This window comes from Trichosurus vulpecula, chromosome 4 (assembly GCF_011100635.1).
Source record: "Trichosurus vulpecula isolate mTriVul1 chromosome 4, mTriVul1.pri, whole genome shotgun sequence".
NCBI lineage: Eukaryota > Metazoa > Chordata > Mammalia > Diprotodontia > Phalangeridae > Trichosurus > Trichosurus vulpecula.
Genome location: NC_050576.1, coordinates 6,593,770 through 6,665,858, shown reverse-complemented (window position 1 = coordinate 6,665,858; position 72,089 = coordinate 6,593,770). Strand labels below are relative to the sequence as shown.

General features: G+C 37.5%; 1 pseudogene; it reads right to left on the bottom strand.

The window, feature by feature from the left end:
- Positions 1-25,955: 25,955 nt before the first annotated feature.
- On the bottom strand, positions 25,956-48,425 carry LOC118846033 (annotated as a pseudogene).
- Positions 48,426-72,089: the final 23,664 nt, after the last annotated feature.

Sequence of the window (72,089 nt, the reverse complement as noted above, 5' to 3'; positions counted from 1 at the left end):
CATTTTGCCTTTGGGGGCACAGTCATTGGAAGAGTGTTGATGACAAGACTCTGGGTAGCCAAAGGAGCCCTCGCCCCCACTTTGAAAACCCAGATGTTGGACAGACAGCTAGAAGCCTGTCTACTGGTTTGTGTTATTTGCTCTGTTTATATTTTTTTTCTGTGTGTGTAATTTCTGTTTGTATTTGCTCTGAATTTCAGGGTGCTGGCTTTTCCCTCTGAATTAAGTGAATGATACATGTATATTTAATTGAAGTGAGATTTTAAACCCCTTAAAGTTGCTTTCCTTAGAAAAGTAGATCAAAGGACCTGTACTAGCACCCGTTCTGTGTGTTCTTCTTGTTGGTCTTTCGCCCCCACAACAGCTGCTAGCAACATTGTTGTTACAGTATTTTCGGTCGTTAAGTTATGTCTGACTATCTTTGACACCATGGAGCATAGCACACCAGACTCTTCCATCATCCACTGTCTCCTGAAATCTATCCAAGCTCATGTTTGGTACATCTATGACCTCTCTATCTACATAACTTATTTTCTGCTATCCCCTTCTCTTTTTGCCTTCAATCTTTCCCAACATCAGGGACTTTTCCAATGAGTCCTCATTGTGTGGCCACAGTATTTAAGTTTCAGCTTCATTATTTGATCTTCCAATAAATAGTCTGATTTAATTTCCTTAAATATTGACTGATTTTATCTCCTTGTTTTCCGAGGAACTCACAAAAGTCTTCTTTAGAACCACAATTATAAAGTCATGATTCTATAGTGTGCTCAGCTTTTCTTATAGTCCAAGTCTCATATTCATACATTGCTACTGGAAAAAACAAAACAAAACAAAACAACAAAACAAAACATAGCTTTAACTGTACATACCTTTGTTGGTAAAGTGCTATCTTTGCTATTTACTGTACTGTCCAGATGAACCATAACTTTCTTTCCAAGGAACAAGCATCTTTTAATTTCATGGCTGCCATCATAATCTACAGTGATCATTGAGCCAAAGAATATAAAACCTGACACTGCTTCCATTTCTTCTCCCACTATTTGCCAGGAAGTGACAGGACCAGTTGCCAAGATCTTCATCTTTTGGATGATAAGCTTCAAGCCAGCTTTTACACATTCATCTTTCACCCTCATCAAGAGGCTTCTTTCTTCTTCTTCACTCTCTGCCTTCAGTGTGGTATCATCTACAAATCTGAGATTGTTGATATTTCTCCCAGTAATCTTAATTCCAGCTTTTGATTCATACATTCTGGCATTTCACTTGATGTACTCTGCATAGAAGTTAAATAAATACGGTGACAATATACAGCCTTGTCACCCAATTGTAAACCAATTAGTTATTCCATGTTTGGTTCTAACTGTAGCTTCTTGGCTCACATACAGGTTCCTCTGGAGACAAGTAAGATAATCTGGTACTTCCATCTCTCTGAGGATTTGCCACATTTTGTTGTGATCCACACAGTCAAAGGCTTTAGTGTAGTCAGTGAAACAAAAGTAGATTTTTTTTCACTAGAACTCTCTTACATCAAACTATATACCTTCCCTCTTCCTTCCGTCAAGTCTTAGTAGAATCCTATTTTGTAGAGAAAGTTTTTTCCCCTTCTCAAATTGTATTAATTTTGATGCCTTCTCTCTGAATTATTTGTAATTTATCCTGTATATAATTTGTACATGTTTGTTTGCTTGTTCCCCATCCCATGTGAGCTCCTTCAGGGCAGGGACTGTTTTTACCATTTTATTTTGTATCCTTGATGCTTAGCACATAGTAGTTGTTTAATACATGTTTATTAAATGACTAACATTCTGACAGAGTTCAACATACAAAATAAGACCCAAAGACCTGTAATCTTGGTGTATAGCTATGTATGTATGTATGTATGTATGTATGTGTGTAAATGTGTATGTGTGTATGTATGCATATGACACACATATAAACAAACATATATGCATGCATATATGCACAGACATATGTATATTTATATATAAGCATACTTTATATGTGTGCATGCATACATGTGCGTGCATGCATACATACATACATACATACATACATACACATGCTTACCTATAATTTCAATTCCTATTTTGTATCTTGCATATATATCTATGTATCCACACATGTAAATAGCTTCCTGCTCTGTGTATATTTATTTTCTACCCTGTTGGCTGTTCCAAAAACTCATGGCTTTCTTGGTAAATTCCATTCAATTTTACACACATTTATGAAATGACTGCTCTTTGGCAGACGCTGTGGTAATCCAAGCAGCTCCTGCCCTCTATGAGCTTACATTTTATAGAGGCAATCCAACACATTTGCAAGTGAGTAAATGGAACATAAATATGAAGTAAGGCAAAGTAGTTGCAAGAGGACAAATGTCCTGAACAGACTGTCCTTAGAGATAAACTTTATATTGCTCCCTCAAGAATCAATTAAAATTCCTCTCTTTGAAGGATGTCTTTTCTCCTCCTCTCTGCTGCTAGTGTTGCTAAGTTATTTCCTCTGAGATGACCTTTCCATGTTCGGTATGCATCTTGTAAATAACTAGGTTTTTATACATTGTATTCCTAGTTAGAGTATAAGCTTCTTGAGGGCAGGGACTGATTATTGTTATTATATTCATCTTTATTATAACAAGAAAGCATTTGGCCCTGCTCCCCCACCTCACCCCCTTTTAAGATACTGTCTAGCATGGTGTAGGAAATTAAATGCTTATTGACTGACTCATTGTTAATTAAGAAGGAAATTAGGAAAGGTTATATAAACTAAGCTAACTTAAAGAAATTTTGTTATTTAGATACTCAGAAGGTCCTGTGATCACAGCTAAGCATAAAATATGAATTAAGTTTGCTGGTACATTGTAGGGGATCATTCCATTAGCCCTTTGCCCTTTCCCTTAATAATATGTTACCAAAATCAAAGGAAATGCCCATCCCACGAGGGGTTCCTGCTGTTAGTTGACAAAGACTGGATTTATTACAGGGGAAGACTGGCCCCAAAGATGGGAAAATAGTCATGTCCTTGTACTTTGGCTCCGTATATCTTCACTATCATTTATGCCAAGGTTAGGGTCTTCCTCAAAGGGATTCAGCAGTGTTCCACATTGAAAATTCAATGTGTAAAGCAGGTATCAGGTATTGGAAAGATGAGCATTCATATGTTTGGAACCAGATTGATGAGGGCAGTACTTGGCCTCCTCTAGGGCAGCTCACAACCTATTTGTACCTTTTCTTTCAAGTAAAGTCTGATCCTCTATAGAGAATCAAGTTGATGTAAGGAAAATTATATTGTTTTACGTGATTATATGAAAAACAGTGGCATGATTTTCATGCTAACTTGAGGTAGTAGACTTCAAAGGATCATGCCCATCTGAACGAATCTTCCTTGTGAAATATAGTTATCATTAGTATTAGTTTATAATGAAAATAAAGGAAATGTGTTTAGAATCTAAACATCTTGGTTTGATTCCTGGCCATGTAATAGTAGGTTCATTATATAAACTCTTTGGTCTTAAGTTTTCTCATCTATGAAACGAGAGCCTTGGATTTCTCGAATGAATAAATGTGTGCATAAATTAATTAATGAAGACATGGGTGAAAGATCTTTAAGTGTTTATGATTTGATAGCCTTAGGGAATTAAATGAATAAACACAGAAACCTATGCATTCAAGATGTCTGTGTGTGTGTGTTTGTGTGTGTTTTAATAAAATAAGTGGAATTTGTGGCCTTGGGAAAGTGTTTTACCCAGCCAAGTCACAGAGATAATGAGTGTATCCATAGAATGACTGATATAGACCTCCATTTCAAGACTTGCAGCATGGATTTGATTATGTTTTCTTCAAGCTGGAGATGAAAAGAGAGAAGGGAGCACTCAGGAAGAAAGCTATCCTTTGAATGGTAGTCTGGATTGTGCTCTAAAGATTGAAGATTCATTAATGAGAAGCCAAGTGACTCATTTTGGTGCATGAAGTGATAGGGAAGAAGTAGAGTTTGAAGCAGAGATCATGTGAAAAAGTTGAAGGAGTAGTAGAATTAATTCTGGCTTGGGCTAGAATGATGGAAACTAACCAATTAGAAAATCAAGAACCCTGAACTGCAGCTAGGGTACTAAGTAGAAGGTAGAGCATGAATGAATAAAGATGGCAGGACGATAGCCTAGAAGCAGAAGCTGGCTATCTGGGTTGGGTCAAAATGGTGATCTATAAAATTCCTTCTGGCTTGAAAATGATAATTTAGTGATTCTTTGGGATTAGGAAAAAAAAAAACAGAGACATATCCAGAATGTCTGAAGTGAAGCCGATTAGGGTGGATGTGCTGAAGAGCAGTTGGGTCTGAATTTCAAAGTGCTGGGTATGATTGGAACGATATAGTGGAGAAAGCACTGGGCCTGGAGTCAGGAAGATTTGAGTTCAAATCCAGTCTCAAATACAGGGACAGATTCCCTGGACAAGTCCCTTAACACCTATTTGCCTCAGTTCCTCATCTTTGAAATGGTTGACACAGCAGGGAAGAAAATATTAAACCATATAATATCTTTGCCAACAATAACCCCATGTACTTTCCATGGGGTCACAGAGAGTCAAACATGGCTGAACAACAAATACATACATACACATAAATATATGTATTTATATATGTATATATGTGTGTGTGAATGAATATATACACATTTGTGTATGTACACATAAACATGTGTATAGAAAATTTTCCACTTCTCTTGAAGACGAGCTCAGATAGATGCTCTCACAAATATAACATGCAATCAGGAATCCATGGATAGGAGATTTAAAAAGACAAGACAATTGTTCTGTCCTTGAATTTTGAATCTGAAGCAAATACATAAAAATGAGATTAGAATGAGTAGCTAGATAAGTATTTTGGAGCTGCATCATGATTGAAAGAGTAGACGGAGGGAGATATATTTTAAAATGCTGAACTTTAATGTCCTCCAGATCAATGATTTCTTAGAAATATCATTATGATTAGTAATCTGGTGAACTTGGTTAGTGATCAGTGCCTATACATGGATAATTCAATATAAATTCAATCTAACTTTAAAAAAGAATTTTCAACCAAACACCTGATTTATTTCAGCTGATTACAACAGTCTGCATCTGAATTAGAAATCATCTTTCTATTTAAATGCAGATGCAGGCTTGCCACCTGAGTTGGGGGGGGCGGGTCATTTCTTTTGACAGAAATCTTAATATATGGAGCACTTACATTTATATCAATATTTCTTCCAAGAACAAAAGTTCCTTCCTTGTAAGGACCTTGTATCAACATTATTTATTGGAGTACCATTTTCCCTCCCTGTGGCCTCTTTATAATTAGATCATCATCAGATGATATGTGTTTATTTCCCAAATAATGTTATGATGGAAAAATTAAACTTTTGGCTGACAAAGAAAGCCATTAAATTTAAAAAATACATATTAGGAATGAAAGTATGAACCTATCAAAATATAGGAACAATAATGTTGAACAAGATTCGTTAGTATAGACAGTGATGATACATGTGCAACCATTTTTCACACCTCTTTCTTTTCTTCTTCTTTTTTAAATTTTGTTTAATGTGTAGCCCAGTAATAGATTGATACAATAATAAGGAGGATGGGCTTTCTGATGCCAGTTCATAGACATGAAAATCTGTTGTATTGGGCTCAATATGAAGATTTATATCACATAGAATATCAAGATTTGGAACAAATATTCTTTTTTGGTGTCATATGAGGGTCATTGCCAAGTAGCTTATTATTATTATTTTTTATCAAAATAGATCTTATTTTCTCAAAAAGAGGTCCTCTCTTTTTATGAGGACCCCAAAAGTAATTTTGTCATTTCAGATATGTGTGCATTTCTATGAGATGCTGCCAATTTTCTTTTCTAAATGTAGCAACATTTTTAAACACCATTTTGCAAACATGTACTTTATTTGAAATATAATAAGAATTTCCATAGGTGCAGAATTCACCTTTTCAAGAAGATTTATGTAGGGGGAATTTAGAATTTTGAGCATGAGTCAGCATCACTCTCTAAAAATAAGCAATCCCAAACTGTTTTACTAGGATTCATTTATTTTCACTCTCAATCCATGTGCTATCAAAGGGAATATTTACTCAATCAATCAAGTAACTGGCAAGTACCTACTATGTGCTGGTCAACTTACTCAATGCTGAGGATGCAATGAAAACAAAATAATTCCATCTAATATATCCAAGAAGTATGACCCCAAGGCTGGTAGCCTAGAGCTAGGCTTGAAGGAACATTAGAGGTCATAATCTGATGCCCTTAGAGGGGGTTAAGTGACTTATGCCTGGGCATATATGTAATCAGCAATGTTTTGGCTATTTGCATTTAGGTGCATTGTGACTCCAAGTTGAATGTGCTTTGCACTGTGCCATGGTATTTCTTATCAAATGTGAGGATTACAGCACTAATAGTTGACACTCTCACCTTTTGGTCCTGAAATGCAGACACCATCCATTTGATTTCCTCCCTTGCCTCACGTTTACCAGAAGAATTCATCAAGTGTCAAAAAAAATTGAACCTAGACATTCTGTCTCTGACCCAACAGAGCTCTGGAATTATATCTCTTCATACGCTTAAGCAAATTAGTGATTAGAATAAACAGGATTTATTATATGTAACACCAAATACTGCTGGCCATCTAAATTATGCGCAGAAATAACCCATAGTGGTATTCCTCATCCCCGATTCTAAGCACAGTGGTAGCCCAATGACAATAAGTCTGTTTCCAGAACCAAGACAGAGAGCCAGAAAATAATAGAAATAATCTTATAAAATTTGCAAAAATAATCATTGCCTTTTCACAACTATTGTTAATTGAAATTCAATGCATAATGGTTGGTATGGAAGACTGGAAAAAGCTATTCAGGCACAAAAATGTAGAATGAGTTTCAGAAGAAAAGGTGAATGAGACAGAAAGTCAGACCCTTGAGTCATAGTCAAAAGTGTACCTGCAGTCCTTGCTGTCTTCTGAGTGAGTATTCACTACGTGGCCGCCATACGAATGTTGTTGCTGAGTCATATCTGATTCTTTGAGACCCCCTTTACCATCCTGTCCATGAAGTTTTCTTGGCAAAGATACTGGAGGGATTTACCATTTCTTTTTCCAGTGGATTAAGGCCAACAGAAGTTAAACGATTTTTCCTGTGTCATACAGATATTAAGTGTGTGAAGCCAGATTTGTATCCAGATCTTCCTGACCCCAGGCCCAGCAATCCATCCAGTGAGCCATATAGCTGTGTGTAAACACACACACACACACACACACACACACACACACACACACACACATGCGCACACATGCATATGAACACACAGGCGTACACACACATGCACACTGCGTGTATATAAAATTAGCAAATCTTAATGTTCTATGTGAATGATAGTGCTATCCCTAGTACCTATATACATACACACATACACACACACACACACATATACACACACATATACATATATATTTCCTTCTACTTGTGTTTGTTGGTTTGCTTTAGGAATTTACTACCTAAAGCATGCCTGTGCCTCAGGGTACTGGGGAAAAGCCTGCAATGGCAAAATGATGCTCAAAAAATACTTTATGTGCTAAAAAGATTAACTTGCTTTGACCTAGGGGTGGGCATTTGAATTGTAAACCAATGTTTGGGAATGCCACTGAATGATATGTTTTGTTTTGTTGTGCATGATATGTTTTGGTTTCCTGTGTAATTGGATCACAATGTATGTTCCAGGATCCATGGCTGATTAGATTATGTATCCTGGAACAAGGGCTGGTGTGTGTTGGTAAGCAAAATGGGTGCTTAGCACTTAGTTCAATCAAGTGCCCTTGAAGAGTTTGGCTTTTGTTTCCTTTGAGTAATTCAGTATATTTCATTGAATCTTACTAGATGCTAAGCCCCAGGCCCAAACCCCTATTAGGTGCTAAGCCTATGTGGGTGCGAAGCTCCCAGGGTACCAAGGGGTGGTGCTAACGCAAGAGCCAGTCATAGCAGCTTAAGTTCTGGTCATTCAGATGACATTTGATGACATCTGAAATGTTTTAAGAAGAGAGGACAGAGCCATTTGTGCAGGGCTCTCACTCTTGTTGGCGTGGAAAATCTAGGCAGCTGTAGCTAAGAGCCCTCCAGCTTGTAAACCTGGATGCTGGGACTTTATTAAACTCTGGTAACTATGTATTGGGATTTGAATCAGACAAGGTCTGTCTGTTGATGTTTGTACTTTATTTGTATTTTGCTCTGAAGTTCAGGGTGCTGGTCTTTTTCCCTGAACTAAGTGAATGATATTTGTGTACTGAATTAAAGTAAGCTTGTCAACCCCTTAACGTTGCTTTCCTTACTAAAGCAGATCAAAAGAACCTGTGCTTTTGCAGCATGCTGGTAGCATTCTTGTTGTTGGGCTTGTGTTGGTCTTTCACACTCACAACAGCTGCTAGCTGGATTGTTGAAACAACTTGTCAACTTATAGTGTCAATCAGAGCCATAACAAGTAATTTTTGTGCCTGGTCCAAAGGGACAGCAGAAGATAGGTAATATACCTATTGTGGGATACAATTAGTGTCTGAGTGAGGAGGAGATGAGGGGTATATATGAGTATGTGTATGGGTGCTCCCCCAATGGTGTCATCATGGTCCAGTAAATTATGGTACTTGGAGCAAAGCCTCCATGGCACCAGCTCTGGTTTGAGCTACGTTAATCAGAAATTCTTATATAGTAGCCTTGGAGTCAGGAAGTGCTGGGTGTAAATTCTGCCTCAGATTTTTATTATCAAATGACTCTGGCTAGGCAAACTTGGGCAAGTAACTTCACCTCTGTGGGCATCAGGTTCCTCATCTCTAAAATTGAGGGATTATACTTTATGATGGGCAGCTAGGTGCACACAAGTAGAAAGTCAATGTTTCACTAATAATAAAGGAAATGTATATTAAAAAATGAAAAACAAAATCTGAGCTTTCACCTCATACCCAAAAGATTTTCAGATGGCAGTTCTTCAGGAAGGTGGAAAGCTAGGTACACTAATGCTTTGTTGGTGGACTTGTGAATACTGAAATCATTTGGTAGAGCAAATCAAAGTTATGCAAGAAATGACTCAAATATACAGATACTTTGAGTATTTGACTCAAATATTCCACTAGTTGGTACATAGCCCGGAGAAGTCAAAACAAAATCCTTTTATATACCAAAATATTTATAGCAATATTTTTGTAATAGGGATACCATAAAGTATGAGTAAAATGTATTTTTTCAGAGCAAGTTAGTGATTCCTGACATGGTAGTAAGACCAAAGTAAGAATATATCCCAGTGAATTGCTAATTTTCATTATACATTTATTCAGCACTATTCACTTACCTTTAGGCATCTCCATATTTGCTAGGCATTAAAAAAATCAAAAACAACAGCAGCAACATATGGGGGGTGAGGGGAAGCTGACCCTGAAGACAAAGGTGTTGAGTTCAAATCCTACCTCTTTTGCTTTTCTGTATATTTGACCTTGGAAAAGTCATACTCTCTAATCCTCAGTTTTCCCACCTGTAAAATAATTTGAAATAGTTGGTCTCTGAAAGCTCTTCTGACTTTAGATTTAGGAGGTGATTAAAAAAAAAGAAATGACAAATATGCTTTTCAAAAAGTGAATCTAAACTCAAAGAGCATGGTCGTGAACCCACATTATGCTCTGAACCTTAACTTAATGAAGTGCTTTGTTATCTGGAGAGATGTGCCAATAGAAAGATCCAGGGCCAATCCCTGCTTCGAGAAGCTCTCCTGCCGTTAGCAGCCAGATTGGCTCCTTACGTTTCAATTTCAGAAAGGCTTTGGATCAAGCTGTAATCTTGAACATTGAAAAAATGGAACAAGGAGAAGTGAAGATTTTATTTAGCTAGAAACAACACTGTAATTTTAATGAAATTTAAAAAAAATCCTTCCACAGCTTCTCAAAATGTCAAAGAAAAGGGAAAAAAAAGGATTTTCTTTAAAAATATTAGGTATAAACTGAACATAATCTTAAGGAAAACTTCATGTTATTGTCACTGTCTTCTTTCATTTCTTTTCGTCCGATATGTTTTCTCTTTTTCCCCTCCCCATCAATGGATGGTATCTTTGTTGCCCAAAGCAGGCTTTTTAATGTGAAGTAATTGTTCTACTCTGACAGGGACTTCCAGATGCTGATCACATGAGCAAAAGCCTTTGATTGGCCTATCAGGCAGCAATATGCCTGGTGGGTCTAGAAGTTCTGATTATTAATCATCCCCTGGATATTTATATATTCATAAGATGATGGAGGAACACAAGAGAGATTTACAGTTTTGTTTGCTTCTCAGACCTGCCAGTGATAAGAGGTCAACTTGGCAATAAATATGCAGAGGATGGTGGGAGAGGATGTACAGATAAAGCTAGGTTTTTTCCTCCTCCAGATATGAAGAATCCTCAGAGTCTGGGATATCAGGGTTGTTTGTCAAGTGGGGAGACTCTTTAAGTTCCTGGAGGCGACTGACAGCTGTCTGCTTCCCCCAGCTTCCTCTGCAGCTTCCTAACGGACTACTCATATCCCCAGGCATCTGTATCCAGATACTGTTTACAGCTAAATTGCTTCCTTCATTAAACTCTAACTTTCATTTTCAATATATTAAATTTGCGTGGTGTTCACAGTCATAAAATGATTCTGAGCATTTCCTTAATTGGCTTTGTTCATGCAATTATTAAATTGAGATTGTCACTGACTATTGCTTCATCTGCAAGGATAATTTCATAGTTGTCATTTTACATGTGTTTTCAAAAGAAAAACAGGAAATTTGAGCTCAATCTTTATGAATAAAATTTTACTTCTCACAAACAATTTTTTAAACTAATGAACACTTGGAGTGTTGTGAGGACCACCTGAGACTCTACAAGCCACACATTGTTTGTTGTTTTGATTTCAATTAAATTTGAGCTCCTCGAGGGCAGGATTTCTTCTTGCTTTCACCTCTCTATCTCCCAAGTTAAGCACTGTGTTTGCTATCTGGTATTTTCTTTTGTCAAATAGAATTGAATTGTTCCAGTTAAGGAAAAGAATCATTGAATCAAACTTGTATAAACCAATGTATTAATAGTTTATTAGGTGTTATTACCTACATAACCGTAGGCAAACCACAAAATCATTGATCCTCAGTTTCATCATCTGCAGAATGAAGAGATGTATACATTTTAGCAGACAGAATTACTGAGAAGAAAGTTTTGGAAATCTTACATTAAATGTAAATCACAGAATTGGAGAGACACGAGTCACTGCTGTGGTTTATATGTGAAAGGACTGGCACTTATGATGATCCCAGCAAGTGGTTAGTTCCTAAAGACCATGTTATTCAGAAGCAGCCCCTTCAACTTTTGGATAGCTCTCATTGCCTAGAAGTTCTAATTTTGTTTTTCCCTAGCATAATGTCTCAATCTCCCTCTGCATCTTCCACCCAGTGCTCGTGATTCTATACTCTGGGTGGGTGGGGGTGGGGAGGAGGATAGAAAAAATGCTAAACCATAAAAAGTCCTAAGAGAGCAATGACAGCACCACCACCACCATGCCCTCAGTCCTCTCTTCTTCAGGCTAGAGATGAATAGTTCGTCATCATCATCATCGATGTTGGCATCATCATCATGTTCATCACCATTGCCATTTGACAAAACAATAGCTTAAAAAAGTCTTATGAAGAATGGGTCTGTTCCAAACCCTTTAAGGACACATACATGGCCACTATTTGAATCTGCCTCAAAAATAATTTGTTCCATTCAGTAGGTAAACATTACAACAAATTCTAATTTTCACTCTTTCTATGTTTTGCAGATTTTTGTCAGACTGAAGTAGAGGTAACCCTACTGCTCAGGTTTTGCTACTTCTGTGGCCCCAGTCTCCTAACTTAAGAAATGAGAAGATTTGATTCATTAGCTTCTGAGGTATCTTCTAGCTCTAGACCTGCATTTCTAATTTTATTAACTCAATCACAATATCATTTTGAAGTTGATATACTTGAGTAAAATGTTATTTTCTAATAAGTTTTACTACCAGGAGTGAAAGCCCCCTAAGGCCAGGTACTATTTCGTTACTTTGTTGGAATCTCCACCACCTATCACAATGGCTTGCACCCAGCAGGTGCTAAACAAATGTTGAATTAAATTGAATTGGAAAAATGATAGTGAAGTAAATCAAAAAAATCAAGGGAGGGCCACAATGCCCATTTGGAAAACCCTTTATGTGGAATTTTGTCAAGTCTTTTTTCATTTGTCTGTTTCTCTTCCCCCAAAATGCAACAGGATGAGAAAGTAGGGAACTTATAACCTAGAGCAGTGGCAATAAAATTCATTCAAAATTGACCAAAGTATCAGAGTAATAAATACATTGAATTTTGAAAATCTGAGAGAAATAATTAGAAAGTACAAAGAACATATTTTGCATTACTTAAACAGAGGAGGAAAGAATTATTCTCTTGAGATGGAGAGGAGTTCTCAGTAATGACTGGAGTTAACATGCTTATACAGGCATTTGCTTGTAAAAATTGATCAATATTCCATTTTCTTAAGCTCTGAGCTTTAAGAAAGATGTGGTGCGAACATTATGTAATGGCATTTTCCCAATATGAAGAAAGAAAAACAACATGCTCTGGGTTTCCTCTCCCTCTTCTTTCTCTACAAACTCTCAGTAACTAGGCTGATTCTTGATTATCAAAGCAGGGAATTATTTTAAACCTTAGTGCCAACTTCTTTCTCGAGAAAATCATTGGCTAGTGATAGTCCAAAGGATTAACACTGCCTTGGATTTCAATTCTTCATCCTACCCTACTCCTTCTTTCTAAAATGAAAGCTATTTTCTGGGCATGTAACATATGGATGGCTTTGTCCCTCTTTCTATCTTTACCATGTTACTAGAATTATCCTACAGGTGAGAGAGAACTTCTTTCATCCATTTATTCACACATTCATTTATGCAACACGCATTAAATTCCTTGTATTTGATGGTCAAAGTGCTACACACAGACATACAAAAGTTAAAAAACGTAAAAGGTTACAGGGTTACAGACACACACCAAAATGAATTGGTTGCTGCCATCAAGGACTTCATATGCTCCAAAAGTTAGTGCTTCCTTCCAGATCTTTCATGGTTGAAAAGTCAATTCAAACTAAACAACAACAACAACAAAGACCAGCAGCAAGAAAAAAAATAACTTGGATCCTAAATTCGTTTTCATCTTTATGATACCAATGAGAGGGAAACATCCAAAGCAGTAGATGCCTATGAGATTCCTGATTTTGCCTGCAAAGGAAATTTCTGTTGCCCCCAAACCCCAATTTTATAACTTGTCATGGAGAAAGATGCAAATATTTTGGTTCACTTGTCAATGACAATCAGTATTTTGTGATGCAAAGTGTATGTGTTTTTTTTTCACTGTGGCAGCTGAAAATTCTCAAGTTGGAAGGCATATCGTTAGCCTTTTTATCCCTCATTAAGAAATGTCTGTCCAAATGTGTTGCACGTACTCTATTTTTGGCTCAATAATCAGTAGATTTGCCATTGGAAGCCTCTATCATTCTTTTTTCTTTCTGCACTCTAATCCCTTTGAAATTACATTATATTACACTGTTCTTTGCCCTTATCAGTCTCCTAGTTTTCCTGGTTTCCTTTAAATCTCAGCTGAAGTCTGACCTACTGCAAGAAGCTTTGCCCGTCCTCCATTATGCTAAGTGCTTTCCTTTTGGAAGCTTCTCAGATTAACCATGAAGATCTTGAATGTATGTAATTGTTTGCATGATATTTCTCCATCAGACTATGAGTTCCTTGAGGGCAGGGACATTTTTTGGCCTTTCTTTGCATTTCTACACTTTGTGCATAGAAAGCACATAATGAATTCTTAATGATTTGACTTGCCTTTTCATGAGTGCAATTTATATTGTCCAAAAACTTGGAAGTCTTTTTTCTGATCACAGATGAATCAAGAAAGAATTGAGCTAATAAAAAGTGATTAATATGGAAATGTTTTACATGTTATATCACATTGCTTACCATCTCAGGAAGGGGCGGGGGGAGAGAATTAAAACAAAAAAATATAAAAAAGGATGCTTTAATGGGTAATTTGAGGAAAATGAAATATTATTTAAAAAAGAATTGAGGTAATAGAGCCACAATTCCTTACAGTTATGCCAGACCTGCCTTTTCCCCCTTATTTTACCTCATCCCTTACATTTCAGGTGAGATTTCTTTAAAGTTGACTGGAGGTGGAAAATGATGTATGGTTGGAAAAAAATGGTGAGCCTTATATATACACCAAGCTTGGTGTTTTATTGAAAGTAAATATTTAGATATGATTTTAAGGCAATAGAGGAATTGATGATTAAAGGGGTCTTCTTGCACTAAATATCCAATTTCAACTTGATTTACAAGCATTCATTATAAAAGGACTTCTATGTTCCATTCACTAGTTATCTAATGGCAAAAACAAAATATTTTCTAGTCTCAAGGAGCTTCTATTTTATTAGAGGGAAACAACTTCTACATATAAAGTAAAAAAAAAAATGCCCTGAGTCATTTCTAAGGATACAGAAATCAAAATTAGAGGAAAATTCAAGTTAGGATTTTGGTAGGGAATGGAATGTGAGCTACACCTTTAAAGAAGCAAGGACTTTTAAGAGGCAGAGATAAGCCAGGAAAATATTTCACATGTGGGGGACAACTCCTGAAAAGGCAGGAGGATAGGAGATGGGAAATGTGGTGTACAGGAAAAAAAAATTATACATTCCCTCTGGAATGTAGAATATGCAAGCAAGGATTTGAGGGTAAACATTTTGTTCTTGATAAAATGAAGGATTTAAAGAATTATTGAACGTTTGTGGTCTGTCTTTCCCTAACTAGTTGGTCTATGTTTGAGAAAAACTAACTCACTGTAGGAGAAAAGTATCTTGAGAAAACAGGCAAGATTTCGTAAATGGACATCTTCTCTGTATGAAGCAGATGACATTATTTTCTTGGTCTGATAATAGCTTTAGGAGGGTCTTTTTCACTCATCAAGAGTTGAAGATTAAACCTCTGTGCTCTAAGCTATAAGAAATATGGAAGAATCTATTTCTGCTTCTTAGGAGAAAGAAGAAGGATCTTGGCTGAGGATTCTCAAAAATCCAGAAATAGAATCCAGAGAAAAAACTTCACTACCAGTAACCCATTAATGATGGCTAACAGCAGAGATCATGAGGCCGGGACACTGAGCAATAGAAGGAGCAAGAAGGCTTCACCAGGCAACTTCTGGGAGCCTAACGTACTGGAGAGATGAAAGAATGCCCATTGTAAGAGGCCCTCCCTCACAAAGAGTGTCCTTCACTGGACCTATTGGCAGTAGCCACTTTTGTATGGATGATGGTCTGTTGTTTGTGGGAGAGGCTTGACCAGTATTATCAGGAAATGCTTTACTATTATTTTTTCTTACTAAGAAGTTTCATAAAATGATTTTGCTTTGAATTAATTGTTTCCTCTGGCTGACTAGTTAAAGAAAACATATCAGTGGAAGCCTGTGAACTATGAATTGGAGTGTATGTTTATAACAAAAAGAAATCAGATTCCTGGCATTTGAAGAGGGGGTTCTCCTAAAGCAGAGAAGTGCTACAAAAGGGCCTATTTTGTAGTTTACGCAGCCCAGTAGAATGTAAACTCTTTAAAGACTGGGAATATGGCACTGTCATCTTTTTATCCCCCACATTGAGCAAAGACCTTGCATATTATTAAGTAGGAAATAAAATTTTATTGAATCAATTTTTGTTGCTTTTTATGTGAAAAAAGAAACTTTCTCATATTTTATATTTATTTACACTAGTGCTATGTCTTTTCTCTGACTCTTTTGTATCTTTGTCTCTGTCATCGTTTCTGTCTCCCCCTGCTCTTTGTTTCTTTCTATTTCATCTCTTTTTGTGTGTCTCCATTTGTCTCTTTATCTCTCTCCCCCTCTCTTCTTTGTCTTTCTCCTCTCCTCTATCCTTTCCCTTTATCTCCTTCCCCTCCCTCTCTATTTCCTATCCTCTCTGTTCTGTCTCTGTGTCACTGTCTCTCAGACTGTCTCTCTCTCTCTATGGTTCCTCCCTTCCAATGAAATTTCACACAGTTCTTGACAAAACATTTAAGGAGAGAGAAGACACCGAGGTACACTGGCCTAAGTGTTGTTCTTTGAACAGTCAATTACCGTTGACAATCTCTGTTGACTCTAGCTGTCTCCCATAACTGAAATGTCTTTTGTCCCTATTATGGATTCTTTAGGGGTCACATTTACAGCCCATTTTCCTGAGCATCATCATGCTCATGGACATGGAATCTGATTCTTAGCCAGGACAAGGTGTTTTCCCTGGATTGAGAATTATACAATATGGTCTCTAGCCTCATTCATTAGAAGCTCTGATTAAGGATGGCAGGTGTAGGATGTATTTAAATTGAAGTGTCACACAAGGCTCACTATAAGACAGACCTGTATTGACTAATCATTTACTTTTTACATCATCTTAAACCCCCCAATAGCTAAAGGAAAAAAAAAACACTGGTGTTGCATTAGGCCTGCTTCTATGTGGTTCCATTTGGGGGCCTTTGTTTTTCTAAATAAATTCCTTCTTCCTCTCTACCTGCCACCGCCAGCCCCAAGGAATATATCTATAAAAGCTCAACTTCCCATGATACATTTCCCACCATTCTCAGGGACTTGTCTTCCAATAACAGCACTCGCAGGACAGGAGATAACATTTAAAATGCTTTTAAGGAAGATTTGTTAGAGCCTGTTTTAAAGCAATCATTAGCTGGTGACCTTTCATTAATGCAAGTGAATCAGGGACTGCCAGCAATAATCACTAATTAGAAAGAGGAAGAAGAGGGCTTCTAAGGGATCACAGTTCAGGTTGGTATTAAAAGAGGAGGCACAAGTGGAGAGAGACCGAAGAACATTGTGTAAGTCTCATTCAGTCCAATTTTGACATTTCGGGAAAACATAATTTGACAATGATATAAACAGAAATCATTTCCCCTCACTGATTCTTGAAGAAGATAGCTAGAGCATTCCAATGGCTAGAGAGGCCACCACAACACCAGAACAACCTGAATTCAAGTCCCACCTCTGGCATCTCTTGTCTGTGAGACTCTGGGCAAGTCATTTAATCTTTGAGGCTTCTGGGCAACCTTTCTAATACTATAAGTTGCAAAATACTATCTGATCTGAATTATGTATGAGAGTTCACCCTGCACCAAAAAATTTACAGCTCTGGAGTGATATAGGATATATAGAGCTAAGGCACCATTATGTGCCAGACAGCGCTAAGTGCTATTGATACAAATACAAGCAAGCAAGGCAGTCTGAGCCCATTGACAGTTTACTTTATAATGCCGGAAGACCAAAGGTATTTAAAATCAATGGAGATGCCTCAGCTGGTGGTTTGTTGAGACAATGGTCCACATTTCACCTTTTAATTATCTGTCTTCCACATACTACAGACACACTAGCCTATGTGTTGTTTTTTGAACACCCAATTGCCATTGACAATCTTTGTGCCAATGATGCTAGCTTTCTCCCAGAACTGGAATGTTCTCTCTCCTTATCTTTGATCTTCCTTGGCTTTCTTCAAGACTTGGCTCCAATCACAATTTAGGCTGGTGGCCTTTCTGAGTTCTCCTGGCTACTAGTGCATTCCCTTTTCAGATTACCTTCTTTAAACATTGGAAATATTTTCTATGTAGCTCAACATTTACATATTATGAGGAAATTTCTGTTTTTTTTTATCTTTTTACTCATGGTGTTGAATGTGAATCTCTTAATTTCTTCTTCTGTGTCTGTCTCTCTCTCTGTCTCTGTCTTTCTCTGTCTCTCTCACACACACACACGTGCACACGTACAATGAAGATATAGTTCTACTCATTTCTTTACATCTATTAATCTATATCTTTATGTATATATACATATGCATACATCCTACACATTCAAATGGTAGAAGAAGTATTTTAAAGCCTCACTGGAGGACAGTTTCCAACTGTGTAATGAGGAAAATGAGCTAAACATACAAATTATGTTCAATTCCTTAGAGAAAAGCCTGTCCTCTTATCCTTCTCTGTCTCTCTTAAATGCCTCAGCTGGTACTTTGCTCAGATTGGATTCTTAGGAAGTTTTAAAACCCTTGTGATGCTTATCTTTTCCCTTCTTTCAATCTCAATTCTTTTATCTGAAAAATGGGAATAACAAGCCACTCCCTACCTCTCAGGGCTATTGGGACAAATGGCTTTATAAAGCATAAATATACCCTGAGACCTAATATCATTTCTCAGAATCACAGAACTGGATCCTTAGAAGGAACCTCAAAGCCATCTATTGCAAGACAGGCATGAAGTGAGTCCACTTTCCATAACAATCCTTTCCACTTTGTGGAAGCTTTGGTTGTTGGAGATTTTCTTCCCCTGCAATTCCTGCTTTTTACTTACAATGCTATTATCTGTGAGCAATTCAATTGTCCCCTTAGCCATTTAATGAAGGTCTCCTTCTATTTCCTCCTAACTACCTGAGTCACTGCCTACAAGTAACTAACCTCTTTAGGACAGATCCAGAAAGGATTTTTGCCCCTCCCTCTTCCTTCCTCTCTCCTTCTTTCCTTCCTTCATTTTTTTTCTTTCCCTCCTTCCATTTTTCCTGACTGCTTACCTTCTTTCCTTCCTTCCTTGTTGCCCTTCCCTTCCTTTCCTTCCTTCACTTTTCCCTTCCGTTCCCTTTCTTTCCCTTCCTTCCTTCCTGACTTGGGCTTAGTATCAGGGGAAAAAACAAAACAAATAAAAAACTTCCCAGCTATCAGAGATTACTTTACTTACAATTGGATGCCTCACTGGGTTCAATTTCTTTAGAGGACTTCAAACAAAAATGTGTCTGAGATGTATCATAGAACATATTCTTATTTAAGGGCGGCTTGAATTAGAGGAACACTGAGTTCTAATCTAACTCTGAGATTCTGGTATTCTATCTTAAGATGTATTAGCTATTCCTGCCAGAATCATGTCATGCACACACTTGATAATCATACCATCTGCTTTAATTGGAGTTTTTATAAAACTTTTGAACAGAATAGGGTCAAGGACAGAGATCTCAGGCACCCCAGCAGAGATGCTACCCCAGTGTTACATCAATCAGCTCTGGGTCTGTCCCTAATATTTCATTCAGGTTCACATGGATATTGTAAGAGACTAAATTGCTATCTTGTTGAAATCCAATATACAGTATCTATAATGTTCCCTTAATTTTAAAATGCTGTAATCTATTTTTAAAAAAGGAAAGAAGTGTCATATACTTAGCATAGTCTGAAAGTAAGACTAGAATGATTAATGTTGTTTTCTTTTTCTTGGGAGGGTACAGGTTGGGGGTGAAAATAAGATGTCAATTTATTAGCTGTTAGTTTTCAATTATGTGGCAATTATGGCAAGATTTAATGCAGAAATTTACCGTTTTCTGGTAAGTTCATATAAATATAGAATCTCAGAGTTAGGAAGGGAGTTAAGGAAGAATCTTAGACCTGAAAGGATTGTTAAAGGGAGTTATTTTAAAGCATAAGTGAAGAAGAAACTTCTCAAATTGGCCAAGTGATTATCCAGGCAATGTTGGAAGAGGCCAAGTCATGGGGAACCTACTACCTCCAATAGAAGCACATTTCATTTTGGAATAGCTCTTCGAATAAAGGTTTTTTTTTTCTTTTAACTACACTGAGATAAGATTTGTTTCTTGGCAAGTATTGCCCATTAGTCGTAGTTCTTACCCCAGGAGCCAAGAAGAACAAGTCTAATCCATTTTTTAAATGACAGATCTTTAAACACATTAAGACAGAAATCAAGTTCTTCCCAAACATCCTCTTCCCCAAGAAAAGAAAACTCCAGTTCCTTTAAAAATCTTCCTGTGACAAGATCGTTTGTCTTCCTCTGGAAAGCCCTTAGGTCTTCCATGTTTTTCCCAAAATGCAGCATCCACCAGTGCTATCAAAGTTCCATATTTGATCTTACCAGGTCTGGATAAAGGACTATTTACCTACTCATCCAGTTTACTATGGTTTTCTTAATGGAACTTAAAAGATGACAGTTTTTAATTTCACATTATTGATGACCACTCACAGAGTCCCCGAATCATGGGATTTTAGGGTGGTAAGTATTCCAGGGGCCATCTTATTTTATTTGTAAGTGTAACAGAATTCCCACTACAAGAATTTTGGTATATGAGCATCCCATCTTTTCTTGAAGAATCATTCATCCCTTAGTGGAAGCTCATTTCACTTTGGGATACTTCTAGCAGCTTGGGAATTCTGTTTTGTTTTATTTTGTTTTTTTTTCTCTTAAATAAAATCTAATTCAATTTCATTTTTTTTTCAACAATCTGGCTAGCCCCTGTTGTGGGAGTAAAAGACCAACACAAGCCCAACAACAAGAATGCCACCCACACACAGCAAGATCACAGGTTCTTTTGATCTGTTTCAGTAAGGAAAGCAACGTTAAGGGGTTGACAAGCTTACTTTAATTCAGTACGCAAATATCATTCACTTAGTTCAGGGGAAAAAACAGCACCCTGAACTTCAGAGCAAAATACAAACAAAGTACAAACATCGACAGACAGACCTTGTCTGATTCAAATCCCAATACATAGTTACCAGAGTTTAACAAAGTCTCAGCATCCAAGTTACAAGCTGGAGGGCTCTTAGCTACAGCTGCCCGGAGTCTCTGCATCAGCACCACTACGAGTGAGAGCCCTACACAAATGGCTCTGTCCTCTCTTCTTAAAGCATTTCAGACATCATCAAACATCATCTGAATGCGGAACTTAGGCTCCTATGGAGTTAGCACCTCCCCTCAGTTAGCCCCATTTTGGGCCCCACCCCAGTTACCAATCCACACCCACATAGGTTTTACACCTAATAGGGGTTTGGGCCTGGGGCTTAGCACCTAGTAAGACTCAATGAAATGCACTGAGTTACTCAAAGGAAACAAAGGCCAAACTCTTCAAGGGCATTTGGTTGAACTAAGTGTTAAGAGCCCATTTTGCTTACCAACACACATTTCAACTTCCACCTGTAGCCCTCAGTCATTTCTTCTGCAGACAGACAGAAATAAATGTTATTCATCTTCCATACAACATCCTTTGAAATACTTGAAGATGGTTTTCAAGTCCATCGATCTCCTCCCAACCAACTATTTCTTCTTCAGGCTAAAAATCCTGAAATTCTTTCAATCAGTCTTCATTGGGATGAATTCAAAGGCCCTTTGCTATGCTGCCTGATATCTTTTGAATCCTCTAAAGCTTGTCAGTACCCTTCTTCAAATGTGGTGGCTAGAATTGAACACACTAATCCAATTGTGATGAGACAAGGGGGAAAGATAGAGCAACGCTTGACTCCTTTTCCTAGGGGAAATACTTTACTGAAATTACATTCATTTCATTAGTTGCCAGCACTGCTGTTCGTCCTTCATTCTTGAAGAGGACCATGACATCAGGAAATTGGTGCCATGACATGAAAGTGAATTGGATTTAAGTGAGAGAGGGCCATGCAAAGTCACCAGACTCACTTTCACCCCTAGAACCATGTGGGTCCAGTAGCCAAAATATAGATCAGCACAACTGGAGATGGCCCAGGATGCAGTGGAGAACCTTGGCCTTTTCAAGCTAAGGTATTTAATAGGTCTTATTATACTGGTGACTAGCATCATTTGGGGAGTTCATTGAAACCTACACATTGCTTCCCACTCAAGTAATTTTTTTAATCAATTGTTTAGCCTTTGTATTTAAAGTTTTGAGTTCCATATTCTATCTTTCCCTCACTGCCATCCCTGCTGCCTGAGACTGTGAGCAATCAGATATAGGCTAGACATATGGAATTATGTAAAACATTTCCATATTAATCATTTTGAACAAGAAGACTCCAAAAGAAAAAAAAATGAAAGAAAGTGAACAATAGCCTGTTTCAGTCTGTATTCAATCAAAATCAGTTCTTTCTCTGGAGGAGGACAGCATGCTTCATCATTAGTCCTTTGTGATTGTTTAAGATCATTGCATTACTGAGAATAGCTAAATCATTCACAGTTCTTCATCAAACCATATTGCTGTTTCTGTGTACCACAGTTTCCTGGTTCTCTTCACTTCACTCAGCATCAATTCATGTGAGTCTTTTGAGGTTTTTTCTAAAATCATCCCGCTTGTCATTTCTTATAGCACAATGATATTCCATTGCAATCAGATACCATTGCTTGTTTAACCATTCCCCAATTAATGAACATCCCACTGATTTTCAATTATTAGCCATTAAGAAGGAACTGAAATGAACATTTTTGTACAAATAGGTCCTTTCCCCCATTTTTGGAAGTCTTTGTGATACATACCCATAAGTGATATTGCTGGATTAAAGGGTATGTGCAGTTTTACAGTCCTTTGGGCGCAATTCCAAACTGCTTTCCAGACTGCTTAGATCAGTTTGCAACTCTACCAACAGTGCATTAGTGTCCCAGTTTTGCCACATCCCCTCCAACATCCAACATTTTCCTTTTTTGTCATATTAGCCTCTCTGATAGATGTAAAATGGTACCTCAGAGTTCTTTTAATTTTCATTTCTCTTATCAACAGTAATTTAGAACTTTTTTATGACTATAAATAGCTTTTATATTTTTTTGTCTGAAAACTCCCTGTTCATATCCTTTGACCATTTATCCATCAGGGAGTTATTTGCATTTTCGTAGATTTTGCTCTGTTCTTTTTATATTTGAGAAATGGGGCCTTTATCAGAGAAACTTGCCATAAATTTTCCCCAGTTTTCTGTTTTCCTTATAACTTTGGTTGCATTGGTTTTGTTTGTGCAAAAACTTTTCAAAATATTTTCTATAATCACAATTATCTATTTTATATTGTATAATGCTCTTTATATCTTTATTTTTTCTCCTAAATTCCTCTTTTTTCCTTTAACTATTCCATGATCTTTTAATTCGCTTATGGTATCACCCTTTATGTAAAAGTCATGTAACCATTTTTTACCATATTTAGGGGTATAGAGTGATATATTATTCTATACCTAGTTTATGTCATAGAGTTTTCCAAACAGAGGTCAAATAGTGAATTTTGTTGCAGAATCTTGGATCTTCGGGTTTACATATGCTAAATGACTGTGGTCATTTACTATAATGTGATTTGTACATAGTCTTTTCCAATTATCCAACACTCTATTTCTTAGCCAGTACCAGATTGTTTTGATAATTACTTCTGTATAATACATTTTGATATCTGGTATGGCTAGGTCACGCATCCTGCATTCTTTTTCCTTGATTACCTTGATATTATTGAGCTTTTGATCTTCTAGATGAATTTTGATATTATTTTTCCAGCACTATAAAAATGCTTTTTGATAGTTTGCTTGGTATGGAACTGAATAAATAGATTAATTAATATAGAATTATGATTTTTATTGTATTGACTCGGCCAACTTATGAGCAATTAATGTTTTTCCAATAGTTTTGGACGGCTTTATTTCTGTGGAAAGTATTTTATGCTTGTGTTAATATAATTCCTGGGTTTGACTTGGCAGGTAGACACAAACATTTTATGTTGTCTACAGTTATTTAAAATGGAATTTCTCTTTCTATCTCTTGCTGCTTGATATATAGATAAATATAGATGTACACATCAATATAGGTAGATATGTGGTGATATATAGAAATGCTGTTGATTTATGTGGGTTTATTTTATATCTTGCAACTATGCTACGGTTGTTAATAGTTTCAAATAGTTTTTTAGTTGATTCTCTAGTATTTACTAATTATATCATCTGCAAAGAATGAGTTTTGTTCCCTCATTGCCTAGTCTAATTCCTTTATATTCTTTTTCTTTTCTTATTGCTATAAATTTTTACCATTATATACATTTTCTTATTGCTAACATTTCTAGTACACTATTAAATAATAGAGCTAATAATGGGCATCCTCTTTTCACTTGCTGATTGTACTGAGGAGGCTTCTGGCTTATCCCAACTATGGTTGCTTGAAAATGGTTTTAGATAGATATTACCGATCATTTTAAGGTAAACTCCATTTATTCCTATGTCCTCTTGTGTTTTTATTAGGAATTTTGTTATGGGTGCTGTATTTTGCAAAGGTTTTATTTTTCTACATCTATTGAGATAATCACATAATTTCTGTTGGCTTTGTTATTGATATGATCAATTATGCTAATAGTTTTCCTAATATTGAATCAGTCCTGTATTACTGGTATAAATACAACCTTGCCATAGTGTATGAACCTGTGACATATTCCTGTAAACTTTTTGCTATTTTTTTTTAATTTTTGGCATCAATATTCATTATTGTGTATAGTATTCTTTCTTTGTTTTGGCTCTTCCTGGTTTGAGTATCAGCACCACATTTGTGTCATAAAAGTAATTTGGTAGGACTCCTTAGTTGCCCATTTTCCTAAATTGTTTTTGTAGTATTGGGATGAATTGTTCTTTAAATATTTGGTAGAATTTGCTTGTCTTTGGGTCTTGGGGATTTTTTCTTAGGAAGTTCATTGAAGGCTTGTTTAATTGATTTTTTTTTAAGATTGGATTATTTAAATATTTTATTTTTCTTTTCTGTTAGTCTGGGTAATTTATAGTTTTGTATGTATTCATCCATTTCACTTGGATTGTCAAATTTATTAGCATATAACTGTGCAAAATAGCTTCTAACAATTGTTTTAAATTCCTCTTCATTTGGTGGTGAATTCATCCATTTAGTTTTGTATACAGGTAATTGGGTTTGCTTATTTTCTTTTTTAATAAAAATAACCAATGCTTTATCTATTTTATTCTGTTTTTTGTTTTCGTAAAACTAGCTTCTAGTTTTATTTATTATTTCAATTGTTCTTTTATTTTCAGTTTTGTTAATATCTCCTTTGATTTTTAGGATTTCCAATTTGGTGTTTAATTAGGCAATTTAATTTTGTTCTTTTTCTATTTTTTCAGTTGCATGGCCAATCCTTTGATCTGTTTTTCCTCTATTTTATTGATGCAAATAATTAGAAATACAAATTTTCCCTGAAGTATGCTTTGACTGTATCCCATAAATATTAATATGTTGTCTCATTGTTGTCATTTTCTTTAGTGAAATTATTGGTTGTTCCTATGATTTGTTCTTTGTCTCTGTGTGTCTCTCTCTGCTTCAAATGTGTTTCTTGTAAATGATATATTTTAGGATTCTGATTTTTAATCCATTCTGCTATCTACTTCCATTTTATGGTTGATTTTATCCCATTTACATTTAAAGTTATGATAACTAATTGTATTTCCCTCCATCTCTCTTAATCCCCTTACCTTCTCCCTCCTCACAAGTGTTTTACTCTTGAGCACCACTTTCCCCAATAAACCCTGCCTTTCATCAACCTTCCCTCCTCCTTGCATTAATCCCAACACATTTTAGTTTCTTAAAGGGTAAAATAGCTTTGTATATGCAACTGGGTGTATATGTTATTCCCTCTTTGAGCCAATTTTGATTGGACTATGGTTGAAACTTTGCCCACTCCCCATCTTCTCCTCCATTATAATAACTCTTTCATGCTTCTTTTATGTGGTATAATTTGCCCCATTCAATTTCCCCTGTCCTTCTCCAAGTACAATTTTATTTCTCACCCCTCTATTTTGTTTTTGGGGTATCATCCAATCAAAATCACCTTATATTCTCTCTCTCTCTGCATATATACATACATATAAATATCATATTATATATACATATTTGCTTTCTATTTGCTCTTATAGGAATAAAATTGTTAAGTTACAAATATAAACAGTTTAACCTTATAGGATTCCTTCTGTTTTCTCTTTCTTATTTCTTTTTACCTTTTTATGTGTCCCTTGAGTCTTGTATTTGGAGGACTTTTTTTTTTTTCAGTTCAGCTGTGGTCTTTTATTTATTTATTTTTTCATCAGTACCAAGCAACTTTATTGCAATGTAAATGGTGGTAGTTTTTTGGTACAGATAATGAAAAAGTCAGAAAACCAAAATATGCATGCACTGAAAGATAGTAGGAGTCACGCCCACAGTTCCCAGGTGTGGGGGAAGCCAGGTGTGGCTTAGCAATTTTGTCAAGGTCTCCAAGAGTGTGCTTGTCAAAAAGATATTCCCCCATGCCAGAATGGGGGGGGGTGGCATTTTGATCATGTTGGTTTCATGATCATCCAGTTGTTTGATGGACTTTACCTGTTAGTCCAGGTAGCAAGTTTTCATGAAATCATATAAACAGGGGCCATTCTTGTCAGTTGCCAGCTTGTGCAATTCCAATAACGACTGATTGACATTTTTTTCCAAGTGCAGAGCACACTCCATTGCGTTCAGCTCGCTCTCGCAGTCATCTTGCTCTGGTTTCTTGATGTCTTGGAGGAAGATGCGGCCCCTGTGCTAGTGCTGCAGTTTCATCACCTTCTCAGTGTGCTCACTCTCCTCTTGGGATGACTGTAGGAAATGCTTGGCAAAGTTCTTCAACGCCACATCATCCGGTCAAAGTATTAAGACACGGACAGGTAGAAGTAGGAGGTGTAGAGCTCCAGGTTGATCTGTTGGTTGATGGCGGCCTCCAAGTCCTGGTGGTAATTCTGCCACACCTGAGAGGGGCGGTGGTCATGATGGTGACGATGGAGGCGAAAGGGGAGGCTGGAGGAGGCGACTGAGGCTGGGGCAGCGGCGGCGGCAACCGCCAAGGGGCTACTGAACGGGCGGCTGCTGCTCCAACTGTAGGCCTGAAGAAGTGGTGGTTAGTGGAGGTGAAGGTAGAAAGGTGGCTAAGGGCAGCTCCAGCCTGGAATCCATCAGAGAGTTCCATTCAAGCATGGTTGAAGTAGGAAACCACAGGGACTCCCCTTCCCTACCTTCTGGCCCAGCTGTGGTCTTTTAATTAGAAATGTTTAAAAGTCTTCCATATCATTGAATATCCATATTTTTTAACTGAAAAATCATATTCAGTTTTCTTTCTTGCATTGTTCTCATTACTTTCTCCAGTTTTTCTTCTACTTCTCTAATTCACTTTTAAAAATCCTTTTGTAAGCTCTTCCAGGAGATACATATATATATATATATACATATATATATATATATATATATACATATATATATATATATATATATATATATATGTACACACACACACACACATACACACACATATACAATATATATGTATTTTCTTTTCTTTTCTTTCAGATTTCACATGTAGCACTTTGACACTATTGTCCTCTTGGTTTATGTCTTGGTCCTCCCTATGCCCATAGTAACTTTCTATAGTCAAGCTCTTTTTTTTGTGTGTTTTTGCTTATTTTTCTGCTTTTTTATTTCAGTGTTTTTGTGTGAGAGTTGGGCTCCAGTCCCAAACTCTCCCAAGCATTTTGTGCTGGGACTCTGGCTCTTCCTGTTGGCTTTCACTTGGCTGCTTTCCTTCTTCCCTCCTTCCTTTCTTCCTTCTTTCTTTCCTTCCTTCCTTTCTTTCTTTTCCTTCCTTTCTCTTTCTTTCTTTTTTCTTTCTTCCTTCTTTCCTTCCTTTCTTCTTTTCTCTTCCTTCCTTCTTTCTTTCCTTCCTTTCTCTTCCTTCCTTCCTTCCTTCTTTCCTTTCTTTCTTTCTTTCTAGGATAGGCTTCACTTGTGGCTTGTCCTGGGTGGTGTGACCTCTCTCTCTGCTTTCTCTAGCTATGGGGTTTAGCTGCTGGCTTTATGGTTTTTGTCCCTGTTGGTGACTGGGGGAGAGTGTTGGTGAGTGATTTTCTGTTTGCAGATGATTGTGCACTCAGTGCAAACTCTGAAGCTAAGATACACAAAAGTATGGATCACTTCTCTGCTGCTTGTACTAATTTTTGCCTAATAATTAACACCAAAAAAAGTAAGTGCTCTATCAGCCAGCACCACACCATCCATACATGGAACCATGAGTTACAGCAAATAGAGAAGTTTTGAATGCTGTGGATAGGTTCATTTACCTTGATAGTGTACTTTCTAGGGATGTCCATGTTGATAATGAGGTTGACATAGGTATTTCCAGAGCTAGCTCAGTGTTTGGGAGGCTCAAAAGGAAAGTAAGGGAGAGAAGACGTATTACACTGATTACCAAACTGAAGGTCTACAGAGATGTTGTGTTGACCTCATTGTTGTATGTTTGAGAAACCTGGACAATCTATCAGTGACATGCTAGGAAACTGAATTGCTTCCATTTTAATTGTCTTAGGAAGATTATGAAGATCACCTGGCAGGATAAGGTACCAGACACAGAGGTCCTTACTCAAACTAAACAGTCAGGCATTCACACTCTGCTTCAGGGAGCACAACTCCGATGGGCTGGCCACATTGTTTGAATGCAAAATGTACACTTCCCAGAAAGGTTGTTTCATGGAGAACTCCTAAAGGGCAAGCATTCACATGGCATCAGAATAAATGACACAGGACACTCTCAAGGTTTCCCTAAAGAACTTTGGAATTGATTGCATGACAGGGGACACACTGACACAGGATCATTCAGCATGGTGTTCCCACATCAGAGAAGGTGCTGTACTCTATGAGCAAAGCAGAATTGAAACAACCCAAAGGAAATTCAGGATGCACAAATTTAGAATATCACCTCAACTATTCACATGCACTATTTGCACCTGACCTGTGGTAGAGAATTCTGAGCTTGTATTGGTCTGACCAGCCACAGTTAGACAACATTAAAACTTGACTTTAACATGGTGATGTCATTTTGGTCCTCTTTGTGAATGAAGGACAACAACCAAGTCTGGCCCTGGAGGAGGGATCTTGCTGCTGTTCTGCCCAAGGAGGGCCATGCTGCTGGGTTGCTATGTAAACAGAGTCTTTCTGGATCAGGGTCTCCCTGTTGTTCAGCCCAAGGGTGGGACTTCACTACTGATCAGTAATGGAGTCAAGAACTTGCATATGGCTTGTGCTGATGGTGAAGTCACTGGATTGGGACCTTGCTGCTCTGCATAGACTGCTCACTTCCCCAGGGGCCTGCTGGCTTGTAGGAGGGCTGGCCTCACTGGTGGATTGCCCCAGACATGGAGTCTTGCTGCAGGCCCTATACTGTGAGGCTGATGGAGGCTGCTGCTACTGCTCCTGGATCTTGCTCTACTCACACCAGTGAGACAGACCTTTCCTGCTGGGCTGTTAATCTGCTTCCTTGCTCCTAGATAAATTCTGAGGTGCTTTTGTAGTTGTTTGGAGGAGGAATTTGGGAGGGTTTTAGAGGGTTCCTTCCTCACTCTGCCATCTTGGCACAGGATGCTCTATTCAAGTTATTAACTATCCATGTTACACATTATTTAATACTGTGACATTTTCATTATTACATTTTTAAAAATCAAGTGTATGAGGTTATATACATGAAAAAGAAATGAATAGATATATCGATAAATCATAGGATTTTCATCTATCTCCATCAAATTATATATTATTAGATTCAGCACATGTTCCAACCTTTCAAAATCTTTTTGGTTGTTGATTGTCATCCAGTGTGTCAGCTGTCTCTCAGCTCTATGTCATTTGCAAACTTGATAAACATGTCATTTAAGCTTTTATATGTCATTGATGAAAATATTAATAATACAAAACCAGGGAGATCCCTGTGGGAATCCACAGAAGAACTCATTTCAAGGTATCACTCAAGCAGTACTGATGTTTAACACTTAGTCCATTGATCCACATAGGGCTGAATCATACTAATTGCAAGATCATTCAGACCAGATCTTTATAACTTTTCCATGAAGAGAGCCTTAGAGATTTTACCAAATACCATACCAAAATTTTGGCAAACCATATTTTAGCATTACATTGGTATATTAGTTTTATAATCCCGGAAAAACAAAAAGAGGAAATTAGGTGCCTAGCATGATATGCTTTGATTAAGGGATGCTTATACTTCATGATTTTTTTTCTTTTTTTTTTAAATATTATCTCATTAATAATATTTTTTAGAATTTTGCAAAAATAGAAGTTGAGCTCCATAGTCCATTATTTGCTAATTCCACTCTCAGAGTGACTTGGGAAATTAAGGCAGCATGTGCCCTCTTTAGTTCCAATGGCCTCTTCTAGTTGCCGTAATTGTTTTAAGGCCATTTTAGTGTCACAAAACTCATGATTCCTTCCATGACTTGCATGACATTGGTGAAGGACCTCAAAACATGGATTCATCCAAAAATAGGTTTTCTTTTACTATATCCTTACTTATTTTTAATCCCAATACTCCATTATCCAACCAAAGGATAATCCAGATTGGCACAGAAAATAGAAGAGAAATAGCAAATGACTTGGTCTGCCTCTTTCAGTATTCTATGTATTAGGAGGGCAGAGTTTATAATCTCAAAGAGGATCATAAACATGTCTGAAAGGTTCGGAACCACTGCATATAAGAAACTCTCAAAGTAGAAGGCAGAAGAATCAAAACATATATTTAGGCTCCACAGTAACCAACCCATGAACCAGCAACCCCATTTTGATATATTGATCAAAAGCTTCCAGGCCCAATAAGTACGCCTTGAAAGAGTAACCAGGAGGCTACAGAGAAGCATGATTGCGTAAAGCAAAATCATGCTTCCCCCTCTATGGTAATAAGATTACCCACTGGCCTGAAGTCTTTGTTCAGCTTCCTCCCGTAGGTCAGCTCTGCTACTGGCAGCTCCTGCTTCAGCTGTGGCTGTGACTGTGGCTGTAGCTGTAGCTGTGGCTGTGGCTGTGGCTGTGACTGTGGCTGTGGCTGTGGCTGTGGCTGTGGCTATGGCTGTGGCTGTAGCTGTAGCTGTAGCAGCCTCTGGCTCCAACGGGAGCTGCTTTTAACCATCCAGCTTCTGCTTGGGGGGGGGTGTGTGTGTGTGTGTAAGGTATGCCGGGGAAAGCACAGGTTCTTTCAATCTGCTTAAGCAAGGTGAAGGGGTTGACCGGGAAAGCACAGGTTCTTTCCATCAGCTTAAGCAAGGGAAGCAAGGTGAAGGGGCCGACAAGCTTACTGCAGTCCAACATACAAACAGCATTCAGTTCAGGGGAAAAAGCCAAACTAGTCAAGGCCACTTGTTGACTAAGTGCTAAGGAGCCCATTTTTGGTTGCCAACACAGTTACTAATTCTTCTATTCACTCAAGCAGAGATGCTGTCCCTTTGCTGATCATCCCCTCTGATTCAAGGTACCTAAAATGGAGCCTCTTTCTATTTTCTTTATCATTCATTGCTAGTCTCAACTCATTCTGAGTATGAGCATTTATGAAACTTTTTTCCCCAGAAGAGTGTCATTTTAAAAATCCAATCTTTCCTAAGTTCTTGCTGGTAATTGATCTTCTGGTAGCCTGTTTTGAAATTTAAGTGTCAATGAGATCCCTCTGTAGCCACATCATTATTTTCCACATTTCCTTTTTCTTGTCAATTAGGTCCACCCCCCCACCTTTGGGTGTTTGTTCTACAAATTCACTCTTAAAAGTTTTTAATTTACTCTGGCCTGACCTTCCTCATATAACAACAACAACAATAACAAGAGCTAGTATTTATATAGAACTTTGACTTTTACCAAAGAAACTTTAGAAATATCATTTTGTTCTCTAAATAGCCCTGCAAGGTTGGTTCTATTGTTATTGTTTTATTTTAAGAGAAGAAACTAAGACTGAGAGAGATGAGGTCGCTTGCCTTTTGGAAATGTAGCCTCTCAAAATCAGGTCTTACAGAGAGTACTCTTTTTTTTTTCTTTAAATTTAATTTAAATTTATTTAATTAACATATTTGGTTTTCAGCATTGATTTTCACAACAGTTTGAATTACAAATTTTCTCCCCATTTCTACCCTCCCCCCCACTCCAAGATGGCTTATATTCTGGTTGCCCTGTTCCCCAGTCAACCCTCCCCTCTATCACCCCCCTCCCCTCTCATCCCCTTTTCCCTTCCTTTCTTGTAGGGCAAGATAAACTTCTACGCCCCATTGCCTGTGTGTCTTAATTTTTAGTTGCATGCAAAAAGTTTTTTTTGAACATCTGATTTTAAAACTTTGAGTTGCAAATTCTCTCCCCTCTTCCCTTCCCACCCACCCTCCCTAAGAAGTCGAGCAATTCAACCTAGGCCACACATGTATCATTATGTATAACCCTTCCACAATACTCATGTTGTGAAAGGCTAACTACATTTTGCTCCTTTTCAACCCATCCCGCTTTATTGAATTTTCTCCCTTGACCCTGTCCCCTTTCCAAAGTGTTTGTTTTGATTACCTCCACCACCATCTGCCCTCCCCTCCATCATCCCCCCCCTTTTATTTTTTTTATCTTCCTCCCTCTTCTTTCCTGTGGGGTAAGATACCCAACTAAGTATGTATGGTATTCCCCCTCAGGCCAAATCTGATGAGAGCAAGATTCACTCATTCCCCCCTCACCTGCCCTCTCCCCTCCTCCCACAGAACTGCTTCCTCTTGCCACCTTTACGCAAGATAATCCACCCCATTCTATCTCTCCCTATCTCCCTCTCTCAGTATGTTGCTCTCTCATCCCTTAATTTCATTTTATTTCTTTTAGATATCTTCCCTTCATCTTCAACTCACCCTGTGTCTGCTCTCTCTCTTTTACATATATATATATAAAAACAGACATATATATATATATATATATATATATACACATACATACATATACATACATATGCACATAGGTATATACATACATACACATTCACTTATATACATACATATACATATATATATATATATATATATATATATATATATATACATATATATATATATATATATGCATATTCCCTTCAACTACCCTAATACTGAGTTCTCATGAATCATACACATCATCTTTCCATGTAGGAATGTAAACAAAACAGTTCAACTTTAGTAAGTCCCTTGCAATATCCGTTTCTTGATTCCTTTTCATGCTTCTCTTGATTCTTGTGTTTGAAAGTCAAATTTCCTATTCAGTTCTGGTCTTTTCACTGAGAAAGCTTGAAAGTCCTCTATTTTATTGAAAATCCTTATTTTGCCTTGGAACATGATACTCAGTTTTGCTGGGTAGGTGATTCTAGGTTTTAATCCTAGCTCCAATGACCTTCAGAATATCTCATTCCAAGCCCTTTGATCTCTTAATGTAGAAGCTGCTAGATCTTGGGTTATTCTGATTGGCTTTCCACAATACTCAAATTGTTTCTTTCTGGCTGCTTGCGGTATTTTCTCCTTGATCTGGGAGCTCTGGAATTTGGCAACAATATTCCTTGGAGATTTCTTTTTGGGATCTATTTGAGGAGGTGATCGATGGATTCTTTCAATTTCTATTTTGCCCTGTGGCTCTAGAATATCAGGGCAGTTCTCCTTGATAATTTCTTGAAAGATGGTATCTAGGCTCTTTTTTTGATCATGGCTTTCAGGTAGTCCAATAATTGTTAAATTATCTCTCCTGGATCTATTTTCCAGGTCAGTGGTTTTTCCAAGGAGATATTTCACATTGTCTTCCATTTTTTCATTCCTTTGGTTCTGTTTTATAATATCCTGATTTCTCATCAAGTCACTAGCTTCCACTTGCTCCAGTCTAATTTTTAAAGTAGTATTTTCTTCAGTGGTCTTTTGGACCTCCTTTTCCATTTGGCTAATTCTGCCTTTCAAGGCGTTCTTCTCCTCATTGGCTTTTTGGAGCTCTTTTGCCATTTGAGTTAGTCTGTTTTTTAAGGTGTTATTTTCTTCAGTGTATTTTTCAGTATTTTTTTGGGTCTCCTTTAGCAAGTCATTGACTTGTTTTTCATGGTTTTTTCGCATCCTTCTCATTTCTCTTCCCAATTTTTCCTCTACTTCTCTAACTTGCTTTTCCAAATCCTTTTTGAGTTCTTCTATGGCCTGGGACCAGTTCATGTTTTTCTTGGAGGGTTTTGTTGTAGGCTCTATGACTTTGTTGTCTTCTTTAGGCTGTATGTTTTGTTCTTCTTTGTCACCAAAGAAAGAATCCAAAGTCTGAGACTGAATCTGGGCATGTTTTCGCTGCCTGGCGATATTCCCAACCAACTAACTTGACCCTTGAGTTTTTCAGTGGGGTATGACTGCTTGTAGACTAACGAGTTCTATGTTCCACGTTTGGGGGGGAGGTGCCAGCTCTGTCAGACCCGAGCTGCTCCTTCCCCAAGAACCCCCAACCCGAACTGGGCTTAGATCTTCGGCAGGCTGTGCACCCCTGCTCTGATCTGCCACTTAATTCCTCCCACCAGGTGGGCCTGGAGCCAGAAGTAACAACAGCTGTAGCTGCCCCACCTCCGCTGCCCCCGGGGCTGGAAGCTGAACCGCAAACTCCTTCTACTCCCGCAGCTTTTTCCACTAACCTTCTCTGCAGTTTTTGGTGTTTGTGGGTTGAGAAGTCTCGTAACTGCCGCAGCTCACTGAATCAGGGCGCTAGGGCCCCCACCGCCCGGCTCCTGGTCTGGATGGTCCACGCCGCTCAGGCTGGGCTCTGCTCCACTCCGTTCCCAGCTCCCAGCTCCCAGCTCCCAGCTCCGTGTGGAATAGACCTCACCCAGAGACCATCCAGGCTGTCCTGGGCTGGAGCCCTGCTTCCCTCTGCTGTTCTGTGGGTTCTGCCGTTCTAGAATTGGTTCAGAGCCATTTTTTATAGGTTTTTGGAGGGACTCGGTAATGGAGCTCACTCTAGTCCCTGCTTACCAGCCGCCATCTTGGCTCCGTGAGTACTCCTTTTTTTAAAAAAAAATATTTTATATTTTTAGTTTCCAGCATTGATTTCCACAAGATTTTGAAGTACATTTTTTCTCCCCATTTCTACCCTCCCCCCACTCCACGATGGCCTATATTCTGATTGCCCAGTTCCCCAGTCAGTCCTTCCTTCAGTCACCCCACTCCCCCTATCCCCTTTTCCCTTACTTTCTTGTAGGGCAAGACAGATTTCTATGCCACATTGCCTATATATCTTATTTCCCAGTTGCATGCAAAAACAACTTTTTTTTAACATCTCCTTTAAAAACTTTGAGCTCCAAATTCTCTCCCCTCTTCCCTCCCCACCCACCCTACCTAAGAAGGCAAGCAATTCAACATAGGCCACATGCGTATCATTATGTAAAACCCTTCCACAATACTAATGTTGTGAAAGACTAGCTATATTTTGCTCCCTCCTATCCAATCCCCCTTTATTCAGTTTTCTTCCTTGACCCTGTCCCTTTCTGAAAGCGTGTGTTTTTGATTACCTCCTGCCCCTATCTGTCCTTCCTTCTGTCATAGCCCTTTTTATCCCATTCCTCCTTCTTTCCTGTGGGGTAAGATACCGTATTGAGTGTGTATGTTATTCCCTCCTCAAGTCAAATCCAATGAGAGCAAGATTCACTCATTCCCCTTCACCTGTCCCCTCTTCCCTTCCAATGAACTGCTTTTTCTTGCCACTTTTATATGAGGTAATTTACCCCTTTCTATCTCTCCCTTTTTCCCTCTCTCAATATATTCCTCTCTCATCCCTTAATTTGATTTTATTTTTTTAGGTATCATCCCTTCATATTCAACTCACTCTGTGCCCTCTGTCTATACATATATACATATATATACATACATACATATATATACATATACATACATACATACATATATATACATATACATACACACACACACACACACACACACACACACACATATATATATATATATATTCCATTCAGCTGCCATAATACTGAGGTCTCATGAATTACACACATCATCTTTCCATGTAGGAATGTAAACAAAACAGTTCAACTTTAGAAAGTCCCTTATGATTTCTCTTTTTTGTTTACCTTTTCATGCTTCTCTTGATTCTTGTGTTTGAAAGTCAACTTTTCCATTCAGCTCTGGTCTTTTCACTGAGAAAGCTTGAAAGTCCTCTATTTTATTGAAAATCCATATTTTGCTTTGGAGCATTATACTTGAGTTCTCCTTCTGTAACACAAATTCTAGGAGGTAGCATTCACTTCTCCCACAATATTGGCATGATTCGTTGTTCAGCAGTATCCTTGTTGCTGAGAATTTGGTTGTCAGTCATAGGCTGGACTCTCACTTGTCAAATATCTTTTTGAGTGGATTATTTTTCAGATGTAGGAATTACTAGAATTCTAGACAGTTTTGGGAAACTGCAAGCCCAGCATGAGTCAAGAGTTTTCTATGGAAAGCTTTGAATGTCAATTCCATCTTGGATTTCTTTGAAAGGCACTGTCTCTATGGATGATAGTCTCACTATACTCTGCTCGATCAAACCAAATGTACAGTGGCATCTTTAGCTGAGGTATCTCCCAACACTACAGATCTATGATTACCTCATTTTCTGATCTTAGCACTCATTAGCCTTTTCGCTGTTCAGAGAATGAATACTATCTGCAGTATCTTTTGTAGGTTGTTTGGAATATACCTGCAGATTTAAAAGATGCAAAAATACTTCTATTATATTGCTGGGGGGTGGGGTTGGAAAGTCATTTACTCTCTCTCCATTTCAGTTTCTCATTTGTAAAGTGAGGATTATAATGGCATCTCCTATGAAGGATTGTTATAAGGATCAAATGAGTCCTCTGTATAAATTTTCCTGAAAACATCAAGTGCTATATAAATATCAGGTTGTTATTATTATTATCATTATTTCTATTTGCTGACTATTGATTATTGATAGAAAACTCTCATTGATATTGAATCATATCCTGATTCCTTGTCACTTGTATTAGCTAACCAGCAAATCTCTTGTAGAGCTATGGAGAATTAATGAGATAGGCTGTCTTCCTTAGTAGATCTTTTCCCAGCCTAACAATTCCTAAGTTTCAACCTTTCTTCTTATTACATGAGGTCAAGTAGGCTCACAGTACTGATTACTTTCCTATGGACATGCCGGTGATCTGAATTGAAGACTCTAGACCTGAATACATTTGTGTGGTTGCTCCATCAGAGTATTTGGTGAGTGCAGTTCTACATCGTTGTATTTGTTTTATTTAACTAGTTTGTGAATTCATGGTTATAAGGAACTCCCAATGAGCAAATGTCCTTGATAAATCTCCTTTTTGACAGTTATTCTCCTTTTATTATAAAATCTGTTTAGCATTATAGATTTAGAACTGGAAGTCACTTTGCAAATCATCAAGTTCAAGCCCCTTCCTTCAGAGAGGCAAAAATTTAATCTTCAGGAGTTCCTGTAAGTAGTTGGGCAGAACTAGGATCTAAAGCCAGGTCCTCTAATAGAAAATCCAACGTCCTTTGAATATGGTACCTCTTATCATCTATGTGCAAGGGCCATCTCTCCTTCTGAACTCTACATGCCTTTGTAGCTCTCACAGGTTCAAGCATTGAGATTGGAAAACTATAGGCATAGTATTTCAGAGGCATCTCAGTGTAACTGAGAGCTTCCTGGACTTGGAATGAAGAAAACAGATTCAGATTTTGGTTTGAATATATGTGGTGTGACCCCAGTCAAATAATTTTACTTCTCATCTGTAAAAGTCATTTGGATTAGATGGTCTAAATTCCCCATTAACTCTATAAAAAAACAATAGTAATAATCATACTTCTGTAGTACTTTAAGGTTTGCAAAGCACTTTACAACACTTGATCTGTGCAGCACCCCTCAGAGGGAGGTGCTATTATTTTCTTCATTTTTAAGAAACTGTAACAGAGGTTAAATGACTTATCTAGGGGCATAGAACTAGGAATTATCTGAAGCTGGATTTGAATTCAAATCTCTGTAACTTCAAGTTCAGCAGTCTAGCCATCGTGCCACCTGACTTGTTGAGTCTTTCTTCTTGGTGTTTTAGTATTGGCTCTTACTTCTGTTTTCCCTTCTCCTTTGAAATTCTTATTTCTTCTTACAGGAGATACAAGTTTCATTTAGATTGAAAAAGTGTGCAGAGACATGATGAGTGGAGAATTTAAAAGGATGCAAGCAGGAATCTGTTAAAAAATACCAACATGGCATACTCTTGAGTGACTAGTGTTTTGTAGCTGCATTTTTGTTGTTTTGTTAATTGGACAGAACATGGAATGAGGGGAAGGTCTCAGTCCTAGACCTTTTGGATGAGGGGAAGGGCTCAGTTCTAGAACCTAAAACATACTTTGATTACTGACCTTGTTAAAGTTGGACTCACTAATGAGTGACTTGTGATGGATGATGTATCTGGGCATCATATCCAGAAAGGAAGGTTTAAGGATTTTATTAAAAGTGGCTAAATCCTCTGTGAAGAAATCTCTAATATGGCAGTCACCAAGAATTCCAAAATAATCAAATAAAATAACAAGGAAGACCAAATAGAGTAAAGAAAAACAAGCTCTTGATAGCAAAGGGACATTACAAGTACATGAACTGGACAATCTAAGCATCAAGTTTCTAGAATTCTGTTTAGAAACAGAAAATATACGATCTTTGAATGATAAAGTTCAAGACCACCACTGGGAAAGAAGCCTTTAAAAGTAATATAATAATTGATGAGTAAGTGGTAAGGTCAAACAAGCATCTTGCCATAGTGGGAAAAGAGCAGGCTTTGGATTCAGAAAGAACTGGGTTCAAGTTGGGCCTCTGTCACATATGAGTGCTGTGACTCTGGGCATATCACTTAATGTCTTAGTGCCACAGAAAACTTGCTCTTATTATGAGTTGTAAAGATGATGGTGAATTGTATTTTCAGAGAGTGTCCTCACTGGGACATCCTTGTCCTAATGATGTCAATGTTCTGATCATAGGAAAAACAAAAACAAAAATATGAAGTCATTTAGAATATTTCCTTTTCCCACCTCCACCAAATAAAATAATCCGAATTTGCACATAACGTACTTTGAATTGGGTAATTGGCAAGAATGAGAATATGAAAGAAAAAAAAAGTTGTAGTATTGAGTGAGAAATTATCAAGGTTCATTTTAGAATTGAAGAATTTTTAAGATGGAAGAAATTTCAGTAACCACTGATTTCCCTCTGTACCTCAAAAAAAAATCCTCACTCCACTATCACTGACAAGTTATGCTTTTAAACCCAACTTTAAGACTACATTTATCCCTATTGTAATTCTTCTTAACAATTAGATTCAGCCTTATTTTCTAGTCTTTCAAGTTCTTTATGAATGCTGATTCTGTCATTTACTTTAACATGCAAATTGGATAGTATACCTTTGCAGAAAAGAATTAAAACCCTTTTATGGTTGGATTCTGATGTTTTTCAGTCTTATTTCATGCTACTTCCCTTCTTTCAGCCATTTATTCTTTACTCTCTAAGCTGATTTGAACTAGTAGTAATTCCCAAATTTCACAGTTTCTAATGGTTTTATATTTGGAGATTGAAGGGAACCTTTAAAGTCATGGAGTCCAATCTGATCATTTCATAGATGAGGAAACTGAGGCTCAGAGACATAAAGTAGTTTGTCTAGGGTAATCCATCTGGTGCATGCCCAAGGCAGGATTTGAAGTCAGACCCTCTTGACCCCAAGTCCAGTGCTCTTCCCAGTATGTCTTGTTTCCTTATCTCCTCCTCTACTCTTCCACCTGTATGGAATGGACTCCTGCTATTTGTTGGAATCCTTACCTCCCTTCAAGGTATGGCTCAGGTATGATAGTCTCCACAAAGTCTTTTGTGTTGTCCTTTGGTTCTTCTCTCTGGTGGGATGGCCAGAGCTACCCACTCCCCTCATATATATCACACAGCCCTCTTTGTCCTGGTATGACTTGTATTTACTACATATTTAATTCCAGGACTGCTTCTTCTGCTGTGGAATAGGAAACACTGTCACATGGGTGGCCTACATGGATGACAGGTTCTATCTGAAGCCTTCTGCGATATCAGTTACTCAAGGGCATAGAATAAGGAAATATCCTTGATTTGAAAGGTTTTTTTTCCAGAACACAATCAACCAATATGCAGACATTTTTTTGTTTTCTATGGGTCAGGCACTTCCCTTGTTGTTGGGCATCAAGACAAAAATGGAGCCATCTGTTACCCCAGGAACTTATTTTCTCTCAGAAAATGTAAGTTGCACATATATAGTGATGTGTCCTTTTATTTTGTTCAACCAAATATATACAAGGTAATTTGGAGGGAAGACAGTGCTGTGTGTATATAAACAGGGATATGCTTATAATTGATTAACAACTAGCTCTCAGGAGGAAAATGTACTTAGGACACACTTTCAATTTTAATCTGTATGGTTAACACTTTCTTCAATCTGGAAAAATTAATAAAACACTGAAACAAATGCTCAGCCCATAAGCTTGTTCAAGCTGGCTCTAGTTCACCCGTGGAAGACAAAAATGAACTAGTATTTACCCTCAAAGAGCCTAAATTCTAGCAGATGAAACGAAATGTATAGAATGGTATATGTATATAGTTTATAGCCAGTCTGAGATGGCGTTGGCAGGTTCATTCCAAGAAAGGAATCTAAAGGGTAATTATACCTAAGAAATATATTGTTGTTGTTTAGTAGTTTTCAGTCATGTCTGATTCTTTGTGACCCCATTTGGGGTTTTCCTGACAAATGTACTGGAGTGGTTTGCCATTTCATTCTCCAGCTCATTGACAGGTAAGGAAACTGAGGCAAATAAGGTTAAGTGACTTGCCCAGGGTCACATGGCTAGTAAGTATCTGTGGCTGAATTTGAACTCAGGAAGATGAATCTTTCTAACTCCAGGCCCAGCACTCTATTCATTGAACATTAGAAACGTTCTTCTTTGCTGAAGGACGCATTGTATGATGGAGTCAGGATCTAAATACAACTTGCGAACCTCAAATGATGGGACACATGTAAGACAATACAATTTAATTTAAAAAATTCAAGGTTTCAGTTTATAAAAATGATCAATGATGAATAAAGATGGGGAAGCTAGAGAGCAGGTAGTATGTTTTAAAAGGAGCTATTATTTTAGGGTTCTGTTAGCTCAATATGAGTCAGCTACAGGGCATGATAGGTACTGATCTTAAGCTGAAATAAAAGAAGAATAGAGAAAAGAGTGATCTGTTCCTCTGCCTTCTATTGTGGTCAAGTTATATCCAATATACTGTGTTTGGGATATGTGAGGAAAGACATGAAAATGGGAACTTGCCCAGGACATGGCTAAAAAAAGATGAGAGTATTAACCTGAAGTGCTAGGATTACTTGAAGAAAATAAGAATATGAGAAGATTTGGCTAACGCATTATTGCCAGTGTCAAATATGTGAAAAGGCTTTCTTGACAAACAAGGACTCAATTTTCCAGCTTGTTCTCAGAGGACATTGATAGGAACATTTTGTTTTAAATTACATAGAAAGCATATACGGTGTGCCACGCACTGTGCAAAATTCTGAGACCACTAATAGGACTAATAGAAACACAATCCCTACCTTCAAGGGGCAATACATAAAGAATACATAAGACAATATGGAAGGCAATACAAGGAAGGCAATATATAAAAGGGAAATGGAATGCAGGGGCCAGGACCTTATGCTAGAAGAAAGAAGGAAAACATTTTATAACAATTAGAAATGCCTAAAAGTAAAATGAATTGTTTCAAGAAGCAGTGGGTTCCCACTAGTTGAAGGAATTCAAGGAGATAATGGTCACCTGTTGAATATATAGAAGAAGGAATGTGGCATCAGGTTAAGAGGTCCCTTCCAGATACTAGAATGTATCATTTAAACATTCTACAAAGCAGACACATATGTTTAGAATGGGTAGTCTTGGCAGACATACAATATACTGGGCTCATCCTAGATGAGGAATAGTAGATTGCTTCATTGCTTTTTGTTTATATAGCAATCAAATTAATTGTTCTTTAAATGTTTCATAGAATTCACTTGTAAATCCATCAGGCCCTGGAGATATTTTTTTAAGGAGTTCTTTGATGGCTTATTATTTTTTTTTCTAAAATGGGTATTTTAAGTATTATATTTCCTCTTCTGTTAATCTAGGATACACACACATGTGTGTGTGTGTACATGTATGTATATATATATATATGTACATATGTATACATATATTTTAAAAACTCATCTATTTCACTTAGATTGTTAGATTTGTTGGCATATAGTTGGGCAAAACACCTCCTAATTATTGTTTTAATTTCCTCAACATTGGAGGTAAATTTTCATTTTCATTTTTGATACTGGTAATTTGGTTTTCCTCTTTCTTTTTTGAATCAAATTAACCAAATGTTTATCTATTTTGTTTTTTCTTCATAAACCAGCTCTCAGTTTTATTTATTAGTTCAATAATTTCTCTTACTTTCAATTTTATTAAACTCTCCTTTGATTTTCAAAATTTCTAATTTGTTAATTAATTGGGGATTCTTGATTTGCTTTTTTCTAGCTTTTTAGTTACATCCTCAATTACTTTATCTCCTTTTTTCCTCTATTTTATTCATATAAGCATTTACAGATATATATTTCCCATAAGAACTATTTTGACTGCATCCCACAAGTTTTGGTAGGCTGTCTCATTATTGTTAGTCTCTTTGATGAAATTATTGCTTCTATGGTTTGTTGTTTGACCCACTGATTCTTTAGGATTAGATTATTTAGTTTCCAATTACTTTTTGCTCTGTCTTTCCATGGTCATTTATTACATGTTGTGTCTTTTGCATCATGATCTGAAAATGATCCATTTAATATTTCTGCCTTTCTACATTGGATTGTGGGTTTTTTAATGCCCTAATACATAGTCATTTTTTGTGTAGGTGCCATGTAACTGAGAAAAAAAAGTGTATTCGTTTCTATTCTCATTTAATTTCCTTGAGATATATATCATATCTAACTTTTCTCAAATTCTCTTCACCTTCTTTAGTTCCTTTTTGTTTATTTTGAGGTTAGTTTTAACTAGTTCAGAGATTGGGAGGTTGAGGTCCCCCATTAGTATAGTTTTGCTGTCTACTTTTTTTTCTTAAATTAGATTTTTTATTTTTAGTTTACAACACTTAGATCTACATGTTCTTGAGTTTCGAATTTTCTTCCCTTCCCTCCCCTCCCTCCTCCCCATCCAAGACAGTGTGGAATCTGATAAAGATTCTGTATAAACCTTAAACTTATTTACACAATTGTCAAGTTGCAAAGAAGAATTATGACCAATGGAATGAATCATGAGAGAGAAGAAACAAAACCCAAAAAGAAGAGAAAAAAAAAGAGAGCAAATAGTTTGCCTCAATTTGCATTCATACTCCACAGTTCTTTCTCTGGATGTAGCTAGCTTTTTCCATCATGAGTCTGTTGGAGCTGGCTTTCAGCCTTGTACTGCTGAGGAGAGTCCAGTCTATCAAATTTAGTCATCATAGAATCAATATGTACAATGTTCTCCTGGTTCTGCCCCTCTCACTTAGCATCATATCATGTAGGTCTTTCCAGGTTATTATGAAGTCCGTATCATGCCCATTTCTTATAGCACAATAGTATTCCACTACATTCATGTATCACAACTTGCACAGTCATTCCCCGATTCATGGGCATTCCCTTGATTTCCAATTCTTTGCTACCACAAAAAGAGCGGCTATAAATATTTTTGTACGTACAAGTCCCATTCCCACTTGTGTGATCTCTTTGGGATATAGCCCTAGAAGTGGTATTGCTGGGCCAACAGTTATGCACATTTTTATAGCCCTTTGGGCATAGTTCTAAACTGCTCTCCAAAATAGGTGGATCTGTTCATAACTCCACCAACAATGTATTAATGTTCCAATTTTCCCACTTCTTCCCTATCATTTATCATTTTACTGTTTTGTCATTTTAGCCAATCTGACAGGAGAAATGTGGTATTACCTAAGAGTTATCTTGATTTGTATTTCTCTAATCAATAATGATTTAGAGCATTTTTCATATGCCTATAGATATCTTTAATTTGTTTCTCTGAAAACTGCCTATTTACATCCTTTGATCATTTCTCAATTGAGGAATGGCTTTTATTCTTATAAATTTGATTCAGTTCCATGTATATTTTTGGGCTTTGTTAGTAATGTATAGGAATGTCAAGGATTTTTGTGGGTTTATTTTATACCCTGCAACTTTACTAAAGTTTTTTTTTTATTATTTCAAGTAGATTTTTTTTTCCACTTGATTCTCTAGGATTCTCTAGGTAAATCATCACATCATCTGCAACAAGTGATAATTTAGTTAATTGTTTGCCTATTCTAATTCCTTCGATTTCTTTTTCTTCTCTTAATGCTAAAGCTAACATTTCTAGTACCAAATTGAATAATAGGAGTGGTAATGGACAACCTTGTTTCACTCTGGATCTTATTGGGAATGCATCTAGCTTATCCCCATTATGTATAATGCTTGCTAATGGTTTTAGGTAGATGCTATTTATAATTTTCAGGAAGACTCCGTTTATTCCTATGCTTTCTAGTGTTTTTAATAGGAATCGATGTTGTATTTTGTCAAAGGCTTTTTCTGAATCTATTGAGATAATTGTATTGTTTCTGCTAGTTTCATGGTTAATATGATTAATGATGCTGATAGTTTTCCTAATATCGAAACAGCCTTGCATTCCTGAAATAGATCCTAACTGGATCTAGTATTATTGTCCTGATAAGTTGCTGCAGTCATTTGCTAATATTAATTTAAAATTTTTACATCAATATTCATTAGGAAAATTGGCCTATAATTGTCTTTCTCTCTTTTGACTTTTCCTGGTTTAGGTATTAGTACCATATTTGTATCATAAAAAGAATTTGGTAGGACTCCTTCTTTGCCGATTTTCCCAAATAGGCTATAAAGTATGGGAATTAATTGTTCTTTGAATGTTTGATAGAATTCACATGTAAAACCATTTGGCCCTGGAGATTTTTTTTTATTAGGGAGTTCATTGGTAGCTTGTTCAATTTCTTTTTCTGAGTTAGGGTCATTTAGGTAATTTATGTCCTCTTCTGTTAACCTGGGCAATTTTTACTTTTGTAAATACTCATCCACTTCCCTAAGGTTATCAAATATATGGTCATACAATTGAGCAAAATAATTCCTAATTTTTTTTTTAATTTCCTCTTCATTGGAGGTGAATGTACCCTTTTCATTTGTGATACTGGTAATTTGGTATTCTTTTTTTTAAATCAAATTGACCAAGGGATTATCAGTTTTATTGGTGTTCTCATAAAACCAGATCTTAGTTTTATTCATTAGTTCAATAGTTTTCTTGATTTCAATTTTGTTAATTTATCCTTTGATTTTCAGGATTTCTAATTTTGTATCTAATTGTTGATTTTCAATTTGTTCTTTTTCTGGCTTTTTCAGTTGCATGCCCAATTCATTGATTTCCTTTTAATCTATTTTTTTCATGTAAGCATTTAGAAATATAAAACTTCCCCTAATACAGCATTTCCTGCATCCCATAAGTTTTTATATGTTGTTTCATTATTGTCAATCACTTGAATGAAGTTATTACTTGTTCCTACAGTTTATTCTTTGACCCACTCATTAGGATTAGATTATTTAGTTTCCAATTAATTGTTAATTTATCTTTCCATGATCCTTTATTACAAATAAATTTTATTGTGTCGTGATCTGAGAAGGATGCATCGACTATTTCTGCCTTTCTCCGCTGCATTGTGAGGTTTTTATGCCCTACTCCATGAACAATTTTTGAGTATGTGCCATGTACCACTCAGAAAAAACGTATATTCCTTTTATCTTCACTCAGTTTTCTCCAGTAGTCTGTCATATCTGCCTTTTCTAAAATTCTATTCACCTCCTTGACTTCTTTCTTGTTTACTTTGAGGTTAGATTTATCAAGTTCAGAGAGGGATAGGTTGAGGTCCCCCACTAGTATGGTTTTGGCTTCTATTTCTTCCTGTAATTCCCTTAATTTCTCCTCTAGGAATTTGCATGCTATGCCACTTGGTACATACATGTTAAATAATGATATTCTTTCATTGTTTATGGTGCCTTTTAGCAGGATATAATGTCCTTACTTATCTCTTTTAATTACATCTATATTCACTTCTGCTTTGTCTGAGATTAGGATTGCTACTCCTGTTTTTTTTTTTTTAACTTAGGTGAAGCACAATATATTCTACTCCAGCCATTTACTTTTTCCCTCTGTGTGTCCCCCTGTTTCAAATGTGCTTCTTATAAACAACATATTGTAGGATTATGGTTTTTAATCCATTCTGCTATTTGCCTCCGTTTTATGGCAGAGTTAATCCAATTCACGTTCACAGTTATGATTACAAACTGTGTCTTTTTCTCCATTCTGTCCCCACCTCAAATTTATGATTTTAACTCTGCCTTCTCCCTTCCACTCCTCAAGAGTTTTGCTTTTGACCACCGCCTTCCTCAATTTACCCTCCCTTTTGATTCCCGTCCCTTATCTTACCATTTCCCCCTTCCTACTTCTTCTTTCACTTCTGACTACCCCTCTTTTCTTTCCCCTTTCCCCTCCTACTGCCTGTAGGATAAGTTTGATTTCTATACTTATCAGAGTATGTTATTCTCTTCCTGAACCACATCCAATTAGAGTAAAGCTCATATACTACTCTTCTCCCTCCCTTCATTCCCTCTGCTATAATATGTTTTTGTGCCTCTTCATTTGATGTAATTTATCCTTTTCTACTACCTCCTTATCTCTTCTCCCAGAACCCTCCCTTTACATCTCTTAATTATTTTTATCATTATATCAGTTATTTTATACTGATACCCACAGTCTATGTGTAGCTCTTTCAATTGTCATAACTGTACTATTCTAAATATTGACATATATATGTTTGTGTATATATGTGTATATATATGTACATACATACATATATATATATATATATATATATATATGTATATAACATATATAAAACAAATCCCATATGAGTATGTAAACAATTTGCCCTTATTGATTAACAAGATTTGTGCATTTCCCCCCCATTTACCTTTGTATGTCTCTCTTGAATTTTGTGTTTGAAGATCAAATTTTACATTGAGCTCTGGCCTTTTCATCAGGAAGGTCTGGAAATCCCTTATTTTATTGAATGTCCATCTCCTTGCCTGAAAAAAATTATGCTCAGTTTTGCTGGGTAGTTAAACCTTGGTTGTAGTCCAAGCTCCTTTGCCTTTTGGTATATTATATTTCTCCTGTCACTTAATGTAGAAGCTGAAAGATCCTATGTGATCCTGACTGTACTTCCATGATATTTGAATTGTTTCTTTTTGGATGCTTGTAGTGTTTTCTACTTGAATTAATAATTCTGAAATTTGGCTATAATATTTCTTGGAGTTTTCAATTTGGGATCTCTTTCAGGGGGCGATCGGTGGATTCTTTCAATGACAATTTTCCCCTCTGGTTCTAGGATCTTATGATAGATGTCCTTAAGGATTTCTTGGAAGATACTGTCCAGACTATTTTTTTCATCATGGCTTTCTGGTAGACCAGTAATTCTTAAATTGTCTCTCCTGGATCTATTTTCCTGGTCAGTTGTTTTTCCAATAAGGTATTTCACATTTTCTTTCATTTTTTCACTCTTTACTGTTTCTTTTTTTTTCACTACTTCTTCATGCCTCATAGAGTCATTAGCTTCCACTTGCTCAATTCTAATTTTTTAATGAATTGTTGTCTTCATTTTGTTTTTGAGTCTCCTTTTCCAATTGGCTGATTTTACCTTTCAAGGTGTCATTTTCACTAATTATATTCTGAATCTCCTTAGCCATTTCACCAATTTTATTTTTTAAAAATTTGTTCTCATCAGAGATTTTTTTTTCCATTTTTTTCTTTTACCTCCATAATTTGGTTTTTAAAAACCTCCTTTTGTTCTTCCAGGAATTCTTTTTGGGCTTGAGAGCAGTTCACATTTCCTTTTGAGGTATCAGATGTGGTCATAGTGTCAATGCTGACCTCCTCTGAATTGGTATTTTGATCTTCCCTGTCTCCATAAAGAAATTAATGGTCCCTCATTTTTCTATGTTCTTCTTCCTGTTGGTTAGCTTTTTCCTGGCTTTAAAGTGGATTTCTGCTTTGGAGGCTCAATGATCTGTGTCCCAGGTTTCTTGTTCTGGGAATTGTGAGCCTAGTTATTGGCTTTAGCGTTATAGCCTCTGGTTTCCTGAGGTGTGGGGGAAGGGTTGTCTGCCTGCTGGAAGTCTCCTCTTCCCCTGGGGCTGCTCTCCAGCACTGGTGGTCTCAGCCTTTTCTGTGCTGGTGTCTGCCATTTCCCCTGGCTGTTCAAAGGTACTTCTAGGTTCCTGGTGTTGACCCTTGCTGGCTACTCCATTCTGGGACTCAGGCATTCCCTCTGTTTGGCTACTGAAGCCCCACTTCTGACTCCTCTATTCCAGGGTTTTCCCCTAGGTGATCTCTGGGTCAGGGAGGGAGGGAGGGATGAGACTCATTTACCTGGCCATTATGAATTCTGGAAGTTCAGGAAGGCCAGTTTCAAACATTTGGGCTGAAAGCCTCAGGAGTAGGTGTCTTGCAGCCACAGGCACTGCATTGTTGCATCCTGTTGCTTCGACAGACTCCTGTCCTGTGCTGGAAGGCCTGGGCATCTCCACGAGTTTTTGTGCCCAGCTTTCTCCCAGCCTGGATTGCTGGTTGGTTTCTGCAGCTGTTTCTGCTTTGGTGTGGTCTTGTGCAGCTCCACATGCCAGGCACTCTCCCAGCCTACAGATCCATCTTGTCGACCTTGCAGACTCTCCTGTGTTGGAATTTTGCCCCACTCAGTCTACTAGTGACTTCTAACTCTCTCAAATCTGTTCAGATTCACTTTTTTAGAGGTATCTGACAGAACTTGTGAAAGAACTCCTGTAAGAAGCTGTTTTCACATGGCCATCTTGGCTGTGGCCCCTGGTGTTTGCTTCTTTACATGACTTGTTTAACTTCACCTGTAAGAATTTGGAAACTAAACCACTTGCTGCATATATGTTTAATATTGATATTCCTTCATTGTCTATGATGCCTTTTGGTAAGATGTAATTTCCTTCTTTATCTGTTTTAATTGGATCTTTTTTTTACTTTGCTTTGATTGAAATCAGGATAGCTACACTTGTATTTTTTTTTCGCTTTAGCTGAAGCATAATATATTCTTTTTCCAGCTTTTTACCTTTACTATGTGTGTATCTCTCCACTTCAAATGTGTTTCTTGTAAACAACATTTTCTAGAATTCTGGTTTTTAATCCCCTCTGCTACCCATTTCCATTTTATGGATCAGTTTATCCCATTCACATTCATAGTTATAATTACTAACTGTATTTCCCTCCACCTATTTTCACCATTTATGCTTTTCTGTCTCATTTCATCATGGCACTCCTAACCAGTGTTTTACTTCTGACAACCTCCTCCATCAGTCTATCTTCCTTTCTATTAGTCTCCCCTTCCACTTTCCCCCTTTCCAATCCTACTTCCCTATAGGGTAAGATACATTTCTATACCTGACTAAGTGTGTATGTTATTCCCTCCTTGAGTTGAATCTGATGTTGTGTTGTTGTGTTTGTCCTTCATTCTCAAAGACCATGACATCAGGGAAATGAGGACATGACTTGGACTTGACTTTGATTTGAGTGAGGAAGGGCTGAAATCTGATGTAAGGTTCAAGCAATACTCACCCCCTCCCTTCTTTCCCTCTACTATAATAGGTCTTTTGTACCTCTTTGTGCAATGTAACTTACCCTATTCTGCCTCCTCTTTTCCTTCTATCCCAGTAAAATATGGTTTTCACCCTTGATTTTTTTATGTCACTACATCAGTCAACTTATACTCATACCCTCTCTCTCTCTCTCTCTCTCTCTCTCTCTCTCTCTCTCTATATATATATATATATATATATATATATATATATATATATATATATGTATACTCCTTTTAACTGTCCTAATAGAGATAAATTTCTCAAGAATTATGTGTCCTCTTCCCGTGTAGAGATGCGAATATGTGTATTGCTTCATATTGAAAACTGGACAAAAGAAAATGACAAAAAAAGGCAATGTTGGAAGTGATGGAGACCTAGACATTAATGTATTGTAAGTGGAGCTCTGAATGATTCCATTTATTTTGCAAAGCACGTTAGAAGTATTAAAATATACGCTTTGACCCAGAGAATCCACTACCAAATATCTCTCCCATGGAGCTATATTACGTAAAAAAGGCTCCATAACACCTAAGTATTTGCAGCAGCAGTTCTTTGTTGCTTTTGTTGTTTATTTTTTATAGTGTGGGTAACAAAGAACTAGAAATGAAGTGGATTCCTAGGTATTACAAAATAGGTAAATAAGTTATGCTATGTGATAATTAAAAATGGATATTATGAATACAGGGAAGCATGAAATAAACTTACATGAGCTGATGCAAAATAAAGCAATCAGAGCCAGTAAAACAATATACATGGAGATGACCTAAATGTAAATAGAAAGCACAAGCACAAAATAATCTATAATGAATGGAGTGAAATAATAAAGAGTAACCTTAGGCCCAAACTAGAAATGTGAGAACAAATCTCCCCAAATCTTTGTCAGAGAAGGGTGTGAGGGATAGTCCATGGGTGTAGAACACTTTACATAACATCCCATTACAGAAAGTATTGATTGGTTCTCTTATTCTTTTGTATTTAAAGTTTTTGGATTGTAGAATTATTAGATAAAATAAATAGTTATTTTTAGTCGAAAAATTAAATTCAATTGTATACATGTGTCCAAAGTATTCTCTACCTTCATGGTCACTGGCCAATATTTTGAGAAAAACATTAATTAAGGATAAAATTCCTAAATAGTCCCAAGTCTAGAATAGTAAGATAATAATCAAAGTCAAGTTTGTTCATATTTTTGGATTGCTTATTTATTCATTTACATAAACTAAGAGTTCTAAAGCTCTGTTTTTTGGTTCATGTAAGGATTTTCATACTTATAATTCTAAAAGCTGGTTTTCATTAGTTTCCCTTCCCCTTTAATAGGTTATATGCACTTCAAATCTAAGCTCTTCTTTGGTGAAAGGTTGCTTCGTGAATTTAACACAATGTCACATCATTCCCAAGAGGAAACTAAACATCTGTGGAAGGTGAATTATATCCTATATCCATTTGAAATGAAAGTTACAACTTCCCATGAGACTGACTTCACTGAAAATTTAACTCAGTAGAAATATTCACTGTATGGCAAATTATGGGATTAAGGTGTTTGATAGGAAATGCTATCATTTACAGACTAAATTCCACAAATCTACAAATACATTATGCACATTGCTTCTCATTTGGGAAAAATAAGCATTCAAAATTATTGGTTTTCATTTTTTTATCCCATAAAATACTTTAATGTCCACCTTCTTGGCTGTTCTGAGGGTTAATTGAGATGATATATGTAAAGTGATTCACAAGTCTTAAAACTCTTACAAAATCATCAATTGTTACTGAACAGGGAAACACTTAGGAGGACTCTTTGTGGAGTTGTAGAAAAGAATGGGAGAGTTGCAAAGGGAAGGTGGGCATGGATGGCTTTTTTTGCTACAGGTAGCATGTGTATCAATGAGATCACAAATGTATTTTTGTTATTTTTAAATTAGTGAATGTTACAGGAATGAATAAGTGTTTCTTCAATGAAGTAATTTAAAATACCTAATATAGGTGAAAATGAGCTGAATACATTGTATGATAAATTGAACATTTATTTGTATTGAGCCACTCTAAATTATTATCAGTGATTATGCTCATAAAATAACACATGCAACAGAGAAGTGTGTCACTCCTACTTGTTATTCCAGCTGTGATAAAATTCATACATAGAGATACTCCATCTGATCCAATTTCACCATGGAGTCTACAGATGCACCACATCAACAGTTTTGTTTTGTTTATCCCCTCCAAAAAGGCCAATAATAGTTGGAATTCCCATGTATTGTAGAGCTGATTGTCCATCTTAAGAACATGAGCAGCAACCTAGCTTGGCAGTTTATAATAGCAAAACTCTGCTAACTGATCCTTCCTTCTTCCTTTCAGGCCATTTGTAGCATCTTTGCTCTCTCTCTCTATGCAGGGGCAGGGCTTCACATTTAGAGTATAGAAGGCAGACATGAACATATTTAACAAGGTCATCGTCAGAAAGGAAGAATCTGTGCCCTTCGCAATGCATCATATCGTAATTTCTAATTGACGGTTTTCTTACCTAGAGTACGGCTCTGGCGAGAGATTGTTCTCCAAAGACAGTCAGCTGGGTAAATGTCAGAGGCTCAAAAAGTAAATTATAGTGCAAACAGCATTGATATTTCTATGAAATGAAAGAAAAGCATATTTATTTTTAAAATATAGAATTTTATTTAAAACAAGTGAAAACCTTCTACTGTGACCTTTACGAGATTCCAAACAGTGACGAATTTGGTCATTACAAATAACCTTTTCCCAGAAAGAGCTTTACCAACTGGGACTTCCTTTAGGTAATATATGTGAATTAATTTCCTTTCTACAAAATAGCTTATGATATTAAATTTTTATGAAATATTTTATCCTCAATTCTACAGTTTTAAGCAGATTTTTTAAGGGAAAAGAAAAAAATGCATACTGCATCATATCTTTTTGACTTGATTTCTAGGGCAAATCATTTTTTTTTTTGTTTCTATGTTCTCTGCTGAAAAAAGATAGCATTTATTTTGTTTGTGTATATGTTATATATCCACTCTACCATTCGTATTTAACTTAACCAGGTAATTGGCAATGTTCTCAACTGGAAAAACCTCATTTACAAAACCCGTTCTTCTAAAAGCTATTTTTTTTTAGTTCATTGTTTGGAATTATAAGTGACTTTTCCTTTTTCTCATAAAGACAAAATTCTGCATGGTAGTTGTTTCCAGACCAGTTTACACAATCTGTACCCCAATTTAACTGACTCATATCTTTGATAATAGGGTATATGGGATGTTTAGGAGGACTAGAACCTCTGGTGTGAAGGCTTGTGAAGCCCATTTCAGGGCTGCTCATCCACCTTTGGTGTCCACCCGATTTATTCAACTCTCACTTGTTGCTCCAAGAAGCTGTAGCATGCCTACGGGACGTTCCCTGTAAGCCATTTCATCAGATGGGCTAAACCAGGTTCAGGTTAACTGACAGGCCTCCAATCTGTTGGATAGTTAGGGGGATATCTACCCCAAGCAGGTGAAGACTTTTCCTGGCAGAATGGACAGGTTAGAATGATTTGTTCCAGTGGCCATGAAGGTGACTGCAGCAGGTGCTATGGAGCACTTAGAGCTTGGTTAGACAGTAAATACTCCAAGGTCAGCCACTACATCGTAAGCCATTGCCAGTCATCTTAACTGTTGTCTTGCCATTTGACTTTGATAATTCAGGAAGGGGGAATGAGGCTTGCACAGCTGTCTCGTTTAAACCCAATTTAGGCACAAGTCAAGCCATCACCTGTGATATCATTGGTCCTCTTTGAAAGTGAATGATAAACAGAAATTGCTGATCACCCTCTAGAACACAGGCAATGTGCATACTGATATCCTAATTTAAAATGCATCATGTTCCAATTTGGGGTGTCAAAGATCCATAGGTGCATCCCTTTTAAATCAATTACCTGCCTATTAGAGAAGCAAGGGCTGTCCCAGGTCTAAGACACGGATGGTGGGTTTCCCATTTCCTTTGATAGGTTGTCCTTTAGGAAAAAGGCTGGGAAGTGAGACAGAGGGACTCGATACTAATAAGTGCTGAATGATGGAGTCATAGGGGTACTAGGTTGCCTCTTCTACATCCCCAGGAAACTTCTTAGTCTTGGGTTTTATTAATAGAAGTATGCACATCTTCAGTAGTGGATAGACTTAATGTCTTGGCGTCACCATGACCTGGTTTCACACACTGGTATGTGTGATTCTTAGCAATATATTTAATCTTTCAGTGCCCCAGGCAATTCTCTAAGACATTAGCTTGCAAAAAAATTTGCTGTTATATATTGAGAGACAAAGTTTCCTCTTTGAGAGTTCCCTACACAGTGAGATCACAAACATGGAATATGTGTGATCATATACAATATGTGTCAGAGAAAGTCTAGAAGGCAGAACATGATGACTCTGAACTGGTCTATCACTATTCACAGACCCTTACTACCACGTGCGTGGATGTTTAGATATCCGATGAGGAGGAGGACGTAATCACTAATGTTTTAGTACGACTTTAAGTTTTGCAAAGTGATTTACATAAGTTTCGCATTCGATGTTCACAACGATCTTTGAAGGGAGAGGCTATTATTACTCCCTGTTTACAGATGAGGCAACTGAGGCCAGGAGAAGATGGGTAGCTTGCTCTGGGTTACTTTAGCTCATAAGAGTCTGAGGTAGGATTTGAACTTAGGCTTTCCTGATTTGCCACATAGCCCTCTCTACATATTATGCAACACAGTTATTTCTACTTTTATAGCTAATGAATGCAGGAAAAATATTGTTAAATAGGCCTTTTCAGACCCCTCTTAATACTAACAAGATTATCTTCAAATTTTCCGGTATATATCTTCTTTGTACATATCGTTCCCACATCCCCCCATCAGATTTCCACATCCCCCTTGTATGCACACACATATATATATACACACATATGTGCACACAATTTACATGTGCTTGTATGTTTTTTTTAAATTTAGTTTTATCCCCTATGCTTAACACCATGCCTGGACCATGGTAGGTGCTCAATAAATGTTTGTTGATTGTGCTTATTAACTATATTACCTGTATTTGTGTCTAATCGGAAAGCAAATGGAGGATGTTCAGCCTGGTTCTCATCTCAGATCTGAAGTACTGTCTTCTGTTTGGGCCTTTGGCTTTGAAGCAGGTCACTGCCAAAGCAGATTTTGTCCTGAGGGGATGGACAGTGGTGATGAGTGCGTGATGCCCTCCTGCCATGAGAATACTTTGAAGTGAAGCGCCTGAATGTTTAGTATGAAGAAGTGAATCCTGGTCGCTTTAGGGGAGAGAGGAGGTACAACCACTATCAAGTATCTGAATGTCTTAGGGAAAATGGATTCGATTTATTTTGCATTACCCCATAGGGCAGAGGTCAGAATAGTGGTTGAAGACAGAAACAAGTCAGATTGAGGCTGATGGAAAACTAGCATTGAGATGGTGTTTGACAATTCGCGAAGCATTTTCTAAGTATTATCTCATTTTATTCTCACACCAGCCCTGGGAGGTAGGTGGTATAATCATTCCCTGTGTTACCAATTAAAGAAACCACCAAACGGAGAGTTTGGGTAACTTCTCCAGCATTGCACAGCTACTATGTTAACTCAAGGCTTTCTGACTCTGAGATCAGCCCTCCATCTCTGAGGCTATGTGGCCTTTTAGGTTAGATAGAGGGTCAGGTATTTGGAGGAAAACAAGGGTCATAGAGAAAATCTGTTTTAATTCTCCTAGTTCATTTAGTGAGGCGGGAAGTAAAGCAGGCAGAGGCCTACATTTGGAGTAAGAAATACTTGAGTTCATGTCCTCCTTCAGATATTTACTAGATGTATGAACCTTGGTAAGTCACTTCCCTCAGCCTCCATTTTCTCATCTGAAAAATGGGAATAATTATAGTATCTGCCTCATGGGAAAGCTATGTAGGGTAATTTACACACACACAAATATACACATAGAACCTATTTACACATACTGCCTTGCAAACCTTAAAATGTTGTACACAATTTAACTGTTGCTATTATTAATTTTATAATAAGGAAAACTGAAGCCTAGAAAAAATGAGAAGACCTGTTCAAATGTAGGCAGCTCATTAATGAGTAGAACTGAGCATAAATAATTGTTCTTTTGCTGGAATTTTAATGTGTGATGAGTGGGTGGGTGATTTAAATATATATTTCTTTGTGAAAAGAGGGCAGGTGATAATTTGGAATTAAAAACTCCCCTTTTTAAGGCCAACTCTGTCATTTACTAGCTGTGTGAACCTGACAATGTTGCTAGAGCTATATGTCTCAATTTCCCTATCTGCAAAATGTTGGTACTAATACCTGCTGAACCTCTCTTCAAAGGTGCTTATAAATGGCATATGAGATATAAGTTACTTTACAAAACATAGCAAGCTCCATAAAGATCTCCTGATATAATTATCTCAATTGCTAATTGTTTAATTACTATAACATAGGAGGAATTTTTAGTCTATCATCCTCCCCACTGAAATTATTGAAGAAAATAGGCATCCTACCTCAAGATTGCAAAGGTGGTCTTTTGCTAGATTTAATTTCCTCTTTCTTCATCTCTTTTTAAATACATCATATTGCTTTTTAATGTGTTTTGTCATTTGGTAGACCTTTAGCAATTTGGTATTTTTAATATAATTTTATTTGTTTGGCTGTAAACTAAAGTTGCATTTACTCTGATAGCCCTGGCTTTACTGCAAACCCTTAAACTTGTTGTATATAACAAATCAAGGTTTGAATCAATTTAATTCTCCAAGGCCTTGGGACCTTATGTGAAACATGAGCCCAGACATCACTTTTTCAAAGAACTCCAAATATGACACCAAAGAGAGGGTTTGTGGAGACAATGAAATTTACAGAGATTTCAATGAGGATGTCTAAGATGGAAGACATGGGTGACCACCCAAATGTCTGTCATAATATGTCTGTCATGTCTGTCTAGATGGTGGATTATTGATTGGCTGAACTAATCACCAATGGTAAGGATAAACAGCAAAGTTAAAGGCCAGGTTTGTAAGAGGTGTCATTCAAGGCTGAAATAAAATGGCAAATCCTCTGTGCAAGGCTTTCTAGAGCCTAGGTGGCATAGCGGATGGAATGCTGGGCTCAGAGTCGGCTAGACAAGCTTACATTTAACCTCAGACACTATTCTAGATGGGTGATGCTAGGCAAGGCATGTAATCTCCTTTCATATCAGTTTTCTCACCTCTAACTTGGAGGGAATCATACTTGAAGTTCATCCAAGGTCCCTTTAGCTCTATGTCTTTGACCCCATGATTTTCCCAACTAGAGCTGATATTGTGCCCTCAGAACCACCGTTAGCCTTCGCACGCATGTCCCTTATGGGATTTATTACTTTTTGTTTTTGTTGTTGTTGAGTTGTTTGAGTTAAATCTGACTCTGCATGGCTCCTTTTGGTGGATTTTCCTGACAAAGACACCACAGTGTTTAGCCCTTTCCTTCTCCAGATTGTTTTAGAGGTAAGGAAACTAAAACAAACACGATTAAGTGACTCACACAGGAAGTGAGTGACTGAGGCTGGATTTGGAATCAGGAAGATTGGTCTTCCTGATTATGAGCCTAGTGCATTATTAACTGCACCACTTAGCTGCTCTTATAGTTTGCCTGATAATAAAGTTGTCTGTGTATTGGTCTTATTTCTCATACTACATTGTGAAGTCTTTGAGGACAGGGATGATGCTTCATGTATCTTTGTGGCCTCCATAAAGTCCAGGACTCTAATTGGAAAAGGTGGTGTTCATAACAAGTGGCAACGAGGACATCTTTAAATGACCCAATGGGAATGCCCTGGGGCATCAGGCCACTGATACCTTGGAGGCCAACACATGGTGAAGAGTTCTCCTCTTCTGCAAACTTGAGGTGATGGTGCTTAGAGGGAGGAGGAAGTTTCCCCAGGTCATTACTTTCTTTTATAACTAAATATTCCTTTTTTTTTAAATGCAATTTATTTATTTAACATATTTGGTTTTCAGCATTGATTTTCACAACATTTTGAATTACAAATTTTCTCCCCATTTCTACCCTCCCCCCCACTCCAAGATGGCTTATATTCTGGTTGCCCTGTTCCCCAGTCAGCCCTCCCCTTTATCACCCCCCTCCCCTCTCATCCCCTTTTCCCTTCCTTTCTTGTAGGGCAAGATAAATTTCTACGCCCCATTGCCTGTGTATCTTATTTTTTAGTTGCATACAAAAACTTTTTTTGTTTTTGAACATCTGATTTTAAAACTTTGAGTTCCAAATTCTCTTCCCTCTTCCCTTCCCACCCACCGTCCCTAAGAAGTTGAGCAATTCAACCTAGGCCACACAAGTATTATTATGTATAATCCTTCCACAATACTCATGTTGTGAAAGGCTAACTACATTTTGCTCCTTCCCAACCCATCCCTCTTTATTAAATTTTCTCCCTTGACCCTGTCCCCTTTCCAAAGTGTTTGTTTTGATTACCTCCACCCCCATATGCCCTCCCCTCAATCATCCCCCTGCCTTTTATTTTTTTTTTTATCTTCCTCCCTCTTCTTTCCTGTGGGGTAAGATACCCAACTGAGTATGTATGGTATTCCCCCTCAGGCCAAATCTGATGAGAGCAAGGTTCACTCATTCCCCCCTCACCTGCCCTCTCCCCTTCTCCCATAGAACTGCTTCCTCTTGCCACCTTTATGGGAGATAATCCACCCCATTCTATCTCTCCCTATCTCCCTCTCTCAGTATGTTACTCTCTCATCCCTTAATTTCATTTTATTTCTTTTAGATATCTTCCCTTCATCTTCAACTCACCCTGTGTCTGCTCTCTCTCTTTTACATATATATATATAAACACATATATATATATATATATACACATACATACACATACATACATATACACATAGATACATACATACATACACATTCACTTATATATATACGTAAACATATATATACATATATATATATGCATATTCCCTTCAACTACCCTAATACTGAGGTCTCATGAATCATACTCATCATCTTTCCATGTAGGAATGTAAACAAAACAGTTCAACTTTAGTAAGTCCCTTGCAATTTCCGTTTCTTGATTACCTTTTCATGCTTCTCTTGATTCTTGTGTTTGAAAGTCAAATTTTCTATTCAGTTCTGGTCTTTTCACTGAGAAAGCTTGAAAGTCCTCTATTTTATTGAAACTCCATATTTTGCCTTGGAACATGATACTCAGTTTTGCTGGGTAGGTGATTCTAGGTTTTAATCCTAGCTCCATTGACCTCCGGAATATCGCATTCCAAGCCCTTCGATCTCTTAATGTAGAAGCTGCCAGATCTTGGGTTATTCTGATTGGGTTTCCAAAATACTCAAATTGTTTCTTTCTGGCTGCTTGCAGTATTTTCTCCTTGATCTGGGAGCTCTGGAATTTGGCAACAATATTCCTAGGAGATTTCTTTTTGGGATCTATTTGAGGAGGCGATCGATGGATTCTTTCAATTTCTATTTTGCCCTGTGGCTCTAGAATATCAGGGCAGTTCTCCTTGATAATTTCCTGAAAGATGGCATCTAGGCTCTTTTTTTGATCATGGCTTTCAGGTAGTCCAATAATTTTTAAATTATCTCTCCTGGATCTATTTTCCAGGGCAGTGGTTTTTCCAAGGAGATATTTCACATTGTCCTCCATTTTTTCATTCCTCTGGTTCTGTTTTATAATATCCTGATTTCTCATAAAGTCACTCACAATATTCTTTTTTTTAAAAGCAGGGCAATTGGGGTTAAGTGACTTGCCCAAGGTCACACACCTAGTACATGTGTCAAGTGTCTCAGGCCGGATTTGAATTCCGGTTCTCCTGACTCCAGGGCTGGTGCTCTACTCACTGCACCACCTAGCTGCCCCCATAACTAACTATTCTTGTCAATGAATTTCTAGCTGCAGAGTCAAAGTGTTGTCAAAATTCAAATGCATATAATCTCAAAATTGAACAATCTTAACAATCATGATTTTCTGAAGTGTCTTTGTCTTTTACATCCCAATGCTCTAGAAAAAATTCTAGAAACCCCACTCTAGTTTCTGCTGTGTCAGAGCCATATGTGTAGGGCACCTAAGTGATTCTGTGGACAGACTGCTGGGCCTGGAGTCCACAAGACCTAAATTCAAATCCAATAGCAGGCATGTACTAGCTGTATGAGCCTAGACAAGTCAGTACCTCTCTTTGCCTCAGTTTTCTTAACAGTAAAATGACAATAATCCATCATTCACCTCACATCATTGTTGTGAGATTCAAATGGGACAATATTTGTAAAGTACTTCTCCCAGTATCTGGCAAATAACGGGAACAATCAAAAATGTTTCTTTCCTTCTCCATCCAATGTGGACAGCAAAGGTGTGTTACACATTTACTGAATGAATGAATGGCTGTATTCCCAGGATTAGACTACATGAGAGAAAGGATGTGCTATCCCTGACCTATGGTAGTAAGTTATGTGGGTCACTCTGTAAAGCTTGTTTTAACAAGCCTAAGGCTCCAATGAAATCTCAAAATAAGAAAAATGCTTCTCACATAGAGTTTGCGTAATATAGCTATCATAACAGATGCCTTATTCTCTTACCCATTTATGTTATAGAATGTAGTAATTCTATTGGGCTCCCCTCATTTGCTACCTTTATTATTATCATAAATCCATACTCACATTTTCTGCTTTTTAAAATTTATTACTGCCTCATGCTTCCAGGAGCCAAGATGGCACAGTAAGAAGTAAGTCACTCTCATCCTCCGTTATTGAGCTCTGAAAGCCCAGAAAAATATTGCCCCAGGAAAAACCATGGAAAAGCTAAGCCAGCAGAAAAGGGGTGTAGCAGTCTTGTAGCCCAAGAAGCCTGGGAGATTAACAAGAAAGGTCTCTTTTGCTCTGCGGGGAGGGAAAGGAGTACAGGACAGGAGGCTTCCCAGCAAGCCAGCAGCAAGCATACCTCAGGAAACCAGGGGGAGATCTTGAGTGCCAGGGTGGTGGAGCAGGCAAGTGCCAACATCAGGAAAACCGGTGCCTCAGCACAGGCAGGGGAAGCAGTAGACACCAGGTTAGAAAAGCACAACATGTGCCAGTATTATCCAGTAGCAAAATCTCCCAGTGCTTCAGCACAATTCAAGGGAGCACAACTCCAGGAGGCACAGCTCCAGGTGGCAGATATACTCCAGCAGCCAAATATTCGAGCGCAAGGCACAGGTGAAGAGGCTTCCTCAAGGGGCAAGACTCCTCACCTCCACCCAGATGACTCCAGTGTTCTTGACCCCAGCTCAGCCCCAGGTAAGCTGCCAGACCCCTACAGCCTCCAGCTGCCAGCACCTAAGTCATCACCACACAAAGCCAGTGATCAGGTCCTGGGCTTCTAGCACAAGGAGCTTGGGTCAGTGGTCCCTGTGCTCCAGCAGGAGAGCTCAATAGGAAAGGCCAGGGAATAGGCAAACATAATGAGCAAAAAACAGAAACGGACAATGACCATAGATTCTTCTTGTGGGGACAGGGAAGTCCAAGGCACAAATTCAGAAGACGACAGCATTATTAATATACCCAGATCTGAAACGTCAAAGGGGGAAATATGAACTGCTCTCAAGCCCAAGCAGCTTTTGTGGAAGAGTTCAAGAAGCATTTTAAAATTCAAATAAGAGAGTTAGAAAAAATTGGGAAAAGAAATAAGAGATATGCAAGAGAGAGTCAATAGCTTGGAAAATGAAACACAAAAATTGCCTGTAGAAAACAAGTCCTTAAAAAGTATAATTGGGGGGCAGAGCCAAGATGGCGGCTGGAAAGCAGGGACTAGCGTGAGCTCCCTGCTGAGCCCATCCATAAACCTATAAAAATGGCTCTGAACCAATTCTAGAACTGCAGAACCCACAAAATAGCAGAGGGAAGCAGGGCTCCAGCCCAGGACAGCCTGGATGGTCCCTGGGTGAGGTCTATTCCACACGGAGCTGGGAGCAGAGTGGAGTGGAGCAGAGCCCAGCATTGGCAGCATGGACCAACCAGACCATGAGATGGGCAGAGCGTGCCCTAGCGCCCTGAATCAGTGAGCTGCAGCAGTTACCAGACTTCTCAACCCACAAACACCAAAGACAACAGAGAAGGTTAGTGGGAAAAGCTGAAGGAGTAGAAGGAGTTCCGGTTAGGCCACCGCCCATGGGGCAGTGGAAGTGGAGCAGCTACAGAACTATAGCTGCAGTTGCTTCTGGCCCCAGGCCCACCTGGTGGGAGGAATTAAGTGGTGGATCAGAGCAGGAGTGAAGAGCCTGCTGAAGATCTAAGTCCAGTCCGTATTGGCGGTTCGTGGGGAAGGAGGAGTGCTGGTGTGGCAGGGCTGGCGCATCCCCCCTAGGCATGGAACATAGTTCTCTTAACTCTACAAGCAATCATACCCCGCTGAAAAACTCAAGGGTCAAGTTAGTTGGCTGGGAATAGGGCCAGGCAGCGAAATGCACCCAGATTCAGTCTCAGACTCTGGAATCTTTCTTTGGTGACAAAGAAGATGAAAACATACATCCAGAAGAAGTCAACAAAGTCAGAGAGCCTACAACAAAAGCCTCCAAGAAAAACATGAACTGGTCTCAGGCCATGGAAGAGCTCAAAAAGGATTTGGAAAAGCAAGTTAGAGAAGTAGTGGAAAAATTGGGAAGAGAAGTGAGAAGGATGCAAGAAAACCATGAAAAACAAGTCAATGACTTGCTAAAGGAGACCCTAAAAAATACTGAAAAATATACTGAAGAAAACAACACCTTAAAAAATAGACTAACTCAAATGGCAAAAGAGCTCCAAAAAGTCAATGAGGAGAAGAATGCCTTGAAAGGCAGAATTAGCCAAATGGAAAAGGAGGTCCAAAAGACCACTGAAGAAAATACTACCTTAAAAATTAGACTGGACCAAGTGGAAGCTAGTGACTTGTTGAGAAATCAAGATATTATGAAACAGAACCAAAGGAATGAAAAAATGGAAGACAATGTGAATATCTCATTGTAAAAACCACTGACCAAGAAAATAGATCCAGGAGAGATAATTTAAAAATTATTGGACTACCTGAAAGGCATGATCAAAAAAGAGCCTAGATATCATCTTTCAAGAAATTATCAAGGAGAACTGCCCTGATATTCTAGAGCCACAGAGCATAATAGAAATTGAAAGAATCCATCGATCACCTCCTCAAATAGATCCCAAAAAGAAATCTAGGAATATTGTCGCCAAATTCCAGAGCTCCCAGATCAAGGAGAAAATACTGCAAGCAGCCAGAAAGAAACAATTTGAGTATTGTGGACACACAATCAGAATAACCCAAGATCTGGCAGCTTCTACATTAAGAGATCAAAGGGCTTGGAATACAATATTCCGGAGGTCAATGGAGCTAGGATTAAAACCAAGAATCACCTACCCAGCAAAACTGAGCATCATGCTCCAAGGCAAAATATGTATTTTTAATAAAATAGAGGACTTTCAAGCTTTCTCAGTGAAAAGACCAGAGCTGAATAGAAAATTTGACTTTCAAACACAAGAATCAAGAGAAGCATGAAAATGTAATCAAGAAAAAGAACAAGAAAAAGAAATTGCAAGGGACTTACTAAAGTTGAACTGTTTTGTTTACATTTCTACATGGAAAGATGATGTGTATGATTCATGAGACCTCAGTATTAGGGTAGCTGAAGGGACTATGCATATATATGTGTGTATGCGTGTGTGTGTGTGTGTATCTTTATGTATATATGTACATGTGAGTGTGTATGTATGTATGTGAGTGTGTATGTATGTATATATGTATGTGTGTGTATATATATGTATGTGTGTGTATATATGTATGTATATATATATGTATATATATGTATATATATGTGTATATATATATATATGGAGGGAGAGAGTAGGCACAGGATGAGTTGAAGATGAAGGGAAGATATCTAAAAGAAATAAAATCAAATTAAGGGATGAGAGAGGAATATATTGAGAGAGGGAGATAGGGAGAGATAGAATGGGGTAAATTATCTCACATAAAAGTGGCATAAAAAAGCAGTTCTGTAGGAAGGGAAGAGAAGGCAGGTGAGAGGGAATGAGTGAATCTTGCTCTCATCAAATTTGACCTGAGGAGGTAATACCATACATACTCATTTGGGTATCTTACCCCACAGGAAAAAAGGAGGAAGAAGATAAAAAGGGGGGATGATAGAGGGGAGGGCAGATGGGGGTGGAGGTAATCAAAAACAAACACTTTCGAAAGGGGAAAGGGTCAAAGGAGAAAATTCAATAAAGTGGGATAGGTTAGGAAGGAGCAAAGTATAGTTAGTCCTTCAGAGCATGAGTATTGTGGAAGGGTTGTACATAATGATATGCATGTGGCCTATTTTGAATTGCTTGACTTCTTAGGGAGGGTGGGTGGGAAGGGAAGAAGCGAGAGAATTTGGAACTCAAAGTTTTAAAAACAGATGTTCAAAAACAAAAAAAGTTTTTGCATGCAACTGGAAAATAAGATACACAGGCAATGGGGCATAGAAATTTATCTTGCCCTACAATAAAGGAAGGGAGAAGGGGATGGGAGGGGAGTGGGGTGACAAAAGGGAGTGCTGCCTGGGGAACAGGGCAACCAGAATATATGCCATCTTGGAGTGGGGGGAGGGTAGAAATAGGGAGAAAATTTGTAATCAAATTCTTGTGTAAATCAATGCTTAAAACTAAATAAAAAAATTTAAAAAAACTAAGTATAATTGGCCGTATTGTAAAGAAGTCCAAAAAAAAAAAAAAAAAAAGAAAAAAACCAAAAACAACTCACTGAAGAGAAGTGAAGAGAAGAACTCTTTAAAAAGTAAAATGGGCCAAATGGAAAAGGAGGTACAAACCTCATAGTAGAAAACAATTAAAAAAATAGAATTGGGCAAGTGGAAGCTAATGATTCTATCTGAAATCAAGAATTAGTCAAACAGAAAAGGATGAAAAAAATAGAAGAAAACATAAAATACCTCGTTGGTAAAACAATTGACTTGGAAAATAGATCCAAGAGAGAAAATTTAAAAATTATTGGTCTACATGAAAACCATAATGAAAAAAGAGCCTGTACAGCTTCTTTCAGGAAATAATCAAGGAAAATTTCCCTGAGGTCCTAGATGCAGAAGGTAAAATATTCGTCAAAAGAATCTACCTATCGCTTCCTGAAAGAGATCCCAAATTGAAAACACGAAGGAATATTGTAGCCAAGTTCCAAAATTACTAGATCAACGAGAAAATACTGCAAGCAGCCAGAAAGAAACAATTTAGATATCATGGAACCACAGTCAGGATTATGCAGGACCTTGCAGCCTCTACATTAAAAGATTGAAGGCGTGGAGTATGATATTTTGTGAGGCAAAGGATTATAACCAAGGATCAACTACTCAGTGAAATTCAGCATTATCTTTCTGGGGAGGAGATAGATAGTCAATGACATAAGGGATTTCCCAGTCTTCCTGATGCAAAGACCAGAGCTCAAAAGAAAAAAAAGAATTCTTCAAAATCAAGATTCAAGTGATGCATAAAAAGGTAAACATGAAAAACACAACATGTTATTAATAAGGGCAAACTGTTTCGATCCATACAATGGAAGATGGCACTTGTAATTCTTGAGAACTGTATTGTTGTTACACCATTTAAAAGTGGTATACATAGACAGAGGGCATGAGTGTAATTTGACCTTGATGTGATGATAAAAAATCTAATATAGTGGTGAAAACAGATTATACTGGGAGAAGAGGAAAGAAGGAGGCAGATGAGGATAAATTATATCACATGAAAAGACACAAAAACCTATTACAGTAGAGGGAAAGAAGGGAGGGAGAGCAGGATTATTAAAATCTTATTCTCATCAGATTTGGCTCAGAGAGGGAATAACATATTAAGTTAGGTATAGAAATCTAACTTACCATATAGGAAGTAGGAAAGGAAAGGGAAAAGAAAAGGAAAGCGGTGGATAGAAGGGACAGAAGAAAGATTAAGGGAAAATGGAAAGAAAAAGGAGAGGAGCTGATAGAAGAGAGGACAGACTAATGGAGGTTGTGGTGGAAAGCAAAACTCTAGTGAGGAGAGAAAGGGAGAAAGGAGAGAGAAAAGCATAAACAGGGAGGAAAGTAGGATGGATAGAATGACACAGATAAAAATCGTAACTGTGAATGTGAATGGAATGAACCACCTCTTAACAGGGAAGCAGATAGCAGAGTGGATTAAGAACCATAATCCTACAATATGTTGTTTACAGGAAACACATCTGAAGCAGAGGGATACACACAGAGTAAAGGTAAAAGGCTGTAGCAGAATATATTATGGTTCAGTTGAAATAAGGGAAAAAAACTCATGGGTAGCAATCCTTCCACTAAATTAAAAAATTTTTGCACAAACAAAGCCAACGCAACCAAGATTAGAAAGGGAGGAGAAAGCTAGGAAACATGTTTTACAACCAGTATGTCTGATAAATTCAACTGAGTTGAATTTGTAAAAATACAAGTCATTCTCCAATTGATAAATGGTCAACGGATAGAAACAGGCAGTTTTCAGAGGAAGAAATTAAGGCTATCTATAATCAGATGAAAAAATGCTCTAAATCACTACTGATTAGACAAATACAAATCAAAATTACTCTGAGGCACCACATTACACTTATTAGATTGGATAACATGACAAAACAGGGAAATGAAATGTTGGAGAAGATGTGGGAAAATTGGAACACTAATGCATTGTTGGTGGAGTTGTGAACTGATCCAACAATTCTGGAAAGCAAATTGGAACTATGCCTAAATGGCTTTAAAATCATGCATACCCTTTGACATGAACTGGTCTCAGGCCATGGAAGAGCTCAAAAAGGATTTGTATCCCAAAGAGATCATAATAACAGGAAAAGGACCCACATGCACAAAATATTTATAGCAGCTCTTTTTATGGTGGCCAAGAAGTGGAAATTGAGAGGATGCCCACCAATTGAGGAATGGTTGAAGAAGTTGTGGTATATGAATGTGATGGAGTACTGTCATGCTATAAGAAATAATGAGCAGACATGCTTCAGGAAAACCTGGAAAGAATTATATGAATTGATGAGTGAAATGAATAAAACCAGGGAAACCAATAAGAGCCCCATTGTGCAATGACTGACTTTGATAAACTTAGCTCTTCTCAGCAATGCAAGGATCTAATACAACTCCAAAATACTCATGATGAAAAATGCCCTCCAAATCCAGAGGAAGAACTAGGGATTTTGAATGCAGATGGAAGCAGACTATTTACTCTCCTTTTCCTTTGTTGTTTTGTTTTGTTTCTTCTTGTGGTTCTCCAATTAGTTCTAATTCTTCTTTACAACATGACTAATGTGAAAATATGTTTAATATGAGTGTGCAAGTAAAATCTACATCAGATTGTATGTTGTCTTGGAGATGGGGGAGGAAAGAGTAGGGGATACAATCCATAACTCAAAATCTTATGGAAGTGAATGTTGAAAACTAAAAATAACTTATAGTGTCAGTTGAATTAAACTGAAATGGATCCAGTGAAAATATGAAAATAAAATGAAATAAATAAAAGGAATTAGCTACTAAAAAATTTATTACTGTAATTTGGAAATATTTAACAAGATGAATAAAAATATATATTTTAAAATATTATTTTTTACCAGGGATTAATCCCCAAATTTCCTGGCAGGGGTGTCACATCCACCCTGTCGTCATCTATTTGTACACTTGTCTTCATTTGTATGACTCCTACAAAGCTGTCCCACAGGCAGTCACAAGGGTGGTAGTAAAAAACAAAAAATCCCATCCAGCCCTTCAAGAAAAGTGCATGGACTGGAGCCAGAGGATGTAGTTTCCAATCCTGCCTCTCATGGTATTAGTGCGATATTGAGCAAAAATCACTTTCTTCAGGAAGCTTCAATTTACTCTATTGGCAAACAAAATGGGCTCTTAGCGCTCAGTTCAACGAAGTGCCTTTGAAGAGTTTGGCTTTTATTTCGTTTGATTAATTTAGTGTATTTCATCTCATTTCTTACTAGGTGCTAAGCCCCAGGCCCAAACCCCTATTAGGTGCTAAACCTATGTGGGTATGAATTGGTAACTAAGGTAGAGCCCCAGGTGTGGCTAACTAAGGGAGGCCTGATTAGCTCTTTGCTTCCAAACCTCTAATTACTAGGTATGAAGCCTATGTGGGTGTGAAGTTCCCAGGGTACTATAGGGGAGGTGCTAACTTAAGAGCCAATCATAGGAGCCTAAGTTCTGGTCGCTCAGATGACGTTTGATGATGTCGGAAATGGTATAAGAAGAGAAGACAGAGCTATTTGCTCAGGGCTCTCCCTCTTGGTGACTTGCTGATGTGGAGACTCTGGGCAGCTGTAGTTAAAAGCCTTCCAGCTTGCCTGGATGTCCGGACTTGGTTTTCTTGGTAACTACGAATCGTGTTTTGTCTGTTTGTAATTTATTTGTATTTCCTCTGAAGTTCAGGGTGCTGGCTTTTTCCCCTGAACTAAGTGAGTGATATTTATATGCTGGATTAAAACAAGCTTATCAATCCCTTAATGTTGCATTCCCTAGTAAAGCAGATCAAAAGAACGTGGGCTTTTGCAGTGTGCTGGTAGTATCCTTGTTGTTGGGCTTGTGTTGGTCTTTCACCCCCACAACAACTGCTAGCCAGATTGTTGAAACATTTACTCATTTTAGAACAAGGGGTTTTGGGTGGGTAACTTCTAAGGTCCCCTTTAGTTCCAAATCTATCTTTTGGGAACATACATGATCATTCCTCTATCCTCAGTCCAAGGAACCCTGGGCCACTCTGCCCATGGAGCACGACTTCTAACAGTTTGGTTGTTAACTGATCTCCTTATTTATAAGGCTCAATGTGTACTCAGTAATTACAAATCTGGGTCCTATGGTTGACGCCTGACTCATAAAGGCCTAACTTACAGAATGTTCTTGCTGTATTCATTAGGACAAGAAGCTATAAAGTGATTTCACCTCCAATCAACAGCACATCACTCCATGACTGTGTCTCGCCTATAGTCACTTCTTATGCCTCTCATTACAAACCAGAGCACTTATTAGTTCGTCAGTGGATGCTAATAAATGCAGTATGGTTCATTGGAAGGAGCTTTCTACTTGCAAAGGACAGGGGTTCAAGTCCAACCTTTGCTTTTTAATACTTGAGTGACAATAGGTATGCCGCTGCATAATTCCAAGCCTCATTTTCCTCAACTATAAAATGGGCACGGGGTACCTCTATGATTCCGACAACCTTCCTAATTCTAGATTTGTGATCTTAATACCTTTTAATAGACTGCAAGGTCTTTAAGGACAGAAATTATGACTTATTTGAATTCTTCATCTCTCTGAGATTAGTGCAGTGTTCTTCATATAATAGGTATTTAGTAAATGCCAAGTGCATATTGTTATGATGATTTCTTGTTGCATTGTTTTTTGATCTGAAGGACTGAAATGCTGGATGTACTGTATTTTTTCTACCATGCCCTTCTGATTGTTAGGTAATCAAGGCACTGGGGAGTTTGGGCCTCATTGTTGTCTGGAGAAGGAGCTGACCACATCTTTGCCATGTACTGGCTAAATCCTGCTGCTTCTGAGAGCAGAGCCTTTGTTGGTACTTGTATTAAGATAGCTTTTCTTCAGAGCTTGCCGCCATAAGCCCCAGACCTCTCCTTAAATGGCCACTGTTAACATAACATATCATGTTACATAATTCCAGAAGAAAATAACATGGCATTTTTATTATCTGGTCCTACATTATGAATTGTTTGTAAAATTAGTTTTCTGTAAGACTGGAAAGAATAGTCTTAGGCAGATGTGAATGTCATGAGCCTTCAGGGGATTCAAAGCTGGGCTCATTTTCCTCTTCTCTCTTCTTCCTTGAAAATAAATCAGGCCGATAACGTGAACTTCCCTATAGCTCACGTACAGTAGCTGCCACTGTGAAGGTCCCACATGATCCAGGAGGGGGTGACTAAAGACTGAAGGCCTGAGATCAAGGCCTCACTCCACCTCTTACTAGTTACAAGGGCTTGGATAAAGATTTTTGATGTTCTGTGATATCAGCTGTATCCAACTCTCCATGTCTCATTTGGGGGTTTTCTTAGTAATAATATGGGAGTGCTTTGCATTTCCTTCTTCAGTTCATTTTATTGATGAGGAAACAGAGACAAACTGAGTCGGATGACTTTCCCAGGGTCACACAGTAATAAGCATTGGAAGCTTGACTTGAACTCAGAGATTCCTGGCTCTAGGCCCAATGCTCTATCCACTGTGCCACCTTACTGCCTTAAGTGGGTAAATTAATTTCTATTAATTTCGTTCAATGTAATTCAATCCAACCAATATTTATTAAACCCTGACTTTTCAAAAAGCAGACACCAGTCCTAGGCACTAGTAGCAGACAAAAATGAAACAGCCTTTCTTCTCAATGAGTTTCAGTTCAAGCTTATGATAGAGCTGATAAATAAGTGATCAAATGATATGAAGAGCCAGGTTTTTTTCAAGAAAGGTAAGACATCAATCAACCATATGGGGAAAAAAACAAAATTGTTCCCAATAGAGAAATGAATATTAAAACAACCCTGAGTTGTTGTTGTTGTTGTTATTTTTTACCTCACAAATTAGCAAAGACAGTAAAAGAGAAAAAAAATTATAGCAAATCTACTGAATTAATGAATATGTATCATTCTACTCTCTTACTTGATAATAAGTCAAAAGATATAAATGATATTTCATGTGGGGAGAAATCCAAACTATCAACTTAGGTATATTTAAAAATATTCCGCATAGCTAATAATTTGAGAAATACAAATTGATGCATCTTTAAGGTTCTCCCTCACACCCATTAGGTTGACAAAGCTGACAGAAATTTGGAAAATGAAAAATGTTCAAGTGGTTCTGGGAGAACAGGTACTTGGATGAATTGTTGGTGGAGCTGTCCATTGATACAGCTAATCTGGCAAGGATTTTGTGATGAGACAGAGTGAAAGCCAGTTACAAAATGGAGTTGGTGTGGTATGAAAATCAAGAGAATTACATGCTTTGGTATTTGTATATTTGACCATAATTGTTTTAATCTTCCTCAGCATTTAAATTACTGGGATCCCTGGGTGAAAATGGTGTGGAGGTTTTAATCAAGAAGCCTTAATTAAAAGCATTCTAAGTGCCAAGAAATGTGCTAAAAGGTGATGATACACACACAAAAACCAAACCTGACCTACAGGAGCTTATATTCAACTAAGGATTTTAAAATGTATATAAATTAGCCTATTACCATTATCCCCACCCCGTTGGCTATTCATCTTTTCATATTCTTATTATACGAACTCCTCTCTAGCTATCTTGCTACCTATCTAAATTCATCTGTCTATCTATCAATCTATCTATCATCTCTCTATGTGTATCTATGTATCTATGTGTATGTGTATTTATGTGTGTATGTACGTATGCATACACACACAGGCACACACAGACACACACATATAAATATTTCCCTTTCTCATGGCTTTTTTTGAAATTAAATTTCATACAGCTTCTTATAATTAATTTTTATAACAGGCTACATTCTAATTCTCCCACCTTCTCTATGCACATGTGATATATGATCTATTTTACCTATATTATTTTAAATTCTACCCAGTCCCACTTCACCAAGGGCTTACGAATAATCTTTTCACTCAAACATCCAACAGAGATTGCTTCATCATGTTCCATAAAGAGCTCATTATATTTCCTACTTAAAATTGTACCTCTTCCAAACTTCCTTATTTTTGCTGAGATCAGCAGAATCCTTCTAGTCACCCAGGTATTCGACCTTAAAATTTTGTTTTATTCTTTGCTTTTTGTGACCTTCACATCAAATCATTTTCCAACTCATCAATTCTTCCCCCAAATCATCACCTATGATTTTCTCCTTCTCTTGACTCACATGATACATCATGAGAGTTCCAGCCATCATTGTCACCTGCTATTACCACCATACTTTGTTACTGTTACTTAATGAGTTTTCTTGTATCTAGTCATTCTGTAAATCTTCCTGTTTTTGGTATTATTATGTGACCATGTCGCTTCCTAGTTCAATTATTTTCTTTTTTTTCAAAAAACATTATTTATTTATTTAATATTTTTAATTTTCAGCATTGATTTTTACAAGAGTTTGAATTACAAATTTTCTCCCTATTTCTACCCTCCCCTCCACTCCAAGGTGGCATATATTCTGATTCCCCAGTCAACCCTCCTTTCTGTCACCCCACTTCCCCCCATGCCCTTTTCCCTTACTTTCTTGTAGGGCAAGACAGATTTTTATGCCCCATTGCCTGAACATCTTATTTCCTAGTTGCATGCAAAAACTGTTTTTTGAACATCTGCTTTTAAAACTTTGAGTTCCAAATTCTCTCCCCTCTTCCCTCCCCAATCACCCTCCCTAAGACAAGCAATTCAACATAGACCACATGTGTATCATTATGAAAAACCTTTTCACAATATTCAAGTTCTAACAAACCAAGAATATTTTGCTCCTTCCTAACTTATCCCCCTTTATTCAATTTTCTCCCTTGACCC